The 72089-nt window shown below is 42.4% G+C and overlaps 1 long non-coding RNA gene across 1 annotated transcript; it reads right to left on the bottom strand.

Annotated features, from left to right (window-relative positions):
- Positions 1-22174: 22174 nt before the first annotated feature.
- LOC132249964 (uncharacterized) lies at positions 22175-61842 on the bottom strand. The gene is made up of 3 exons (XR_009461512.1): positions 61716-61842; positions 34173-34268; positions 22175-23084 (listed from the first exon to the last, which is right to left on the bottom strand). It is a non-coding gene; the product is annotated as an uncharacterized LOC132249964 (long non-coding RNA).
- Between the last annotated feature and the right edge of the window lie 10247 nt (positions 61843-72089).

Below are 72089 nucleotides of genomic sequence, written 5' to 3'. Positions count from 1 at the left end.
TCTGAGCCTGATGTTCCAGCCAGTTTTCTGTGTACCTCACAGTCCATTCATCCAGCCTGTATTTCCTTAGCTTGCCTGTGAGAATGTTGTGGAAGACCGTATCAAAAGTCTTCCTAAAACAAGGTACACTGCATCCACTGGTCTCCCCACATTCATGGAGCCAATCATAGGAGTCAATCAGGTTGGTCAGGCATGACTTACTCTTGGTGAATCAATGCTGACTGTTCCTAGTCACCTTTTTCTCCTCCATGTGCTTAGAAATTGCTTCCTTGAGGATCTGGTCCATTATTTTCCAGGGACTGAGGTGAGGCTGACTGGTTTATAGTTCCCTGGATCTTCCTTTTTCCCTTTCTTAAAAATGGACACTACGTTTGCCCTTTTCCAATCATCCGGGACCTCTCCTGATCACCATAAGTTTTCAAAGATGATAGTCATTGGCTCTGCATTCATATTAGCCAATTCCCTCAGTACCCTCAGATGCATTCCATCTGGCCCCATGGATTTGTACATGTCCAGCTTTTCTAAATAATCCCTAACCTGATTTTTCACCACTGAGGGCTGCTCACCTCTTCCCCAAACTGTGCTGCGTGGTGCAGTAGTCTGGGAGCTGACCTTGCCTGTGAAGACAAAGGCAAAAAAGGCATTGAGAACTTCAGCCTTTTGTGCATCCTACATCACAAGGTTTTCTCCCCAATTCAGTAAGGGACCCACACTTTTCCTGATCCTCTTCTTGCTACTGACATACTTTTAGAAACCCTTCTTGTTACTCTTTACATCCCTTGCTAGCTGCAACTGCAACTATGTTTTGGCCATCCTGACTGCAGCCCTGAATGCCTGAGCAATGCTCTTATATTCTTCCCTAGTTATTTGTCCAAGTTTCCACTTGTCATAAGCTTCCTTTTTGTTATTTAGTTTACTGAAGAGTTCCCCGCTAAGCCACGCTGGTCTTCTGCCATACTTGCTAGACTTCCTGCTCATTGTAATGGTTTGTTCCTGCACCCTCAGTACGGCTTCTTTAAGCCTTCCACAGCCAGGTCTCCTGGACTTCTGTCTCCCTCAGACTGGTTACCCAGGGGATCCTACCCATGAGGTCCCTGAGTGAGTTGAAGTCTGCTTATTTGAGATCATATAGAGCAAAGGCCCAAAACAGAGTTCTTCCTCTTCTAGAATATGGTCTATCCTCTTCAAGGATAACTTGTGAGAATTCCTATGCCATTAATAAAATGTATTCATATTTAATTGAAAAATATTAGAGTTTTTTTCTTTAATAAGAAAGAAGTTCCTGATGTATAAATGAAACTTCATAAATTGGTATTTGTTGACCAGCTATAGGTCTCCCAATATATGTTTAAAATAACACTTGGAAGCAAAAAATCTTTATAATATTCTTTTTTGTTTTATATATACAAATTCATATATACATATATAATTGAATGTGTACACACACACACATGCACACACACATATATACATGAATGTGTGGTCATTAAAGATGCCTTAACAACTCTAGAAGATGAAAGTTTCTCTTACCACATATTTAGCTGACTAAATTCTATGTTACTAATTTTTAAGGGGTTGGACAGGGCTATTCGTAGCCATCTTGCTGACTGAACTTCATAACAGAGACCAACCAGAAATACTGAGACATGAACATTACAGTAAGGAAGTTGTTAAGATCATATTATATCCTGATGACAGACTATTATAATGAATAACCCTGAGACATCAGATTAATGTGACTGTTAAACATTTTGAAATATAGCTTTAATAGGAATAAATCAGAGGTCTTTTGTGTATAGGATGTACAAAACCACTCCTGACAGCTGCCTATTCAAATTTTGTAAAGCTGAGATGCTATCCAAGGCATATTTAGAATCACATAAATATAGGACCCTACAAAATCTAATTGCAATACTTGCTTACATATCCTCTCAAGATAAACTGTGTGACTGAGTTCTTAGATGCCTATGGATATTTTGCTGCTCACAGTGTCATGAAACCCATAGCCAACAGCATCACATATTTTGTTTTATCCATCTTTCTACAAGAGTATTAATTAAAATGTCCTTGCATGAGAAATGTTTTTGTCAGGAACTCAGACCACAATTCTGAAAGGTACTGCACATATATAGAATCTGGAGCTTACATGAAACTCATTAAGGGGTCATTTGTATGGATCAACCTGAAGGGATAGGGCATTGAACATTATTCCTAAAACTATTAAATCCTGAAGTCAGTATGAGCCTCCAATGTATTATGCCAAGATAGTTTAATACATACTTGGGTAAGAAGAGGTCTGTGGCCATGTCTGCATGAGAAGTGGACTGCACAGTTGTTACTGCACAGTCATTTAGTACTTGCATAACCAAGTACTAAATGACTGCTCAGTAACTGGAGTTACTGTGCAGTAGCAATGAGCTACTGGGCAGTAGCTCATTACTACTCTTCAGTAGCATAACATCAGGAACTGGTCCTTCTCCTATGTGAAAATGACTATGACCTTGTAGGGATAATGGAGACCTGGTGGGGCTCTACCTATGATTGGTCTGTTGCTTTAGACCTTGTTACACCTTGTATAGGAGAGACTGTGTTGGGAAGAGGGGTGGGGGTGTTGCTCTCTACATCAAGGATCAGTTCACTTCCCTGAGATTGAGTTTTCTAACTAGGAGAGTGTCTTGAGACCCTCTGGGTCAAAATCCAGGGAGAACATGGGGAAGGTGACATACTTGTAGGAGTGTACTATAAACTTCCCCAACAAGAGGAAGAGCTAGATTAGGAATTCAATAGGGAACTGATCGAGGCTGTGCACTCCTGATGCATGATCATCATGGGGGACTTCAACTTCCCTGACATTTCTTGGGATGAGCGCACAGCCAAATCTGACAGGTCACGTAGCTTTCTCACTTGCATTGATGACCTCTACTTAATGCAGGTGGTCTATGGGCTGACTAGGGGAGAGGCATTGCTTGATTTGGTCCTGGCCAAAGGGGAGGACCTGGTGATCAATGTGAGGATTGAGGGGAAGCTTGGTGACAGTGACCATGAATTGGTCACTTTCTTAGTTCACTGAAAAGCAGGCAACACCCTCAGTAAAACAGAAGTTCTTAACTTTGGGAAGGCTGACTTTTGCAAACTCAGTGAATTGGTCAGTCAGGCAATTAGAGGCCATACCCCCCTAGAAAACCTCAAAAACATAATCCTTGAAGCACAAGGGAAAGCCATTCCATTTCACAAGAAATGCAGTCAACAGGCAAGGAAGCTCCCTTGGCTGGACAAGGAACTGTTGGACCTCATTACATTCAAAAGAGAAGCCTACACCAGCTGGATAACAGGAAGCATCACCAAAGAGAACTACTCAGCACTCACTCACACCTGTAGAGAGTGGTCCAGAAAAGCCAACGCACAAACTGAATTTAGGCTACCTATAGTAATCAAGGACAACAAAACTTCTTCTTCAGCTACAAGGGAAGTTGAAAAAAGAACAAAAATACCATCGGGCCCCTTAGATCTTTACTCCGCCCTGGTGAGACCGCAGCTGGAGTACTGTATCCAGTACTGGGCGATACATCAGTACTGGGCGATACATCAGAGGCATGTGGAAAAGCTTGTGAGAGTCCAGAGGAGATCCACTCATATGTTCCAAGGCCTGGACGGCAGGGCATATGAGGAGAGGCTGAAGGACTTGGGACCCTTCAGTCTGCAAAAGAAAAGGCTCAGGGGGGATTTGGTGGCAGCCTACAATTATATAAGAGGGGTAACATGAGGACCTGGGAGAACAGAGCTTCTCGAGCTCCTCGAGGAATAACAAGGTCTAAAAGTCATAAACTCCAGGAAGGCCTGTTTAGACTAGACATAAGAAAAAAGTTCTTTATGGTGCATTTCAAGTGTCTGGAACGAACTCGCCCCAGAGGTGGTGCAAGTACCTACTCTGGACTCTTTCAAAAAACATGTGGATTTATTTCTTGCTGGGGTCACTTGATCCCAGCTGACTTTCTGCCTATGGCAGGGGAGCTGGACTCGATGATCTCATGAGGTCCCTTCCATCCCCTAATGTCTATGAAATCTATGAAAGTTATGAAATCAGGGCTACTGCCCCAGAATGCTACTGGGCAGTAGTGTTTTGCATAGATGTGGCTAATATGTGTTATTTTAATGATAACTACTATTCTTCTGGTGGCCTACTGTTCTCCATTCCATCTTTTACTATAATAATATGATTAGTACTTCATTCAAGGATCATAAAAGGTTATTCTGACTTTTTCTGTTTAGAAACACCAAGAGGTGGGTAGAGGGGTCAGTAATAAACATTACCACTTGCCTTTTATTCAATATCTGTTTCTTTGTCATCAGTAGATCACCAGGCACTTCAGAGATATATATACCCATCTCTTGATTTTATATGTATATATATATATATATATATATATATGCTCCTTGTGTAGATGTGTACATGTACCCATATGTTCATGCATATACATTCACACACACACACAATTAGTAATTATTTTTTAGATAAGATCATGTTAGGCCTTTTTCCTAGAACAATGTTATTTCAAGTTCTGTTTAAATAAATCATGACCAATAAATAAATACAATAGGCATTCCACTATTAACCTTCTTTTTACACTTCACTGTTTATTCATATTTCCTTTTCTCTATCTTATAACTAGCTTCTAATAGATAACATATCTCTCAGAAGCTTGTCAGACTAGTTTCCTCTTGACTAGACTGTAAATCCAGGTAATCTTTCATAAACTGTAAGCTTAGTGCCAGTAAATGAATCCTTTCCATAATGTTTGTTAAGGCGGGTATGTGTATAAATCTCTTATTTTTCTGGTTCTTTCTGTTTTTTGTAAAATCACCAACGAATGTCTTTTTTTTTTAATGCAAAACTGAATTCAAGATTTAAAAACAAATGCAAATTCAACTCATTGTGCAAGCTTTAGTCTAATAGTATGCCTTTCTCATAGTTTTATGTTCACATATACACATTATACATTTAAGATTGCCCTTTTGCTGAAATGGAAGGAACATAGACAAATTAATTCTCTTGGGATGTATTCAGCTATGACACTGATGATGACCTACGTCAAGCAGACACATGGGGTTAGAAATAACAAAAATAACAAAAATTTCAGATAATTCTTCTGGTATACAGTGTCATAATCAGGAGAGCCTCATACTTCTGGAATGGTGTTACAGGATGGCTAATAATAAGAGACATTGAGCAAATAGGGATGAATAATTTAAAAATTTCTTCATGTCTGGCTGCAACAGAAAGAAGAAACCACAAATTAGAACACTTGTCCTCCATTATTTTGTAAAAAATACAGTAACAACAGTTGTTTTACTAACCCACGCAATACCATCCCGAACTCAACTTTTCAAACACAAGTATACTTACATGCTAGCTGTTTTTGCTCTTACTTTCCTTTTTTTTTTTACTGTGTGCAAAGTAGTTGTTAGCCCAATAGCAGTGATTTGATTTTAAAATAAAATTGATATATTATGCATATAAAAATGTATGTATAATAAAATATATGTTAATTAGTAGAAATTAATGAAATTGGCCAGATAATATTTATTACTTTGCCATTTGCATGGTGTCCATTACTGGAATATCACCTGTATTTGATGGATAGTCAATTTCAATAATGCCTTCAAAGATCATTCAGAGTAGGGTATTCTGTTCACCTCTGGAGATGTATGCACTGCTTGACTTTTAAGCTCAAATTTGTAGCTGTAGGCTAAATTTAGCCTTTCTGTTTTATCAGAGCTTCCCTGAAGTGTATCATGTACATTAAGCTTCCATATTTAACCCTGGAAAGGCTTATTAATTTTGAAATGAACTTGCTCTTTCTGTAAGTCCTCATACCTATTTACATGGAACTGTCAATGCTAGAGATGGTGATTCTCTCAGTGGTACTGGTCCAGCTACAGGCCCAAGCTGTAATAGATGAAAAAAGCAGAAACCCTCATGCTCTGTCAGTGCAGCAGTAGCAGTTTATCCTTCAGCTGTGAGGAGGGTTTATTATATATTTAAAGTGTACTTCCACTACCCTAGGAAGAGCTTTCATAAATTTGGATCCGACAGCTCTATTCCAGCTGCCATCATCAATACCAAATAGATTTTATTTAGGGGTGTTGGACATCTTTATAATTTCAATATTTGACGTACTGATGATATCCCTAAGATCTCCACTGAAAATTATTGACTCATCATATAACCATTTCCAGGAACTGATAAATCACATCCTGTGTAAACAAAATAGATAAATAATGCTACAGCCTTTTTAAAAAGGTATACCTAGGCTTTTAAAAAGTATTGTATTCATATGGAAAGAATTGTAACCTCACACACACACACATACACACACACACACACACACACACACACACACACATTTATTCATGGAAAGAGTTTGCAATATTGTAATTGTGTAGCTTGTTTTATACTAGTTCAAATGAGTCATGTAGAAATTCACACCTAATAGTTAATATATAAATTTAATCTAATATTCATGTTATGTATAAAGTGGAAATTCTACAAATAGCTACTATTTTTTTCATGAATTTTCAACACTTTATTTCTAAATATACCTTTGTTAAGTATGCACAAGGATACAATTACAAAACCAAGTAGCTAGTGTGATGACAGTTCTTTAACTTTCAATAACAGCCAAAGCTGAATAAAGAATAAAAAGTACTGTGACTAGGGGTGGGAAATCAAGAAAGAGAGTGGCCAGGTGAGTGACCAGAACACACTGGTTCATGCCTCTCTAGGGGTCTACTGGTAACTGACATAAGTTGCAAGGGGAACATAGGATATTCTCACTTTCACTAGCAGAAGACAAACGAATCAAAAAATCTTACTGGCTACTATGCAGAGTCGAGGATGAGGGCTGCTAATAAAATGTGGAGGCTTAGCTGAAGTCAATTGTGGATTAAAAGTGCCCTGAGTTGAGCAATGATGAGAAAAATTGTTGCCAGCAGGGCAAATAATATTTTGGCATACATCAATCAATGAATCTCCAGCAAGACCAAGGAGGTAATTCTTCCACTCTACTCGGCACTGGTGAGATGGGAGCTGCAGTACAGTGTCCGGTTCTGGGCACTACACTTTAACAAGGACGTGTTACAAGTTGAGAAAGTCTAGAGCCATACAAGGCAAGGCTGAGGGACCTGGGACTCTTCAGCCTGAAAAAGAGAAAGCTGAGAGGGGAATTGGTAGCAGTTTACCACTAGGTCAGGGGAATACATCAGGGGCTCAGTGAACAACTGTTTACCAGGGCGTCCTTGGGGGAACCAGAAGTAATGGTTACAAACTCCTGAAGACCATTTCAGGCTCAACATTAGGAAAAACTTCTTCACAGTTAGGGTGTTCAGACTGTGGAATAAGCTCCTTCCAGAGGTGGTGCAATCATCTACCCTGGAAATCTTTAAGAAGAGACTGGATAGTCATCTAGCTGGGGTCACCTGATCCCACCTGTCTTTCCTGCCTGGTGCAGGGGGTTGGACCCAATGATCTTCTGAGGTCCCTTCCAGCCTTACAATCTATGAATAGTCTGGACACAATGAGGGGGAGAGGAGGTGGGATTCTTCCAGTCCCAACCCCTCCCCCCAATAAACAACAAGCAAAAGCATACCACATACAACCCCAAGTGTTTGGGCTGTTACAGTAAGAAATATTCAGATTAATAGATTCATAGACACTAGGGATGGAAGGGACTTTGGAAGATCATCGAGTCCAGCCCCCATTGATATTTCAAACTCTATCAAAGAAGTTAGAAAAGTATAAATCAGACAACTTCTTATGGCAGTGTAGGAAGTAAACAAGTATGCTTCCAGTTCTTTGGGTTGGGGAGAATCCAGACATTTTGGAAACTGGAGAGATTAAAGGCATGCATGTCACAGTCATTATATGCCACAGTCATTAGAGATCTAAAGTAGTAGAACTTTACAGATTTTTTTGACCATTTTCTGTGGGAGGAGAGGAAGTAAGGTAACTTGAAACAGGAAAGACTGGAGACAATGCAAATGTCACATTCAGTGACACCTGATATCATGACTGAGGTAAACAGTGAACGTAGAACAAAGACAACAATGTTTTGGAAGTTAAACTGAATACTTAGGGCTAGATCCAATAAAAGTTCCAGGTGCCTAAAGAAATACTTAGCAGACAAACAAACAACATATCACTCAGATACTGCCTAATCCTGGAGGTTTCAACAGACAGCAGCATTTTTTTTTTTCACTTTCATGTTCCCTAGACCAGCATTTCTCAAACTGTGGGTCGCAACCTAAAAGTGGGTCACAAGAATATATGAAAGGGTCATGAACAAACTTTTAAAATAGATAATTTAAAAAATGGATTCTCCTTTAAAGGAGAAAAACATAGGAAACTGTGACTTTTCATCACAGACTGTCAGAGTTGCAGACTTCAAGGGGCTGCTTGGCCCCCTCCCATGCCCCACACACACTCCACCCTGCATCACATACTCACCCTCTTCCCCACACACAGGAGGCTGGGGCCATAGGACAGCAGGTTGGGAGTGAGGGGCACTGGGTTGGGAGTGGCCATCAATGTTTACAAATGGGTCCTGATACAAAAAAGGTTGTGAACCATTGCCCTAGACTGAGATTTCTATTTCTGTACTCGTTCAAGAAGCAAATTCGTTCTTGACATGGGCAAGCATCTTAGTACTTAATTCACATGCAAACTTGATCAGACTTCATACATTAGCTGTTCCATTTTTTAAACCCCCAATGGGCATAATCCAGTAGGTAAGCTTGCAAATGAGTAGCCTATACTGACAGGATTCAACTGTGCCAGGTGCCAATATGGGGCTGGCAAGTGGCAGGGAGCTGGTGGACTGCTGCATCTTAGCCACTTGGGTATCAGATCCAATCTCCACATAGCCAAGAGAGGCTTCCCCATGGGAACACTGTTGGCAGCCTCATGAGGATCAGGAGGGTCCTGATCCCCCCGTGTGCCAGGGTGAATAGTCCCTGTGAGGGACAGCCACATGGGGATCATGAGAGCTCCAATCTCCGCATGGCTGGGAAAAGTGACCCTGCCCAGCAGGGACAGCCACATAAGGATTGGGTCGCTCCCAATTCCCACATGGCTGCAAAGCAGCATCCTTGCTTGGCAGGGATCCCTCTCCCAGCTGACAACCCCACCTGGCTGGGATGCACCCAGCTGACAACTGACAACCCCACCTTGCTGGGATGTAGCAGTCCCAGCTGCTGGGACAACTCTTCCAGCTATGTGGGGATCGGGATGATCCTGATCTCCATGTTGGGAGGAGACAGCTTCCCATGCAACCAGCACAGGTCCCACCACATGGGGGTTAGATAGACAGCAATGGGCCCCCTGCTGTCGGGCTGACTGGAAGCTCTCAGGCAGCATCTACATGTGTGCTACTGCATAGTACCTAATGTGCAGTTAATCTTCTACCTGTATTTTCAGGTAGTGGATAACTGGGCATTAGCCTATTTTACTATGCAGTAGCCTACCACACGGTTATTTAACCATAGTGATGCTTTACTGTGCAGTGGATTAGTCTACTGCACAGTAATGTGTCTAATGTAGACACACCCAGAATTTTCTCTCCCTATCTATTCCCTATAGAGAAGTATAACTGAGCTAAGACATAGGATAAGCTTTAGCATTTTATATTGGTAGCAAGTTGTTTCTGTTTATTTTTTCTCCTTCTTTTCAAATAAGTGCCCTGTTATGGATATCTACTGTTTTATATTGTATAATTGTTACATTTATATTGATTTTTACTGTTCTATATTACTATATGATTTAGGCCTACATATGTAAGTTAGCATAAGTCATGTCAAGTTTCCATTTTGTTTGTCAAGTCTCCATCTTGTGTCCCCTTGCCCTGTTGGTTAAGTATGTTGTAACCTATGACTCATACCTACCTTTCCTATGTAACTTGGTTCCTGGATGAATGGGGATGAATGAGGGTGCTTGATGTACAATGTCAGTAGGTCTAAAAATAGTTCCCTCTGAATGACCGAACCATCAACTCCACAACCCAACCAGCACCCTGCATTGACCCTCCCTGTCTCAAGATTTGAAAGACAAAGACCGCTGCAGAAGCCACCATTATAGACACCTGAAACTGCATATCATGACCTGGAATACACATGTTCAGTGCACCAGGGGATGGCCCTTGCCTGGGCAGGCCCCCTGCCACTGAGGTCATGGAAGGTCTGACCCTATAAAAGGCAGCAGTGAAGACAGACCTAGAGGGATGCCCTCTCCATCTGGACCAGCACCATGCCACACCACCTATCCACTCAGAGGCTCTGCCAGCAACCCCCTCTGGACAACATCTGCTGGACAAAGACCCCCTTCCAGACTGGATAGGTAGTTATCACCCTCACCTTCTCTTCAACCAAGGACTTGGACTCTGTTTTTCTTCCCTACCTGGACTCCAACCATTCCACTGATTCTCTTTCTTCTGCTGCCATTGTGAGTGTCTGTGTGTGTATGTGTGTCTGTGTGGGAACTTCATGGGGCTGTGTGGTGTGTTGTCAGTTTAATAAACCTGTTATTGTGAAACCCCAAGTTGGGTTTTTGTCTGTTTCCTGCCTGTTTCCTCCTTGCCACCACTTACCTGCCTCCTGATCTCCCAGCTTTCAGCCTCAGTTTCCAGACCTAAGCTCCCAGGTTTCTGCCTCTCTCTCTTTCCTGGCTGTCACCTCCTTGCCACCGAGCTTTTGTTCCCTTCCACCAGTGTCCTCAAGTAACCCTGGGGACACTTGACCTTAAGAAACCCCAAACCTCAGTTCCTCAGCCATCTTCTCTCTAGTCTACTTGTTCTAGTCCTGGTTCCAGCACTTTCACTCCTTCCCCCAAACACACACATACATAATGCACCATCTAAGTTAGGAAATCAACTGTGTGTATGTGTAGGGGGTGGCTTGTGTGTGAACCGGTGAATATATATATATGTCATTGTGTGTGTGATATACAAATTAGTGATCCGTGTATGTGTATTGGGTGTGTGGGTATTGACAATTGATTTTTGTCTAAATTTTGGGGTGTATAGTGTGTAGGTGCTTGAATTGGTGATAGGTGTGCATGTACCTAGGCTTGCAATTTTGGATTTGTATGTGCCTGAGTTGGTAGTGTGTATGTGTATGCCTGGTGGGGGTCTATACACCTAGAGTGTGTGTGTGGCCCTAATTGATTTTTGTGTGTGTGTACGTGCAATTGTGCAACACGCCTCCTGACTAACAGCATGATACTGAAATCCTGTGCATTGGCCTGACCCCACAGGGCAACAGGAGTATCAGAAAACACCATAATAATGATCTCCTGGGACCTACAACAAAACTGGAGAGGGGGGTTAATATTTGCAATGAATTTACAGGTATATTTTTAGATTGTCATTTATTCATTTCGATGAAAAAATACTAACTTCCACAGCTAACTTGTGAAGATAATAATATAACACAAATTACTTTGTTACAGGGATGAAATTCAATTACTATTTCACAGCATACTATCATATTACACAGAAATTTATGACAGGAAATTCAGAAAAAAACTATCTAACTCTTCCTGAAGTTGCAAAAAATGAATGTATGTATATATGCAGTAAAAGAGAATTACCAAAATTAAAATTTATCAGAACAACAGAAGACACTCTTGTCTTTCACATATACACAAAGGTCATGAGAAATTTCATAACTCTGAACAGGAGTTTGGTCTTATGTATTATCTGAAACACATTAAATTTGTGCTTCACAGTGAAAAATGGGCTGCTTATTCACCAATCAAATAAATGACTATGGTTTACATCCACCATGCTGTGTCCACAGAAGAAGCAATATAGGAGTTGTGACTGGTATGGTTCTTATATACAAATGAAAAGGTAGAATCAAGATGAAATAGGCACTGTCAGCAGGGAAGTGAGGAAGTGCTAAGTGTCTGAGAGACACCATGGGAAAAGTATTTTATCACATTTCTGAACCTTTAAGTTATGAGAACTCTTATTATCATTGCAGAGGTTTTGATAGATGACAGCAATATGAGTGAGAAGTGTAGACAGGAACAGCAGTAACCACTAGTGTCATAGCTAGAACACAGGAAAAGAAAGTCATTAGATGCAGCTATTTCAATGGAAAATAGGAATCAGAGCGGGAAAAAAGACATAGCCCTTTGAGCCATACCTTATGCAAGAGACCTAGGAGCTAACAGTGGGTTTGTAGGTTGCTAGCAAGAGGAATGAAAATAGCATTGGGCTAAATTTAGTGAGTAATTTTACAAATAAGTACTAAAGCCTGGGTCTTCCATCAGATTCTGCTATTGTGGATACTGGCCATATCCACACGAGATGCTGCCTGCGTAGTAGCCTAGTACTACTACACAGTATTAGGCTACTGTGCAGTGGATTCACAAAAAAACACATTTGTCAGTGCTACTGTGCAGTCATTTAGTACTTGTATAAACCCAGTCTGCTTGGGTTACTGTCTCGTATATACTGCCTGGGTTTATACAAGTACTATATGACTGCACAGTAATGACCATGCAGTCAGCATCTCATGTAGAGGTAACTACTGTGTAGACTCCCTCAAGAAGTTGCTGGTTTAATTTTTATGGAAAGTAGCTTGGACAGTACTTTTCCAAGGAAAAAGATAAAAAATAGAACATGAATCAGGTAGGCTTTATGTTAATGTCAGAAACAAAAGACGAACATGGATTCTAAAAAGAAAGGGAGAAGAAGAAACTGCTAAGGAGAAACTGCTATTTATTGTTGGCATAGAACCAGCAATAAGAAACACAGCAAAGTAGCTGACAGCAGGTACACATTTTACACTGGGGAGATGAGACCAGTTCTTAATAGGCTGCCACACCTCCAAAATCAGTGGTAAATTTTGCAGTAACCTGCTAAGAGAATCCAAGAGATCAGATTAATATAATCAGCATGAAAATGTGAGTGAAAACGTTCTTTGATTTCATGAGCTAGTGGAGAAAAGAAGAAAGGCACGGGTTTGCCAAAACAGAAGTTGCTGAGTTTATTTTTCAGTGTAGCTCCAGTAAATGACCAAGAACTAAGTATTATTTTGAAAGTCATAATTATTATAATAAAGGAACACATTATTGCACTGATCAATAGCTAACAAAAAAATGCTTTAATAGAACAAAGCATCTCAGGAAGAGCCTTATTTATCTAGCATATTATCCATTGTACATATTTGTTCCTGAGATGCATTTTTTTTTACTTCTGCTGTAAATGTGTTTTCTCTTAAACATAAATATCCATATAAGGCTTTTAGTTCTTGATTTAGTTTCATAATCAATGTGATGAAAAGGCTTTATAGCAGTGGACCTAAATAGAGCTTTTTTGGTTGTCTGCCAATTGTGTCATAACCTTGATAATTCATTTGCAATGCATTTTGTCCTCCTTGCTTGACAAAATGTGCTGCACATTTGAAATGGCCACATCATTTCAGACACTGAAGGAATGTATCCTCAAAGTGTGTGTACCTTCACTATAGTGCTTGCAATGGCTTTAGCAACAAAAACATAAGCAGCTGGTTAATAAAGGAGACGAGCCTTTTGCTTGTCTAGTAGATGGAAACACTTCAAATTTTGATATACAAGGACTTTTCATTTTAGGTTTATTTGGGTTTATTAAGAAAAATAAACTATTTAAACATATTTAAAACAATTTTTTCTATTTCTCAAAACTTTTGCACTATGTAAAAAATATATATCTTAAAAAATACACCTTAAAATATATATATTTACCAACATTTCCCAAAATATACTTAATTGTTAAATAAAAGGCTTATAGAACTTTGAAATTCTGATTAAATGAAGAATCTATGTTTTGCCCAGCTTCAATTGCCCCAGAATTTTTTAGACCTTGCTAAACTGTGGGCATCTACCACTGGGTGCATCTCCATGAGATGCTGACTGCATAGTAGCCTGATACTACTGTGCAGTAACGTCACATGGCAAAAGCCATGATACAACACTGTTGCACAGTAGTATTAGGGTACTGAGCAGCAGTGTCACAGAAAAGGCATTAACTGGCACTACTGTGACTTGGAATATGGTACATTTATTTAGTACTTGTTTATATAAGTTACCACTGGGTGCATCTACGTGAGACACTGACTGCACAGCAGCCCACAGTAGCCCTAAGTATTTAATACTTGTTCATACAAGTACTACATAAATGTTCAGTAACCACTGCAGAGAGGTGCCTCACACAGAAGCGGCCACTGAGTAGCACAAAGTTTGCACTAATTGCTCAGACTAATCTCTTAGCAATTAGTGAGGCATTATTAAATACTGTTGGTCACAAAGTTGTATGGCTGTCAACCTTAGAAGAGAGTGGATTTAACAGCTTTCAGGAGGCTTCATTCTCATATCCTGGAAAGGGCCTGGGTGTCTGGGCAAATTGCTCCTTTTTCCTAAGGTTACTTCCCAGCACAGTTTTTTCAGGATTCACTTTTGTCCTGTCTATGGTTAAATGACTGCACAGTTGGTCAGGACAATTCCTGAAGAAAAAGGAGGTGTGACAAATCTTGGCCATTTTCAAAGGGCCTATGCCAAGCTGCAGAAGTCTGCCAAGTGCAAAAGATTTTCTAAGTGACAGCACACTAAACCTTTGAAGAAATTACAGTTAGCAAAGTAAAGGAAGTGATTAAACATAGAAAGAAGGCTTGAAAGGAGGCCTTATACAAGAAGGTCTTAAAATACATAATTCAACTACATTCATCTGACTATATTATAACTTAAGAATGATGGCAGTAGTGATTGGTGTGACCAAATGCATTAGATTTAGTTTTTCTATAATAGATACAATTGTGTTAAGTCTCTTATATAAACAAAATCAGTCTTGTTAATGAAAATCATAAATCAAGTATACTGGTAAGCAACATTTAAAAATAATGAAGGAAGAAAATAAGAAATCCTTGCTACCAAAAATAGTAATTTTCAAAAGTTTGGAGATTCTATCTAGTTGATCTATTTTTCAAGGCCATAGAAGAATTGATGCCACCACCAGTAGACAAGTCATACAGAAGAGAAGAGAAGAGAAGAGAAGAGAAGAGAAGAGAAGAGAAGAGCAGCAACAGCAGAATGCTGCTGGAGATCACGCATGCTCCCCAGATCCAGCTTGGGCACGTTTTGTAGCTGTTTGCCAATGCTAGCTTGTCAGTTGGCCCTCAGAGAGAGGGATAAAATCCCCACTGATTCACAAGAAGGACCAGAAGTGAGGCCTCCTGAGAGCCTGGAGTGGTGGGAAACAAACGAGTGCCCCAGCAGGGGTGAGTGGTGGCAACCCTGAGAGCTGGGATGCCCAGCTAAAGCAGGCTCAGAGAAGCAAGGATACTTACCTCCCTTGAAGCTCTGGATCCCAGACAAAGCCAGCAGAAACTGGGACAGTGGTGGGCCTGCAGAAAGAGAAGAAGAAGATGAAAGAATACTGAAGCTGTAAGTAGTCCTGGGGGGAGAAAGAGCGTCCTGAAGGAAGACACCCCAGAGGTGAACACAATAATGAGTCAGGCCAACGTGAGGCCTGAATAAGGAAGGTACACTGTCTGAACTGGATCTAAGATTAGATAAGGGCTAAGTCCCAGGCATGACTAATTGACTTTGTTTTAGCCTCAGCCAAGGACCAACATTGTTGCTGGTTGGTGCAAGGCAGGATGAAGGGGAGGCAGAGCCCTGAGACAAAGACCTAGGCAAGAGACCAGAGAGGAAACCAGGACAGGCAGGATTAGAGAACTTCCTCCCAGCAATAATCCTTAACAACACGATGTGGCAGGCGAGAACACCTGTAGACCTTTTAGGGAATCTCACTGGAGGACAAGCTGTCTACCCGAAAGGAGGCAGCTGCATTTGAGTGGCTGGAAAAGGCACAGCGTTCAAGTGAACATCACAGGAAGTTACGAGTCAATTCAATAATTTTCCCAGTTAATAATGTTGAGTGGGCATAGGTGAAAACCAACTTTTAAAGTACAGTCCAGATAAAATAAAGTGGCATTAGTGGACTGGAAAAATAACAAGATCATATCACAACAAATGTATATGCCTATTTGATTGCCTGTGATTTGTTGCTCATGTTTGCAAATCAGGATTCTGATTATATGCCCAATTGCTGTTGAATGATAGCCAAGGAATTTTTTCTTATCTGTATCTGGCTAGGATGTTGTGACCTCTTCTTTGTAATGCACACCTTCCAAATTATTTCATGCTTTTGTCACTGCAGTCCTCTGAACCTGAGACTAGAGCTTTTAAATCATTTGGAAAATGATGTTTATGCAAAATGTGGTCATCTTCTTATTGAGTAGGGCATCTAACCACAGGCATAAAAACATCACTGCTTTTATTTTTTGCCTTTGCTGCCTATGAATTAGTGAGTTGAGTGTAAGTTGTTAAGTTTGACAGGTAAAGCCCTGTGATGACTTCAGACCTAACTACCAGAGAAATTACTGAACATGGACCATCAAAACAGACTGTAAAGTTAATTTTCTATGGGAACATTTGGGAAATGGAATGGAATGTTGTTTTTGTGGTGGAGTTTTAGTTTGTTGGTTTTCTTGCTTTTTGAGGCAATACAAAATAATTATCTTGACATGTTTTTCTTCTTTTGCTCAAAGATCTTGTTGGTTACTTTTTTATATGATGGGGATTTCTGCAGGCTCTCTCTTGGTATTATACTGAAATTAAGGATGAAGAGAATGTTAGTTTGAGAGGGACAGAAGACAATCACTTTATATATATAGTTGGCTAAAACTCATAGGCCATGTCCAGAAGAGTGCAGCCATACTGCACGTTTAGTTGTTCTTCACACTTCAAGAGAACAACAGCATGGAGGGTTTTTTTGATCCCTGGATATCCCATGGAAAAAAAAAAAAAAAGCTGAGTGGTGTATGCAGTGGCAGTGTGCACTGTTCAAAGCTGGAGCCTGGCCAGCCAGAGCCACACTCTGCTGACAACCAGGCTCCACATGGCAGGATACCCACTGCTACAGCCCCAGGAGGTCCCCAGCACCTCTGGTAAGGCTGCTGGGGCCAACCCACTGTTGGCTCCAGACTCCCGTACCCCACCCAGGATAACCTGCTGTGTGTCAGAGCATGTGTAGTATAGGTGTTTCCCAGGGACAACTATAGATGGCACAAGTTGCGTTGCTGCTAGTTGTCTCCAGGGAAAAAAAATGTCCATGCACATCTGCAAGCGGCCATAAAAATCAATAAAATAGATAAATATGACCAAGTATTTCTTTTATTTTTCTAATTTATACCAAGCTGTCTTTTAAATTTCTTTTTCCTTCAACATTGTAGAGTACAGCAACAAAGGAGCGAGTTTGCCATAGGAGGGAGCCAGAGAGCAGGAGGCTTTGGGTCTGGACATGTGTGTACACGTGTGCCTTTGCGAGTTTGGGGAGGGTTTTTTTGTTTTTTTTTTTTCCACAGCCCAGGTGTTTTCCAGTGAACAAAGGAAGCATAAATGGAGAATGGATCAGTAGTTTTGACTTGCATACAGTTTGCCATATATGTGTTCTTCTCTGAGGATCAAGACCATTTCTTTTATACCAAGTGCAAGCTGGTGTCTGTCTTGGAGGAAAAAGTGAATGGTTGGAAGTACATGTAACTACACCATGTGCTATCAAGAAAAATGAAAATGTCTTGGATAAGAGCCATGAAGGCTGACACTGGAGAGGCTAAAGGGACATGAAGAAAAGTGCCATCATGTTACCACTAGAAGAAGGAGGATCTCCAGAATGAAAGTGAAATAGGCTGAAGTTAGCAATTGCCTTCAAGCACTCTGTACTGGAAGAGCTGAGGATCAGTTGGAAGTGAAGATATCAGCAGGCAAGATCTAGAGATCTAAACTGAACTAATGTAGCTGATGTTAACATAGAGTGTAATAATAGTGAAATGTAACCATATTAGTCTTGTCCTGTAAGCAACTTGAAAACTCCATTTTGTATCCTTCTGCTTGACATAAGTCAATGAACTCTGCATGGCCTTTATGTATGACTGTGTGTGAAAGGGTGAATGGTGAGAGCATGGCATAGAGATAGGAAAAAGAAGATTTAACTGTGTATGTAAGCAACAAGGCACCAAATGTGTAAGTTACCAGTCAGTAAACTAATTAATGGATAGCTGAAGAACCCCTTTGAGGCCTAGGGCACAAAGAAGATAACAAGGAGGAGAAATACACACATCCTGCCAGATGGGCAGCAAGGACACCCAAGGCTGAGATACCAACTTTGACAACCAAACTGACCTTGGGCTGAGATAAGCAGAAGATGAATAAAGAACAACTGCAAAACCCCCAAAGCACTAAAGGGTAATAAAACCCCAAGCACTAAAACAAAGGATGCCAATTTCTATAAAAGAGGACTTGGAAAATGCCAAGTTAGGTGAGCCTCTCTCTCAACTACTGTTTCTTCAGAGCACAAACACACCTGTCCACCCCGCTCCAAAGCTGCTATCTCCAGGATCTTTCTCACTCTCTGCTGTAACTATAATGTCTAAATGGAATGGTTGTTTTGTGTTTGTGTGTGCCTGTTTGTAATGATGTGCATGATGATATGTGTGTGTCTATATGAGTGGTGTGTCCGAACCTCTATGTCTATTTCATCCAATCAATAAATGTAGCATTTTGCCTCATCCCCCTTTATAAGGTATCACTCTTGATTTATTAATTGGTATTTAAAGTAACATCAGCAGTCTAGAGAGCAGGAAGTAGAGGCCCCAAGGGATGGGGGCTCTAAGATCACTGCACCAAGAAGGAAGAGAATAGTGGTGATTGGAGACTCCCTTCTGAGGGGGCAGAAGTGATAATTTGTTGTTTGGATCTGGGAGTCCCAGAAGGTGTGCTGTCTGCCTGGATGTTACAGAAAGACTGCCAAAGAGCACATATCTGTCAAACCACTACCCTTTCCTTCATGTCTTTGTAGGCATTAATAGTAGTGCCAGGAATTACATTAATGTGCTGGAGGGTGGCACACCTCCTGGACAACCTCCTCAGTGGTGATCTTGCTGACGTTGAAAAGATGGCTGCTAAAGTGGAGGCTATCAAGCATGGCTAGGTTCAATAAAACAATTGCTAGCTGGGTGTCCATGGAAAGGGAATGCCACATGGTGGTGTCCTGCCACTCTAGATAAGGGCAGACTGCTCTCAGAGGTCCTGAAAGGCGGCCTTGGTCATTCAGACCACCAGTCACTGCTTGTCATCCCAGGTGGTCTGGACAATGTGCAGCCACCAGTCTTGGCTGGCCAGGTTGGCCCACTGGCAATGGGGCTGGAAGCCCAGGAGGGTGTGGACACCTGATGGTGGCATCCAGAAGTACATTGTCACCATCCCCACTGTGGTCTTGCCAGTAGAATGGGGGCTGGATGGCAACAATGCAGCAGCAGACTCTGGGATGGCGCAGTCAAGCCAGCCAGGCAGGCACTGCACATGGGGGAGCCAGCAGGGCTGATTGCCCTGGGTCAGATGGTGTCCACCATAGCATGCCAGCACAGTGAGCACTCTGGTGACCAAGAGCTTGGGGCTCTGGACATTGTTTCCAAGGGTGATGGGTGCAGCAGTCATGGTGCGGGGAGCAGATGCTGTGGCTATAGTGCTGCTGTGTGCTGCTCCCTCACTCTGCACACTGCTCCCAGCCAGAAAGGTGGTTGGCTAGGGAGCAGGGAGTGAGGTTGACTTTTAAAGATGTCTGCTGGCTGCAGGCAGCTGCAGCCAGAGCCTCCAGTTCCTTCTGGTGGCAGAAGGGGCTTGTTTCAGGGCCACAGTTAGCAGGAGCAGTCTGTTGCTAGAAACAGCAAATCTGTTCCCACACCCATGGGCAACTGTTCAGGGGGGGAACCTGCCCCCCCAGTGACCAATCAGTGAGCGGGGGGGGGGAGGTCCCCCCATGGCCAATTGCTGTAGCTGATCACTACAGCTGCTTCTGGAAGTGGCTGTGGCCGCTTGTGGGAACACCATGGCGCTCCACTCCCTGGCCGCTACTTGCAGGGGAGCACCAGCACTCCTGCCTGCCCCTCCTGCCCATCACCCAAGCGGGAAGTGCAGCTCGTCAAGGGGCAACCCTGTGCACCCGCTATGTGTTGCCACTGCCGGCATCTCTGCATATGTAGATACATGCCTGGAAGATTTTACTCTTTAGTAATTTACTCAACATGTAGATGTGCCCATGTACAATGAAAGATCTCACAATGTACAACAAATAAGCACAAGCATGTGTAACAAAATGTTCAAATGCGGTATATAGGTATGAGAAGATGACAACTGTGGAAGCTTTTCTTGATAACCTATTTAAACCTCCTCTGCTGCAAATTCAGTGATTTGCATCCTGCTCTCTGTTGTAAAAGAGAAAAGGCACTCTCCTTCTTCTTTAAGGCTTCTATACTCTCTCATCTAAAGTACCTTTTTCTAAATGCCTAACCTGATTATTTCCTTAAAACTCACCTTGTATGGCTTGCCTTCCAAGGTCATTGTCATTTTTGTTGCTCTCCTTTGGACACTCTCTAACTTCTCCACACCATTTTTAAAATGTAGAGACCAGAACTGCACACCATACTCTAGATAAGCACTAACCAGTGTGGAATCAAGAGGCACTATTAATTTTCATGTCTTGCACCTAATGATTATATTTATGTTGTGCAAACCCATAATCATCTTTTGATGACACTGACGACTCGTATTGAGTCTATGATCCACTCAAAATCTCAGACCTTTCTCTGTAGTACTGTCATCTAGCCAGGTATCACCCATTTTGTATTTATGATTTTGATTATTCTTCCCATGGTGTAGCATCTTGCATCTTTCAGTACTGGATTTTATCCTGTTAGCTCCACCCCAGATTTCCAATCTGTCAAGATCCTTCTGATTTGTGCTCCTGTCCTTCAACATGTTTGCAAACTTTCCCAATTTTGTGTAGTTGCAAACTTGCTCAAGGAGCTCTCTAGTCTAGCACTTAAATAATTAAAAAAGACATGTTGAACAGTACCATAACCAGGACAGACCCTGGTAGGACTCCAACAGAAACTTCCTGACAGTCTGACATGGATCCATTTTTTATTACCCTTCGCTTGTGACTATTGAGCCAGTTGTCTATCCACCTAATAGTAATTTTGTCTACCCTGCATTGCTCAAATATGTTTATGAGAACAGCATACAGAACCTTGTCAAAAGCCTTGCTGAAATCCAGAGACACTATATCCACAGTATTCCCTTCATCCACCCAAGCAGTTACTTTGTCAAAGAAGGAAATTAAATTCGTTTGACATGATTTTTTCATAGTAAATCCATTGTAGGAGGTTATTATCATTTTTTTCTCCTCCAGATGATTGCAAATGGACTTCCTTAGGATATGCTCCATTAACTTCCTATATACCAAGGAAAGTCTAACAATCTGCTTGTTCCCCAGGTTGTCCTTGTTGCCTGTTTTAGAAGAGGGACACTATGTTGGTGCCTCTGCTGTGGCCTGGTACCCATGGTGATGCATCACCAGGGGCCGGCCCCTTGGGATGCCGGGAACCCATTTCACCATGGTCCTCATCCCCACCATCATCCAGCAGCTACAGGAACCCCTAGTGGTAAGGACTGGGCCACTGGAATGTCCATTTTTTCACTGTCAGGTATTTTCTCCAGCCTCTCATTCCATATCTGTAGCACTTCCATAGTAAGGCAGTGGAAAAGACTGCCTAGGGAAGTTGTGGAATCTCTGTCAGTGGAGGTGTTTAAGAAAATGCTGGACAAATAGTTGTCAAGGATGATCTAGGAGTAGCTGTGCGTATGCTCTACTATGGGTATTTCCTATTCTTCTGGATTTCACTTGTTGTCATATAGGTCCAGGAAGAATCTATTTTCTCCCCTGCTCTCCTGTTTTCTTTTTGTTTTTTGCTTTTTTTTCCACTTTCCCCAGATGCCCTGGGTGTTGGTAGCAGCCAAAGATGAGCATTTTGACTAGGGTGTGCCAAAGCACATTCTGAGTTTTAACCCTCATCCATTCTCATGAAACTATAATCATTGTTGTTCTCATGAGGTAACTTGTTACTCTGAAATTCAACATTATTGGTCTCATGGCGTAACTTTTTACCCCACCCGTATGAACAAAATGGAACAAGTAACAACAGTATAAATGTACTAAAAACTATTTATTAAACATGCAGATTGTTTGAAAGAGTATTTATGATGATTTGAACCCAAAATATTATTTAACTAGAGCTATGAACAACATTTTAACTTGTTTTAGAGTTTCATAATGTGAACGAACAGTTTGCTAAGTCTGCAGTTCACACTATTTTCAAACTAACAATTACTTCCAAAAACATTTACTAACTGTTTCAACTAAATATTGCATTCTTCACAAAACAGCAGTGGTGAACACAAGCAAATCGCTTACAATCTTCACATCATTTCCAGGTTTTGTGTTCATCTGTCCTTGGACACACAGGCTTTTAGCTCTGTTTTGTCCAGCTTTTTCCACTCCTTTCTATTTTCAGGATGGTTATCATGCTACTCCCTGAATCTTCTTTCTGCCTTTCTGTTTGTTTCTCTTATGATATCAGTCAGGATATCTTGTGAAAGAAACAGGTGGAATGTTTCCACCACTGTGTCTTTATCACTTTCCCTTGTTGGCCCAGAACTTTCATGGACTATGTCCTTGGCTGTTCTCCAATGATGTTTTAGTTGTGGACTTTTCCCTCACACTGTCATTCCTTTCCCTAAGGGTGTCATCATCTGCAATGTTTTCTGGGGCTGATGGCAGCGGTTCTGCTCCTCATCCTGCTGTAACTCTCCTTGGTTTTCCATGGCAGCCCTGGGCTGGTCCCCTTCTCTTTCCCACTAGAAGTGTTGACATCACTTCTGCTTGTGGCACTAACTCCTCCTCATCTGAGCTGGATGAATCTTCCGCAGACACATGGTCTTCTTGCTCTGAACAATCTCTCATGTCTGAAACAAAGTCAGCATCCTCACTGCCTTGGAATAAGATTTCATCAGTGGATGTGTTGTTGTTATCCTTGGTTACCTGTGCATGACAGGCTTCAGCACTGAATATGTGCTGCCTTCTCATCCTGGGCTGTAGAAAAAAAAAATGATTGATTTCTACTGAATGCATATAAATAACAATCAAACAGAAGCCTGTCCACCTATTCTGTCACAGAAGCAATTCTACCCTGCTCTATGGCAGCTCCAGTAGCACCCTCTCCTCCTAGGCACAGAAGCCAGAGACCATCATCCACCCTTTGCAGGCAAGCCAAATGTGGGTGGATGCTGTTTGGAAACCACACATGCAGGGGCTTATTGAGAGCAGGTAAACATGGCATGGGGGTGTCAAGCCCTTACTGTGGAAGGGGACTCCATAGTGTATGTGGTTGTTCTATTTCTTCTCTGCTGTCCCTTTGTTCCTTGTCTTCACTTCCAAAAAAGGCAGGGCAAACTAGTTTCTATGTTATGAAAGGGGCAAGTGAGGTGGAGGTTTGCCATGAGAAAAGAGAGCAGAGGTGGATTTGGGTGTGACAAAGTTTTGTTTTGTTTTGGTTTGGTTTGGGGTTTTTTTGGCAGAGGGCAGGGTCTTTTGATGACCTTGCAGCCTGCAAACAAATGGCTAGCAAAGGGATTACTACATCTTCTGCAAAATCAGAGTGGAGTGAAGTGATCTTTCCACTGTACTCAGCACTGGTGAGAGGGCAGTTGGAGTACTACATCCAGTTCTGGGCACCATACTTCAATAAGGACCTGGAAAAACTTGAGGGTCCAGAAAAGAGCCCCTCGTATGATCAGGGACTGGCAAGGCGAGACATACAAGGAAATGCTGAGGGACCTGGGCCTCTTTAGCCCCAGGGAAGACAAGCTTTGAGAGGGGACTTGATAGTGGCTTACTGCTATATCAGAGGAGTGCATCAGGAGCTCAATGAACAACTGTTCACTAAGGCACCCCAGGGAAGACCAGGACCAATGGATATAAACTCCTGGAAGACCACTTCAGACTTAATACCAGGAAAAAAACGTCACAGTCAGGGTGTCTAGACTGTGGAGAAAACTCCCTCCAGAGGTGGTGCAGTCATTGACCTTGGAGATTTTCATGAGGAGACTGGACAGTCACCTCATTGGGGTCAGTTAACCCCAGTTGTCTTCCTGCCTCGAGTGGAGCAACTGGACCCAATGATCTGTAAGGTCCCTTCCAGACCCTAACAATCTATGAATCTATGAATCTGTGACCATCCATTATTTACCATGGATACCTGAAGTGGACATGAATGAGGTATGAATGAATGCTGACCTTTCAGATGCATCCACCCAAAGTGGCCAAACAAGTCTAGGCTTGTCATTTGCACAGAAATTGAATTGGAGAAACACATTACCCCAACGCATTAACATGGACTTGGGGTAAGTTGTTACCCCACATGGAAAAAACACATTCACCCCTGAGGTAACATGTTACCCTGGGCAGTTTTTCATCTTCAGAGAGCAAACCATTCATGTAAGCTGGCAGTCCTTTGGGGATATTGTGCATTGCAGTGTCAGTGACAATGTCCTAAAAAGCAAAAAAAAAAAAAAAAAATTAACTCTAAGATACAGCACAAAATATGTGTCTGGGGTAGGAAATTACCCATTGGGAACATTTGAAAGTTAAACAAGAAATTCCTGGCTAGAGGGTCTTGCCCCACTGCTCTGGGTCAGATCATATTTGGGGGCAGGAAGAAATGTTACCCATTGTCAGACTAATAAAGACTATAGCAGCTTTGCCTTCCTCTGTTGTGGAAGGCATGCTCCACTTCTTTGCATCTCTTGACCATATTTTAACAACCCTTAAAACAGCAGTACATTGTTTGTCATTGTTCCCCTTCTGTGCCTGTGCTTGGTTAGAATGTTATGGCTTGTGGGTGCATCAGGGCTGACTACGTAGTTTTACTAATATGTAACCCTGGGCACGACACTACATGCGCCTTCACCTGAATAATGGGATCCTGGGGTACCCGGTAGCCAGTAGCCCTGGCCAGCCCCCCTGGGAAGCTGCTGCAGTGCCCCTGAGCGGAGAGCCTCCCCTTACAATCAAGCACCCTTGCAGACAATTCTCAAACTATTTACAAGATTTAATTATTTACAACATAACAAATAATCATTAAATAAGCACATGGATATACCAACTAATAAACTCTCAAGAACTTATTTACACAGTCTGTCACTTGCACATGGTGTACCGGGGATCCCATGTGAACTGCCCCTGGAGGGGTATCTCAGGAAGTGGTACTGTCCGTGTCCCTGCACCTGGTCTGTGGATACTCCCTGGCGCTGGTGTCCGTCTCCGTGCTCCTGGGGTCTCCGAGCAGCAAGCAGCAACTCCTCTGCAGTTCTTGCAAGACAGTCTTCCCCTGCCTTTGACCCCCTTCCCTGGTTCTGCTGGGAGCAGTGTCTGGGCTGCAGGCTGTAGCAACCCTCCTGCCCCACACAGCCTCACAGCCCCGGCAAATGCAGCCCATCCCTGGGCTTTGCCTGCCCCTGGGTGCCCTCACCCACCAGGGAAACTAGAGCAGACTCCGACAGTCCCCACCCCGGCTCTGCTGTGCTCACCCAGCCACACCGACTGCAGTCAGGTCTCTCCAGGCTTGGATTCTCCACACAAGCAGTCCCTGCCTGATCCTGCCCCCGCAGCTTCTCCACTGCTGCTCCTGCAGGCCTCTCTCAGGGGCTCTCCGAGGGACCACTGTGCTGAGACTCTGAATCCAGTCTCCAGCCTGTCCCTCAGCCCCTCTCTCTCTCGTTCCCTGCCCCCCCCATGGGAAAAAAACTGCCCCCCCTTTTTATCCAAGCCTCTCAGCCAATCCCAGCTCAGGGCCCTTCCTGGACTGTTGCTAATGGCTCTATTTCAAAACTTTGCTGGGGTTACATCACCCCTCCCACTTCCAACAGGGCTGCTTCCAAAACAACTTCACTTGCCCTCAGAGCCTACAGTGTCCCCTCTGGGACAAACTCCGTCTCTCTGCCAGGCAGCCCTTCCCATTCTGTTCAGGTGGGTCCATTTTTTAAAGGCTGCTACAAATAGGTTTGACTATAGATGCGTACGGAATGTTTTGAATAGGGATAATCCTCCCTCTGGCAGGGGTTTGTATAAGTCACCTCTGAAGTTCCCTTCCAGTCCTACTTTTCTATGACTCTATGGTTCTATTCTCCCTATGGAATTTCTTCTACCAGAGCCTCAGCTCATTTTTAAATAAACACAACAGACCCATAACAATGTTTAGAGCCGGCTAATGCCATAGGCAGTATGCCAACATTTTAGAATTGTAGCTGGGACTAGAACCAGGTCTCTCAGTTGGCAATGGATGGGGATCAAGTTACAGGGAAAAAAGACTAAGGCAATTAGAAAAAGAAATCATAAGTCATAAGAGCTTAAGATTTTATCAAAGGTTCAGTTTTAAATATTTAGAAACTATCAAAAGTCAAACATGTAAGTATTTGTTTTCATCTGTCATCTGACAGTATATATTGTCGGAATGTTTTCTATTAAACTGCAACTAAATATTTCATTTTACAAATAAACCATTTATATAAAACATAGTGATCATTAAGTGTTTGGAAATGTTTTATTTTTGATAAAGTAAATATATATAATTAAACTGTAATGTCAATTTCCTTTTGGACCTTGAAATGTTAAACATAAATAGTACATGAGCGAGCCAAGCACAATGGAGTACCTTTGAAAAGCAGTCCTAAAGCTTTTCAAGCTGGAATAAATAATTGTTTTTCAGTTTTTCTGCACTGACACCAATATTTTTAGATCTATTTACTGTAATTAGTACTCTGGATATCTACCTGGTAAAGCCATGTGAAACTTATCTGATTTAGTTCCAGCATTGGTATATCATTACTTGATACAATGTGTTGCTGTTATGTCTTGTTTTTCTCATATAAAAGGGAAAATGTGCATTTTTAGAAAATATCTCTTGATACAAATCACAATTAATTGTGAAATATGCAACAGATGGTGGAACTTATAATCATTCTATCAGACTAATAGTATACTGTCTGCATTTCAGAATTTGCTTTTCCCAAAAGATGCTGTTGGGCTGAAGCCATATTGACAGCTGGTATGTTCCTAATGTAGTTAGTTTGATATACCTCATCTATTAAATTCTGTGCATTTTCCAAAATAACAGATGACAAGTGCAATTGACCACCTGGGAAAAAAGCATCTTCAGTAGAAAGCTTAAATTGATCTTCTTTTTTGTGACTGTAGAGATATGTAGTGCTTTTCTATTTTGGGTGACATTATAAACTACCAGCATACTATTTGCTTTCCAAAAGTACAGGATTTTTGTACATAGACAATGATCCAAAATAATCTTGGGACAGATAACAGATGCTATAACTATTGGGCTTTTAGAAAGCTATGGCATGCTTAGTAGCATCTTGCTTCAAATACTGTAGTTAGAAATTATGTTGCAGAGATTCTATATTGAATTATCACTCTCCTACAACATTTCTGTAAAGCAGACACAGGAAGATACCTGTATAAGGTGTATGCATCTGCAAACATCTTCAAAATAATTGTAATTGGTAACTAAAAGTTTTATTTACATAAACTGTTTACTGATGACTACTTTACCTTTGAATTAGATACTTATTATATATTAACAATCCCAGTAAGTCAATGCGTGGCATAGCATGCACAGCCTTTGAAAACATCTTTATCTGATGTTATGCAACAGTGTGGCACATGCCCACAATTTCCCAGGCTATGTGTATATCCATTGGCCTTGTTCTGTTAGACACCCTGTCTGCCTTAAAGGCTGTAAGAACTGAGAGACCAGGCCTTTAGAAATCAATTAAGCTTTGCTGCCACCCTAGACTATTGTTCTAATGCTTATGTATATTACCTATAAGCCAGTTCCCCAAAGCAAACCTCTAAACACCATTTTCTAACCAACAATGGAATTCAAAATTATCTCATTATTACTTTCTAGAGTGTACCACCACTCCTAAGGTGATAAATATACATGATTTATACACACACACCACACACACACACACACACACATATACTAGCAAATTGCCCATCACGAATGATGGGGGGGAGGGGCGCAGGTGGGATGGAGTGCTGTTACCCAGTGCCCCGCAGTGCCACCACTCTGCCTCTGGCCCCATGCTCCCCCTGCCCCCCATGTTCCTCCCACCTCCCAACTCTGGCCCCATGCACCCCCCACCCCATGTGACCCTTACCTACTGCGTCCAGTCCCATGGGCCCCCTCATTCCCTGCATCCAGCCCCATGGCCCTTCCCCCCACCTCCTGCCTCTCCCAGTGTGGCCCAATGCACCCCGCCTCTGCACCCTGTGCTGCTGCCAGCTCCCAGGACTGTGTGGGAGGGGAGCTTGCACATGGTGGTGGCCAGCAACACCCAGTGGCATGTGACATGCCCCTCCTCCCTGCCTCCTCTCCCCCTCCTTCCTCCCCTTTCAGCCAGCTGTTGTTGGGGCCTGGCAGCAGTGGCGACAGCAGTAGCAGATGCAGGGTGCAGTGAGGCCGCTGCCACCAGAAACCTTCCCTTCCCATTCTTGCTGCACTCCATTCCTCCCCTCTTCCTTGCTGCTTCCCCCTCCCTGCCAGCTGTTGCTGGGGGGAGGAGGGGGAGGGCAGCATTGTGGCTCCCTTGCTCCCTCTGACTGTAATACTCTGGGCCCTTGCAGCCAATCGGTGCACACTCTTTTGGCGGCACATGCACAGTTGGCTTGGAGTGGCACAGAGAGACAGAGAGACAGACGGAGGCTTTTATTATATTAGAATGTATCACTTGTAAAGATCCCACGTCATACTTCATTAATAGGGATAAAACCTTGAGTCTTCCATTATAGAGCACAGCTATCTACAATGTAGAATTCAGGAGATATCTCTACTGGCAGGCAGTGGTAGCAAGTTCTGTCCTCTCTTGATCCAGACTTTGGAAAGGTGAACTACAAGGCTAAGAAGCAGAGCATGTTTAGTAAATTCATATTTCAAGTCCATGATGTGTATATTATTCAGGATTTTACATATAACAAGCACAAGTAACGTGATTTACTTCCTGGTATAGATTACTGCTCTGAAAACCAAGGGTATAATGTAGCAAAACCCCCAGTTTTTTTTCTTTTTTAATGAATATATATATGATAGATATGCTTCCCTTCCCTTCCCCAATTATTTCTGGCTTTTCTTTCTCTTCCTCTCTATTCCCTATAGACAAGCATACGCAAGCTCAGATGTAGGATAAGCTTTAACATTTTTATTTTGGTAGCAAGTTTTTGGTTTTGGATATCTACTGTTTTATATTGTATTATTATTAGGTTTGTATTGATTCTTACTGTTGTATATTGTATTATTATCATTTTCATATTGATTGTTATTGTTTCATATGGATTTTGTATGGTTTAGGCCTGTGTTTGTAAGTGAACCAAAGTAATGTCAAGTTTCCATTTTATGTGTCAAGTCTCCATCTTGTATCCTCTGACTGGGTATCCCCTGTGTTGCAACTGTATGATCCCTCCCATATAAATTGGCTCCTGGATGAATAAGAGAGATTGGGAATGATTGAAATACAATGGTAGCAGGCCTCTACTGAATGGCCTGTAATGACCGGCTTCTCTGTAATCCACCAGTTCTGATCCTAGTTCTGGCAACTTTCATTCCCTACACTTTAACTCTCTCTCTCTCACCTGAACCTTCCCCCAAGTATACCAGAGAATCTGGCTGAGGAACTGAGGCTTGGGTTTACTTAAGGTAGACTGGAAACTATTGCATTTAATAACAGCCTCACCCTATTGGGGGAGGGAGGCAGATAAGTGGTGGCAAGGAGGAGACAGCCAGGAAAGAAACGGAGGCAGGAACCTAGTTGCTCAGGGGAAAAGGAAAAGGCAGTGGGGACAAGACAGTGACAAAGAAACAGGGGGGTTGAAGGCAGAGAGGAGCTCAGGACAGGTGTTGGAAGTGGCAGTGAGCCAGAAGCAGGAGAGGGAGAAATAAGACAGAAGTTAGAGGGGCAGGGAGCAGAGATTGGAGCAGGGCCAAACCATAGTAAAGAAAAACCCAACTTAGGGGGTCCAAATAACAATTTTATTACACAGACAACAGACTACACAGTCCCATGAAGTTATTGGTTCACACACACACACACACACACACACACACACACACACACACACACACACACACACACACACAATGGCAGCAGGAGAAAGAGTCTCAGTGGAAGGGCTGGACTCCAGGTGGGGAAGAGAAACAAAGTCCAAGTCCTTGGCTGAAGAGGGGGTGAGGCGTGATAGCTACCTATCCAGGCTGGAAAGGGGTCCTTGTTCTGTAGTTGTCCGGGGGGGGGGGGGGGGGGGTCACAGACAGGACCTCTGGGTGGATAGGTGGTGTGGCATGCTGCTGGTCCAGATGGAGAGGGCATCCCACTGGGTCTGTCTTCACTGCCTCTTTTTATAAGGGCAGACCTTGTGTGACCCTAGTGACAGGAGGCATGCCAAGGCAAGGATCAGCCCCTGGTGTACTGAGCATGTGTGCTCCATGCAGGGATGTGCAGTTTCAGGTGTCTGTAATGGTAGGGTACAATGGTAGAGTTGCTGGTTCTCACACACAAACACACTGTATCATCCAAGTTAGGAACTTACCTGTGTGTATGTGTAGGTGGGTTGTATGTGTGTGTGTGTGTATGTGTGTGTGTGTGTGTGTGGATGATATACGAATTAGTGATCTGTGTCTAACTTTTGGGGTGTACAGTGTATGTGCTTGATGTGCTTGAATTGGTCATAGGTATGCTTGTGCCTAGGCTAGTTTGGATGTATATGTGCCTGAGCTGGTAGTGTGTGTGTGTATGCACCTAATTGATTTGTGTGTTTGTATATGTGCAATTGTGTCACACCCTCCTGTCTAACAGCACAATATTGAGATCCTGAGAGTTGGCCTGACCCCACAGGGCAACAATATCAATGAACCCAAAATCCCAATGCAGTTAGCCAGCCATCTTTATTCTTCAGTCTTATTCAAGCACAAGTAATGTTGGCTGAGATACTTAGATACTGACTTTGCTGAAAACGTAAAATAATGCTGCTCTGATATAAAGGATGTTCATTGTAGAATGAGAAGCAAGAGAAGCAGTGCTTTGAGATGTTGGATAGGTACATCTGGTGATTGCAAGACATTGCTAGTGAAGATTGCTAGTAATGGAGCATGCATGTGTCTTGATTGGGGCTTACCGTTTTGAGGAAAGTATCAGTGTTGATACAAAGGGAACCAGAGCTCCTGTAGTAAATTTCATTTGCTATGTATATAGAAACTAGAGATGGAGGGTTTTGTTTTTTTTTTTCTTGGACAAACAAATCCCAAAAGAAAGGCTGTTTTTAATTACAGCAATCTGCCATTTATTGCATTTTTGTTTGGATTTGTTGTCAGGCTTTCCCCCTGTCTTAATAAGTATTTTTAGCTTTGACTGCAGAAATGCAAATAAAGTGGCGAGTTCATTTTAGTTTCTGAAATTCATCAGAGAATTTCATGCTTCAGAATATGGAATTCAGGTAGTATGCAGAATTGTGTAGAGTGAGATCACCATTGAGGATCCATTTGGAGAGGAAGAGCCTGATATCATGAATATTCTCACTGAATCACAACACTTTACCTTAATTAAAGATCTAAGAGGCAATATAGTCATGGATTATCATTAAAATTAAGGCCACTGAAAATTAAAAAGCTGCTGTATTCCGTCTTCCAAAACCTCTACCCTGAAGTCTTTGCTCTAGTAAAAATGACAGGTTACTAATTTAAAAGACAAGAGTTCTGCCTCCTATTGGGGCCAGCGGCAGCACCGATCTTCCTGGTGCCAGTCCCAGGTGGCAGCACCCAGCTCCTGTCTGTCATCTTGCAAGCAGATCAGGGGCACACACCCCCAGGAGGACTCTGGCATAGCCCCCACAGCCCCTCCCCCCCCCCCCAGGGCTGCAGGTGAGCCCCTAATCTGCCTTCCTGCTGCATTTTATGATTCCCTATTATACCCTATGGGCAAAGCAGTGAAACAGCATCAAAACAGGGAAACATATTTGATTAAATGAAATGGAACAGTGATTTTGAAACAAAACAAAACTCAAAATGAAACACTGTTCTGTCAAAATGCAGAAATGGAAGTTGAAGTGGAACGATCCTGTTCTACACAGCCCTAGCACCCAGTATTTTATACATGTGTGCTTTAGTTAGTTAGTTATTAGTTAGTTAGTTCTAAAGGGAGAGCCAGAAATCAAGGTTGCTACTATCAGTCCATCAGGTCTTAGGTTCCTTTCCTCAAAAACATATACACTGTTCTTTGGGTTAAAATTCTAGGTAATGATGTCTGAGAGGGATTTCCATTGTGTTGCAGTGCTGTAATGGAGAAGACTTTCAAGAGTGGCATGAATTGCCACATGGAATTTCAAACAAGTAAAGCACTATGATGAAGTCTAATCTCTGATTCTTTTGGTATATAAGCAGGGTTTTTTGTATCTTTTTCTCCTAAAAACTATGTTGTGAAAAATGCACAAAGAATATTAGGAGCAAGGACTTCTTCCCTCAGGCAGTAGCCACCTCACTTGGCCACAGCCTGGCTCAATATTCTGTATTCTCCTTCTGACACCATTACTCTTTCTCTCTTGCCTGGCAGTGGCATAATTTCAACTTTGCCTTACCTGTGGCCTGGTGGCTGGAATAGTGTCCTTTAGTGTGAAAAATCAGGGTTGAAATCACCTTAGGAGTAGGTGGGTTTAGAAACTGACGGTATCATGTTTAGTCACCTGGATGACACTGGCACTTACAGATAGGTAGACATTATATTCCTGGATGTGTAACCATGCTCATGCAGATTAAAATGTGAGTGTGTACCTGAACACGTGTCCTGACAATAAAGTGGCAGTGATTGAAAAGGACAGCTATCCCATGTCTTAGCCCCAAGAGCTATATGATTAGGCACTTGTTTGGGAAGCCGGACGCCCAGTATCTAAAACCCTTTTTGCCCAAAGAGGACCTGAATACATATCTATCTAACTTCCAAGTGTAGTTCTCTAACCTTAATGCCACAGATCAGGTATTACTCAAAGCCTTCTCCAGAACTCAGTTTGAAGCTGAATCTGTGTCCTTGCATTTAATATCATAATTGGGGACACAGGGTAGTTTTTACTGCATGGTGAGCAGGGCTATAAGTTAAAACACAGGCCTCTCACCTTCACAAGTCAGAATCTACGTGCACTCTCTGCATTACTTAATTCTTCCTGGCCTCAAATACCTCCTTGCCATAGTTGCCCAAGGGCCCTGCTTCAGAAGGTGTACTGGACGGTGAAGATGGAAAATGGCTGACCGGTGGTATGGTAGCTAGAGTACTGCTTTGAGAAATCAAAGCGATAAAGGTTTAAACTTTCTATGGGTAAGGGGGTGGGAGAGATAGGTTTATATCAACTACATTTTCAGGCCTTAGATGCTGCCACACATCCACAAGGGGCACACACAAGAACCCAGGCAGGTATGTAGACAGTGCCTAGCAATCTGAGTATGCCCTGTCTACATGTGTACATGGAAATGCCATGCAGATGACCAGAACATGAAAATTTGTTGACTAAAAAGAAATAGAATTCCATTCTGAGTCTTTCATTTTCTGTATAAGTACTGTAACCATGAGGCTACCAGGTGAAAGGCCCAGCATTACTATCAAACAACAGTTGAAGAAATCTTAAAAACCCTAATGACTTTTAATCAACTACATTTGAAGGAATTTCATAAAATGTATGTACCTTTACAGAGAAACTGCATTGCAAAACAATGTAAATGAAGCTCAACGTCTCAGTAGCCTTAGTAGATCTTTTTCAAATATGCACAATAGGACAAGGTTAGATACTAATAGCAAAATCCATGATGGGTAAGGAACTGAAGTATCTTAATGGAATTCAGGTAGGTTGAATGATTGTGTAAATTAATATGCAAAGCAAAATTGTATTCCATCATTTAGATACCTAAAAACAGAGTAGGTTACAGTTAGACATCTTAGCAGTGAAAGAGGACTTGGCCCCTTGGTACTCGATTTGCTGGCAATTTCATTAGCCTTCTGCTAAAGCCATATACTGTTCAAGAACTCATATGACACTCTCATTACTGGAAAGATATTGAGCAGATATACTTACTTGTCTTTACATTTCCCCAGATAAAGGCTACAGAAGAGATGGCTCAGTGGTTGCTCATTGCTATTCTTCTTCCATTCTTTGCAGCACTTTGCACTTCTGTTAACATAAAAAAATGATTTTAAGTATCACTTTTCCTTCAGTGATCAATTGTAAAGGACAGAGATCTGTTTTACTATCTTGTATGGTTATTTGAACTTATTAATACAATAAAACTTATTTGGAGGGGTCACTATAGGCTGAATTATTTAACTCTCTATACACTAACCCTTTCATAATATAATTTCAGTTCTTCCCATTTGTAAGACTGTTTATTAGAAAATATAAAAGTTAAAAAAAAATCTATAAAAAGTATAAATTCATTTTTTTTTCTTTTTGCTACCCCTTCTTGTTAAATGTGATCGTGTGATAGCAAAGTTTTACAGAATGAGAGATAATTTTGTTTTGTCATCACAGCAGTTTGGACAGACAAAAGAAAGAGAACCCTCTTTTGTCCTTTAAAATGTCTTCATTATCATCCACTCCCCATGAAGCATTCAATTTCACTTAAGCACAATAACACTTCTTGACTTGCTTTATAATGAACATCTTTCTGCGGACCATTATCCAAAAGACGGGAGTAAATTAGGAATAACTCCATTGAAACAAATGGAGCTACAAAAGCATGAATCCAGTATGAATCAGAATCTGGACCAAACTCATCTAATATTAATGCTATAAAGTACTGCAAAAGTGTTCAGGTGTTATGGAGGCACTTAGACACTGCTGTGATGACTGCCAATATAGGAACCTAGGTGAATGGATGAAGGAGCACTTAGACACTGTCACCTGTCTAAGTATAAATAGTTATTTAGCAGTTTTTTATGAGTGAAGGATCTAATAAGGGGGGGAAGGGGGTTGTATTGTTTTGTCTTGTTTTTCAGTTTGTGCCATCTAATAGTCTTCACCATCCCGCAAAACAAATCATAACTACAGCGCCATTATGGCTACTGCAATAAAGGTGGGTACAGAAAAAGACAGAATAAGTAAATGTATAATACTTGGCTCTCATGCCTGGCAATAGGCACTCAGATACTTTAATGATGAGTATAGTAAACAAGCTTGGATGAGGGAGGAAAGGATGGATAGTTATTTATCACAGCCTGGAACATAACTTATTGTGATGGAGATTAAAGGTAAAATCTAGATACCTCTCCCACTGGGTGAGTATTAGTAAAATGTGATATGTGACAGCTAGCCAAGTAAGGATAAAAGCTTGTTTTGCCATTTAAAATCTGTTTCTTCCCCATTTAGCACTGTTTCAAAGTAGGTACTACAGCAGTACATATGTGTTCTGAGAGCATGTAACAGATGCTCTGTTTGTAGATTTCATTTATCTAAATGAATATGGGCACATCTACACCTGCAATTAATGCAAAAAAAGTTTGCTGTACAGTAAACTACTGCGCAGTAAGCTTTCTGTGAGAGCACATCTACATGTGAGAGCATTTCAGGAGCAGTTCAGGGCAGGGAAATGTCTACCTTGCTCTCCTGCCATATGGCAGCCAGGGGGAGCTTTAGGCTCCCCTGTGTGCCAGCCCCAGGCCTCCAAGGGACATTTGGGTTCCAGGGGGTGTGACAGTAGGTGTTTCTCAACCCTGAGCCCCAGGACTGGGAAAGAGTCCTTTCCCCTACATCTCTCTCCCAGCCTTCTGCCTTGATTGGCCCCCAGGACCCTTGGCTGCAGTAGAGGATTCCCCACCCAGCTGGGGGCTGACTGCTAGCTGCCCCACCAGAGGGACAGCTCTCAGCTGCTCCAGGTGGAGTGGGAATTTCCACCTAGATGGGTGCTCACTGCCTGCTGCCCCACCAGTGGGACATCTCCCACCTATCCCTTGGCTGAGAATAGAAGGAAAAGCTCCCAGTCCCAGCGCTTCTTAGCTCCCCTATCCTGTGGGGATCTGGAAGTCCAGAGCACTAGGATGGGGTGGGAGGGGACAGATCATCTGATCTCCATGATGATCAGCTCCCAGCTCCTTGGGTGGAGCCAGGAGCTGAACAGTGCCAGGACCAGGCCTCCTGCTAACATGACTGACCGGGAGCAAATTTGCTCCTGGTCAGCATTTACATGGGCCCTACTGTGCAGTATCTACTGCACAGTTAGTTTAGAACCTGTGGCTGTGTATAGATGAAATAAGAGGTGTGTGTGCATGACACTTTAAAGTGGGATAAATGCTTTTACATCACTTTAATGGTGTTGGTATTTGCATGTCTCGGCGGTGTATTGCACATTAATACCAGCTGCTGCAGGAAATTCAGTGGTGTAATGCACCTTAAATGACTTGGGGCACAGCAAACTAAAACTCTTTTAAAGAGTGAAGCACCGGGCTCCGTGCAGCTCCACAGCTCTGCAGAAAGACCTGCAGGCAGTCTGGCAGCAGCCTGGGAAAGCAGGCTCCGCCCAAGAAAAGCAATGAGCCTAATCTCTCCCCACCCCACATGCCTACCTGAGCTATGCAGGGGCCTGGTGCTTCCCCTCCATGGCTACGGTGCCTCCCAGGCCCACCTGAGCTGCCTGCAGGCGGTTGCTACCTGGGGGAACTGCTGCTGCCACAGAGGGAAACACCAGCCCCTCCCCGCAGTCCAGGACACTGCTGCTCACTGCGCAGTCTGCCCACTGACAGCTCTCCCTCCCTTCCCCACTAGAGAGGCAGGTAAGTCAGCAGGGTGTGTGCACAACATGGGGGTTTAATCAGCTCTAAATTGAAGTGGTGTTTTTTAAAACCCACTGCTTCAATTTAGGGCCCCTGTTTCATCTACACATGCACTGTATTTATAGGGATTAGATAACTGTGCAGTAGATTAACTTGTTGCTCAGTAGTTTATGCACATGGTTACATGGTGATGCTTTACTAAACAATAGATTAGTCTACTGCATGGTAAAATGTCCCATGTAGACGCACCTTGTGTTTCCCAATGAACAAATGCTTTGGGTCTAATGCTGAACTGCACTACTCTGGTTTTTACTCTGGTTGTTGCATTTTGATCAGACTCAATGGAACTGAACTAGAGTAAAATTTATATGGCAAGGGAACCACTATTTATTTATTCATTTATTTATTTTTTCCCCCTATTGGAATAGGAAGCATCAGAAAACAGGATTCTCCACACAAAGAATTAATAAAATGCACTCATTTCTTAATGTGTAGTAGAAAAGGAGCCTAGTTGTATATGTTTTGTCAGCAGCACAAACAAAACTTATATATATGCATTGATATATATATATATATATGGTATGGGTATCGATGTATTAATCTGGCATTAGGCAGGGTAGACATCTACTGTATGGACTGACTAAGAAATGTATAAGCTTTCATGAGCAGAGCTTGCTTCACCAGATGCTGTGAAGTGAGCTCTTATTCACAAAAGCTTTTTCATTTCTTTTCGTTAGTCTAAAAGACACATCTGTCCAACCTTTTGTCTGACTTCAGACTAAGAGAGCTAACTATCCCTGGATGCATCTACATATGCATTAAGGTATTTAGTTAATGTGCATTAAATGTTGTACCTCTGGGCACCAATACATGAGTGTCAAGGCTGCTCTGTTGCACTGGAATTCCAGCATGTCAGAACAGACTCAATTAATCGAGTCTGCTGGCAATTGCCATACTTCAGCAGCCTTCTGCATCTTGTGTATCAGCATCCCTGTGCTTAAAAATGTCAGCAAGGGCACTTGAATGAGCGTTAGTTCAAGTACCCACACCATCATTTTTAGGCACAGAGATGTGGAAAGAGGAGACGTAGCAACCCTTTAATTAGAGCTCTCAAAGCTGCTCTAATTAAAGCAGTGCCCCTCTACCCCGAATCCCTAGAGCAAGTGTAAAAGTGCCCTCCATTGTGAGGTACCAGGAAAATGAGCATTAGTCTTGTCTTAATGTACATTAACTAAGTAGCACTTTTTTTTAGGGATGCTTTAATGCTTATTAAAATAGGCTAATGAGCATTAAAGCACATGTGTAGAGACACCCTCTGCCAATGGTTTAATCTGTCTGAGACTGTTTTAATACCTTAAACTTTTCACTGATGTGGCTACCAGGCACCACATCTGGTTTCTCTTTCCTCCATTGCATCACATTGCATCTTAACCTCCTTTATCCCCAGTTAATGTAAACTGTATGATTAACTGCATGTTTTAGATTGTGTTTACATATACCAATTATGTACCATGTAGGTAACATAAATCTACAAAGCCAAACTTGTGTAAACAACTATAATTTTTTACATCTTGCTGATGTTTAGGGAAACAATGTACATTTTAGCCATTTGAGGACTATGGGTAGTATCTGGGAATTACAAGCCATTCTAATCACTCCTGACAATCAGGATGGCATATCTTCAGCTCCTTTGCATAGCTTAAGGCCCTTCATAGGACTGTGCAAGCTTCACCTGGGTAAAATGGCTCCAAATAAGGCCTCTGGTTATCTTGTAAAACATAGAAATACTTTAAGTAGCTATGAATACATCTGCTTATCAGTGATTAGAGGCAGCCAGGGAAGGAGCATTAGGATTCTTGGTTAAACAAAGTCAACAAACTCATGCTCCTGCAAAACTGTGTTTCAGCCTCACAGCCTCTGTGTAGATTGCAAATGTGAGTTCCATTTCCACATCACTTACTCATTTCTTTGCTCAAAATCTGAGTAATCAGGCATTGTGCAAACAAAGGTAAATGTTACTGGTTAGTGCAGGATCAGTACCTGAGTCAGCTCTGTAAGTCAAACCATTTTCTTCCTTGTCTATTTGTGTTTGATGGAGTTTTTCCTAGCACAGTAAATGGGCATTACACAAAGGAAAACAATGTTTGTGGGTTTTTTTTGCCTTTTTTCTTATCAATGCAAGACTTACTACAGCCAACATAAAGATTACGTATCCACATAGGTTATTATGGGGGGGAGGGGGGGGAGGGTTCAAGTAGACTATAAAGTCCATGCATTCATCAACTTATACAGTAAGAAAATAATAAGAGAAATACTTGAATGAAAAATAAGGTATGTATTGCAAGGAAAAATTATCACCATTTATCTTTTCTCTGTACTACATCCATTAAATGAAGAACTTTATCTTTAAAAAAATATTAATTCTGCCTCTTGCTCTTTCTTAAGCAGAGCTAAAAGCTTTTTTCTGAAGAAAAAGGTGGGGGATGGAGAACAAACAGGCATGTAACAAACTCAAATACTTAAACTGGCAGCATATTTAAAACAAATCAATGTATAAATACTATCAAAATTAAGGTCAGAGACTGCTATTATTGTGGGAAAAGTACCATTGATTTCAGTGGTCTAGGATCAGGTCTATATTATTCAATTGTATTATTGAATATTAAAACAATATTAAATATCACATCACAAAAGTCAGTCACTGAGTAGTCAGGAAACGTTATCCTATATGATATAATAATGCATTGAGATACTGTATATCAGTTAGGCTTAAAACAAAGCACCACAAGTTGATGAAGACAGCCAGTAAATGAAAATGTCCAGTATCTCTAGGAGCTTGAAATAGTTTAAATTAGAACCATGTTTTCTTAGGTGCAGGGGTTGCAATACCCAGAAGTGATGATAGGCTAGGTTGTAAAGGGTAGGGAAGCTCCTTACTCATTCTCTCTTCTGCTAAACTGCACATCTATAGAATAATAGACCAGAATTTGTATTACAATGTGGTTTCATTGGTAAAATCCTAAAAAGCTAAGAAATATCAACAAGCAATAACAAACAATCCATTTGCTTTGAAATATCTTATTATAAGAATTCCAAGGGTACCTTCAGTTTCCCTCTTGTACATCCTGACAGCAACTTGAAAGAAGAGTTGCCTTTCAGGCTTGGCATGCTGAGTGTAGGTTCAAATATGATGGCTCAATAGAGCAGTATTTCAATAAGATTTTGTGAAAATATTAGTGGTAACAATTTACCATGTTAAGAAAATATTTATAATCTTATCTTCTTATTTTTATTCCACTTCTCCCTTCTATAGTCCTTCCTAATCCAACCCAGACATCATGACTAAATACTTTGAAATAGCTTTGTTCTAAGAAGTGTGATGGCCCTGAGATAATTTTTTCCTTGTGGGTTATTTCCCTTCCCCACTCTTTCAGAACTCAAAGAAAATTGTGAAGTGGCTTCAGGCTACAAGCACAATTAAAATTAGTCTTATCCTACTGAACTGTACCCATACTTGCCAAAATACAGAATATTAATCTTGGGACCATTCACTCAGCTATCAGCTCATACTGGAGATCATAAGCATCTGTAGGCACCTAAGTTTTAATGCCTAAAATTATTTAGATGTGTAAAGTTTGGTTTCTAGACACCCCCACAGCTGCCTAAATCCTGAGTATCTGAGTGAGTGATGCTTCAGTCACAATACTGAGTACCTAGGGGCATCTTTACACATGTGCTAGAGGCAGGGGGAAGTGCTTTAATTAGAGCAGCACTCAGAGCTGAACTGTATTAAAGCACCCACAAGGTCTCATGCATTTATCATTCTGCACTTCAAAATGGCACTAGGGGCACTTTAACTAAACCTCTTTTGATGAGTTTTTGTCAAAGCACCTCTACCATGCTTTAGCACACTCAATTAATCTAGTCCAGGTTGGATTAGGGAGGATTGAGTTTGCTCCATAATTACAGCATGTTGGAACAGCATCCCCATGCTTCTACAGGCATCATAGGTGATTAAATCTGGGAGGGGGGGTGAGGAAAAAAAGACACATTTCAGTCCTTGGCATTGTGAGGAACCATATTTTTGACAATTGATTTTAGATCAAATTGGAACTAGCTCCTATGTTATGCTAAGGCTCAAGTATGTAGTGCTGTTCACTTAAAACTCAGATGCTGAACAAAGCTGATCTCTGTCAGGTTGTTTTGGTTGTAAGAGATTGTGAAAAATGCAGATTATTCCTAGCTCAATTTTGTGGCTTTCTGGAACCTATTTCCTTCCTGGTTGTCTAAATGACTACTTTTGGGTTGTCTACAGGGCATTTTATTCCCAGATGCATATAGACAACTACATATTCAATCAAACTGGCAATGAGAGAGGAAAAAGCCTTCTTGCCATTTACTTAGACTATCTCAATGAATAGGTCACTAAGTTAGAAAACCAGAGGTTATGGGTTCTAGACACTTTTCACCCACAGTGATTTTAAAACTGTGTCTTCCTGAGTTCCAGCACAGTGCTCTAACCACCACATCACAGATAAGGTATTACCAACTTCCCTCTCTGGCACGTCTTTAGACACTCAGCCACTGCTTTGTTTTCATTTAATAGTCACTGGAAAAAAACAGGTGAAGGCAATTACAATTGGGAATCTTCTGCCTCCCTGAGATCAACAGCCAAGGCTTCTAACCTGTTTCCCTTTAAGGCTAGCAATCGCCTCATTAAACCATAAACTCTCTGGCTTTCTCTTGTTCTCCTAACCCTGCTGTGACAGCCAGAACCAGAGGGATTAATAAGCAATAATATGTGCTTCTTGGAGGCATTTGGTATTTTGCCTAAACAGGTAATATTAGTTAATATAAGCTTGTTAATCTGTAAACTGAAGTTAGAGACCAAGGGTGTCTATACACATGCTCCTGGGTGGAGGGCACTTTAATTAAAGCAGCTCTGAGAGTCATTCTAATTAAAGACAGCATCACATGTATTCAGCATTCCATGCTTCAAAATGGTGGCGAAAGCAATTTAACTAAAGCATGTTCAATGAGCTTTAGTTAAAGTGCGCCCACCGCCATTTTGAAATGTGAGAACACTGAATACATGTGATGCAGAGGCTGCTGGAACACTTTAATTACCATGCTCCAGCAGACTTGCTGCAGACTCAAGTAATCAAGTCTTCTCTGACATGCTAATTATCATGTGTTGTACCAGAGATCCATCACATGTATAGGTGCCCCTAGATTCAAACTCCTTCTGAGTGATAAGGACTAGAATCTAGGCCATTTGCTTTTCCAAGTAAGTGCCCTAGCCACTGGGGATAAAACATAGGGACCTCCTGTGTCCTCTTCTTCTCTGATCTGAGTCTAAGTCCTTGTAATCATGGGCTTTGATTAACGACATTTTCAGGCCTTAGATATGACTACATGCACGTAAGGGGAACATATAAATGCCTGGCTACACATGTGGGCATCCTATAGCATACTGTGCATGACCAGTCTGTGCATGTGCATAGTCATATATTTGTGCTGGTTACCCAGTCAGCAATATAATTCCTACCTGTGCATAAGTGTCATTTTTCAAATTTAACAAAAAATGTTACAAACAAAAATGTTATGCAAATGACCAAAACTGAATATAGATGATCAATAAGTGAATAGAATCCTACCCTAAGTCTCTTACTGTGTTGTGAAAACATCCTATAACTGTGGATTCCTTTATATTCATATACAACAAAGTTAAGGATACTCAGTGTTGAAAATCTTTCATGCATGTAGCTCTTTGGTCACATTTTAAACTAAAGTCATAGGGAAATAGGGCTGGAAGACACTTGTTATCTCACTGGGTACACTCCCCTTTTTCTATAGGTAGCCATATATCACTGCATTCATAAACTTATTCACCTCCATCCTAAACCAGTAAGGACCACTTTGCCCCTATTACTCATAGAATCATTAAATCATAGAAAATTAGGGTTGGAAGGAACCTCAGGATGTCATCTAGTCCAACCCCTGCCCAAAGCAGAACCATCCCAAACTAGATAATTCCAGCCATGGCTTTGTTAAGCTGGGCCTTAAACACCTCTGATGATGAAGATTCTACCACCTTTCTAGGTAACTTTTCCAATGCTTGATGACCCAACTAGTGAGAAACTTTTTCCTAATATCCATCCTAACCTTCCATTTGTTCAACTTGAGACCATTGCTCTTTGTTCTGTTATCTGTCACCCCTGAGAATATTCTAGCTCCACCCTCTTTGGAACCACCTTTCAGGTAGTTAAAGGCTGCTATCAAATCCCCTCTCAGTTTTCTCTTCTCTAAACTAAATAAGCCCAGTTCCCTCAGCCTCTCTTCATAAGTCATGTGCCCCAGCCCCCAAAACATTTTTGTTGTTTTTCACTGTACTTTCTCCAACTTGTCCACATCCTTTCTATAGTGAGGGGCCCAAAACTGGACACAGTACTCCAGATGTGGCCTCACCAGTACAGAATAGAGCAGAATAATTACTTCACTCAGTCTGCTGGCAGCACTCGTATTAATGCAGCCTAGTATGCTGTTAGCCTTCTTGGCAACAAGGGCACACTGCAGACTCATATCCAGCTTATTGTCCATTGTAATCCCCAGGGCCTTTTCTGCAGAGTTGCTGCTTAGCCACTCAGTCCCCAGCCTGTAGTGCAGCATGGGACTGTCCCATTTTAAGTGCGAGACTTTGCACTTGTCCTTGTTGAATCTCGTGCGATCTCTTTTGGCCCAATTCTTCAATTTGTCTAGGTCAGTCTGAATCCTAGCCATATCCTTCAGCACATCTACTGCAACCCTTGCTCAGTGTCATTTGCAAAATTGCTGAGGGTGCAATCTATCCCCTCTTCCAGATCACTAATGAAGATATTGAATAAAAAAGGTCCCAGGACTGACCCCTGGGGACTCCATTTGATTCTGGCTCCCAACCAGACATTGAGATTAATTACTACTTCTTGAACCTTACAATCCAGTCAGCTTTCTATCCACTTTACAGTTATTCATGCAGGTTGTTTGCAAGAATGCTGTGGGAGAAGATATCAAAAGCCTTGCTAAAGTCAAGGTATATTATGTCCACTGCTCTCCCTGCATCAACAGAGCCAGTTATACCATCATAGAAGGCAATCAGGTTGGTCAATCTAATCTTTCATGACTGAGGGCTGCTGACCTTCTCCTCAATCTGTGCTACCCAGTGAATTAATCTGGGAGCTGACCTTGCCTGTGAAGACCGTGGTAAAAAAGGCATTGAGTACTTCAGCCTTTTCTTCATCTTTCTATGGAAACATCCTCACTCTTCAAATGGTCTGAGACTTTCTTCTAATCCCCAGCATAAATTTAATAATGGCCAGTTTATATTCATTTGTTCTTGTGCCAGCACTGCCCTTTAGCTTAAATAGCTCTTCTCTCTCACTGTTTGCTCCCTGAGGTTTTTACAGAGAGCAATGTTATCTCTTCTCAATCTTTATTTTGCTAGGCTAAACAAGCGTAACTAGTTTCTCCCATATTAGGTGTGTTTCCTTTTCAATTTAATAGTCCCTGGGTGCATCTACATGTACAATTAATATGCCTGAATAAACTCTGTTTCAGTTTGCACTAGAGTTTATTGCTCCCAGGTGCTACATTTACACGTGCACCTGGGATCACAGCACATTGAGCCAATGCAGTGCAGCCCCAGCTGGCAGGGAGGTCTGGGGGTGGTCAGCCTGCCAGCCCGGAGCTGCTCTTCCCCAGCTGCCTAATTAGCTCCACAGTAAAGTGTCATCATCTACTATGAGGAACAATTAGACTAGAGTAAATTGATTAACTCTGCCATAGTAACTACCCAACCCAAGTACTATGCTATGGTAGAGTTATTTACTCCTCTGCAGTGCATGTGTAGACAGTGACTGGGGTTGACTGGGGCAAAAGGGTGGTACAGTGAAGGGGTTGCCTGCCAGCTGGCTCTGGCCCCAGCCAGTCCCTCCACAGCATGTTGAGCTGGGGAAGAGCAGCTCCGGGCTGGCAGGCTGACCACCATCAGCAATGGAGGTGTTGTTTATCTTGGATTTGGACCATAATCAATTGATATTAAAGATACTTCTGTCCTTGTGATACTGGATGCTGACTCCAGATGGAAATCTATCAGCAGTGACACGTAGAATAGCTGTGAGATATATGGAAAAGTGTGTTGGTGAAATCACACATCCTTGCTTAACTTAAGTTCTAAAAGTGAAATGGTCTGTTTCTAAGCCATCCCTTACGAAGTTTGCTACACATTGGGCACATCTACACGTTGCCCTATGGCGATATCGCAATGAGTTATGTCACTGTATGGCACACTATGGTGATGACACAGTGATCATACGTATTTACACATGATCAGCAGCTATGTCACCGTAGTGGCACGCTCCCCCATGTTAGTATGCTTCTACAGCGATGTAGCAGTGAAATCTAACTGTGCATCCTATGCACGATGAACTACAGGTGTAGCAGGTACTATAGCTGTACCCATTGTCATGAAGAAGTTTGATAATGATCTCATGAGGCTTTTCCATGGAGCCTCTCTGTTGAATGAATCAAAGGCCTTAGTCAGGTCACCACTTTAGATTTCAATATTGCTCACAGTACTTCTCCTACAGCTGAGTAACAACAAAGATCATATCTGTTGTACAAAGATCATATCTGAGTGTTCTAAAACTACACTTGGATTTGTATAGAATCTCCTTAGTGAAGAAGGTGAGTCTATTGAGAATGCAGATGAGGATCTTCCCAGCTATGGACAGAGTACAATATCATGATAGTTGCTGCAAGCAATTCTATCTCCTTTCTTAAATATAGTGATGATTCTGTCATTTCTTAAGTCGCTGGGAATCTGTTAATATTTTAATTTTTCATAATAATGATGTGTAATTGGTGACAGATATTTTCCCACCATGCTTAAAATTTCAGTTGGTGTTCCATTAGGACCATGTGCTATATTGCTCTTCATCTGCCTACCAACTTTCAAGGCCTTTAAAAATTTGGTGAATCTGCAAGGTAGCTCATAATGGGGTATTGTGGAATGGCTTGATGGTGTTATCTTCAACATTACAGTCTTCATTCAGGATTTTTTTAAAGTGTTACTTCCACTGTATGTTTAGGGCATATCTGTCTTAAGGAGTGTTTTTCTATCCTTGGACTTCAGAGGAACAGCTAGTTGTGTGCTTGACTCATAGATAACTTTGATAATCCCCCAATTTATAGCAGAAATTCTTCTTCTAACAGCCAGAATATGCCCAATAGGTGCATAAATGAAATCCTATGCTACCCTGCTCCCTGAAAAAAAACAGATAATGTAAACGGGACCTCCTTCTCTTCCTTCTTGCTGCTTGTTTATGCCTCAGCCTTCAGGATAAGTTAATGGTGTGTTACAAAATGTAGGTGAATTAATGGATTTTCAAGGACCTAAACAGAATAGAATGAAATTGAATTTGAGCTTAAGTCCACTTAAAAGCCTAATAGGTGGAATGGAATCTGGCCCTTAGTGTCTGCCTCTGTAGTTTGTTCTATTAAATGTCATTCTATTTTAATTGTTCCACTCAAGTTCAAGTTCAAGTCATCAAGTTTTTCCTGTGTAGTATTCTAATTCTCCTCTATATTGATGATACCTCCCAATTTTGTGTCATCAGCAAATTTCATTAGCACACTCCTACTTTGTATGTCAAGGCCATTAAAGACAACATTGAAAATTATCTATCCTGTGGTTATTTCTTTATAAACTTCAGTAGTAACCTCACTACAGACGGATGTCTTTTGACCACAGTCTGGTTTTGTATCTCCCTGAGGTAGTTTCTTACACACATTACAGTTCTACTAACACCCGCCACTACCATTTCAACTAACACCTTCCCATTTGGCACCATATCAGATGGTTTACTAATCCCAGATAGATTACAACTACTGCATTCTGTGTGTGTCTGCACACTCATGAATGTGCTGTAATTACAATGCATTAAATTTAGTACCTGCAATGACAGGTACTAAAATAAATGCTCCATAATCTGTGCTACTGTGCATTAGCACAGATGAATGATTTTTTAGTGACATTAATATGCATTAGACTGAATCTACTGTGCATTAGTGCATTATCCACTTTGCCACTGTGCTAATGTGCAGTAGATTTAGTCTAATGCACTAGAAGAGTCTTGTGTAGATGTGCCCACTAATTCTAAAAGAAGTCTAAATAAGCCTAAAATAAATCAACTCTTCTTTGAAAGAAAGGTTAAATTAGTCTTGTGCAATGTGCCTTTAAATTTCCTCTTCCTCTGTTGCATTTTATAACACTTTCTATTTGCTCCATGTCTTCAGTTATTTGATTCTTTAGAATTTATTTTAATATCTTGCATATGATTTCAGTGAGACCAAAGGGTCTGTAGTTGCTTGGATCTTTTTTCCTATATTTGTTTCTTCAGATTTTATTCTAATATCTTGCATGTGGTTTCAGTCAGACCAACAGGTTTATAGTTGCCTGGATCTTTTTTTCCTGTTTTAAAATGTTTGTTATTTCCTATCCATACAGTAGCACCCATAGTTTGTAGCAACATCTGAAATTTCATCTGCCAGGTCAGTGACTATTCTGGGAAGGAGATTATTCAGTCCTACTGCCTTGAACATGTGAACTCTTTGGCTGCAGTCACACATGGTGTGGACATTTGGTTACCCAGGGACAACTAGCAGCAGCTACTTGTCCCCAGGAAACACCTGTGCTACATGCACTCCGGTGCACATCAAGTTACCCTGGCAGCAGAAAGGGAGGCTGGGGCCAGCACTGGGCTCACCCCAGAAGACTTACCTGGGGTTTTGGGGGCCTCCTGGAGCTGCTGCCATGGTGATTCTGCCACACGGAGCCTGGCTGACAGTCCCAATATGGCTCTGGGCAGTCCGGCTCCACTTTTGAGTGGCATGAGCAAGACAGAGAACAACTGAACAACTGAACTTGCAGTATGTGGCACCACAGATGTGTTTGCAGTGCCACATAACACACAGTTGTGCTCATCTGGACATGACCTTTGAGTTTGCTTATATACTATTTGTGATGATGTCCATTTCTATAAACACTTATTCTATTAGCCATTCTACCACATTTTTACATTGAAAAATAAAACAACATAGTAATTTAGTTGTTTAGCGATACCCAAGTTATCTGTAATATAGTTGTTTACCCAGTCTCAGTGCATATGATGCAGATTTCTTTACTTTTTAAATTTCTATTTATATATGTAAATAATGTTTTTTGCTATTTGTTATTATTTTATTTATAAGGTCTAACTGAGCTTGATTTTTGACAACTTTTCACTTTATCCCAACATTTTCTGACCTTCAAGATATAGCTTTTTTGCTGATAAATACCTTTTTGTGTTTTTGTGCTTACCCCTAATATATTCTGTAGCTTTGATGTGGTACTCCTACTAGCCTTTTTCACCAATGAACCCAAGCAAAGTGCAAACACAGAAGAATTACCCTCAGAAATCTGAATTCCTAAGTCTCACTTTCATTCCTCTGGACCTTGCTTTCAGTTCATAGAATCACAGATGTAGGGTTGGAAGGGACCTTGTAGATCTTCAAGTCCGACCCCCTGCCTGGGCAGGAAGAAAACTGGGCTCAAACCTACCCCAGCCAGGTAGGCATCAAGCCACTTCTTAAAGACCCCCAGGGTAGGAGCCAGCACCACTTCCCTTGGAAGTTGGTTCCAGATCCTAGACACCCTAACTGAAGTAGTTCCTACAGATGTCTAATCTAAAGCTACTCTCCAACAACTTGTGGCTGTTATTCCTTGTTATCCCGGGGGGCACTAGGGGAAAAAAGGTCTCCCCCAAACCCTTCTGGTCCCCCCTAGTGAGTTTATAGATGGTCACCAGGTCCCCCCTCAGCCTTCTCTTGTGAAGGCTGAACAGGTTCAGGTCCCGTAGCCTCTCATTGTAGGGTCTGCCCTGCTGTTCCCGGATCATGCAGGTGGCCCACCTCTGGACCCTCTCAATGTTGTCCACATCCCTCTTGAGTGATGTGGGGTGCCCAGAATTGGACACAGTACTCCAGCTGCTGCCTGACCAGTGTCATGTAGAGGGGGAGGATCACCTCCTTGGCTGTAATTGAGATGGACCTGTGGATGCACGATAGGGTCCGGTTAGCCCTGCTGACCGTGACCTCGCATTGTCGGCCCATGTTCATTTTGGAGTCAATGATGACTCCAAGATCCCTTTCTGCCTCTGTGCTCTCAAGAAGGGAGTTTCCCATTTTATAAGTGTGCTGCTGGTTACTACTGCCCAAGTGCAGCACCCTGCACTTGTCAGTATTGAAACGCATCCTGTTTTTGTTAGCCCACCCCTGCAACCTATCCAGGTCTTGCTGCAGTCTTTCCCTCCCTACTAGCATGCCCACCTCACCCCAAATTATGGTATCATCAACAAATTTAAAGAGGTTGCTTATCAACCCATCATCCAAATCACTGATAAAGAAATTGAACAGTGCGGGCCCAAGGACCAAGCCTTGATGATCTTATCAAAGAGTTTCCCCAGGATTGAGGTAAGACTGATGGGCTTATAGTTGCCCGGGTCCTCCCTCCTCTCTTTTTTAAAGATGGGTCCACATTGGCTATCTTCCAATCATCTGGCACCTGGCCCGAGTACCACAAACGCTTGTAAAGCCATGCCAAGGGCCCTGCAATAACCCCTGCTAGCTCCCTCAACACCCTGGGGTGGAGAGCATCTGGACCTGCTGATTTGAATACGTCCAGCCCCTCCAGAAGCACTCTAACCCGGTCTTTCTAACCCGGTGCAAGTTTTCTTGCACAAATGAAATGTCCCCATTCTATCAAAATAGAAGTACTTAGCTCTATTAGTCTGAAGTCAGGCAGAAGGTTGGGCAGGGTAATACTTAGACTAGGAACAGAAATTAGACTAGGGACAGGAATGACTGGTCTAAACCTGTAACAGAACACTAATTCAGTGCTCATATGCCAATTTCAAAATGGTAGAATCTGGTTTAAGATAGATCTGGATGGATGTAATATAGGTTTAATCACTTTAGATTAAACCTGTCTACAGAACTTCTGTTCTAGATCTCCCAAAACATGTTAGGTCACAGTCCCCCGCATCCCAGGATGCTTTGCAGCTCCCTGTTAACCCTTCTCCCCCCACAGGGCAAGCCTCTATCCCACCTCTTCTGCTCCAGGCAGCCCCACTCCTGGGCTGTCACAGAACTGAATCAGGAAAGCCTCTGCTTTTCAGCCCAGCTGGTGGTGGCACAGAAGGCAAGCAAGGAGGGGAACCAACCCCTGCTTCAGCCCTCCCCGCTAGCTGGGGTCTGCACATTGGATGCAAGGGAAATCCCCTGTGCTGGGAGGTTTCCCCATGCCACAGATTGGCTCTACTTGGCTGCTATCACCTTAGCCCTACCCCGTGCTAGGCCCCCACCTCTCAGTCCAGGAGGTGGGCAGGGAGTAATGGGCCCCACCCATCCGCATGTGGCTGAAAGGTGGGGAGCTGGCAAGGGGTCAATTGCAGGCTGGAAGAGCTATGAGCACCCCCTGCTTTCTGGCCTTGGCCATTGCATACATCTGCCTGCCTTGGCCAACCAAAAAGTGAATGTGAGTTCTGGTCACTGATGGTGTAATCCAGTGATCTCCAACATTTTTTAAGGTGAAGATCAATTTTAGAAGTAAAAGAGCAACCCAGGATCTACCGCACCCCCTACCCCACCCGTCCCACCCCTGCCCAGCAGGCCACTCTGTGGGGGAGGGAAAGGATGCGGGGGGGGGAGGCACGTGATTCAGGCCACCATGGTGAGGGAAGGAGTGGGGCAGGGGCAGGGGTGAGTGGGGCCCTAGCCTAGCTGGGTGGTGGGAGGGTCTGAGCCCATACAGCTCACCCAGGCATACGGGGGGGGGGGGGGTCCCACTGCTGCATGCACCCTAGCAGAGGCCTAGGGGGCATTCACCCCCCTGATCTGTGCACAGGTTGGAGGCAGCTGAGGTTTGGGAGTTTGGGGCACCTGTTTGTGAGTTTGGGGCAGGAGAGGGTTGTGGGTCTGGAGTTTGGGACAGGCACTGGAAGGGATGAAGGGCAGGGGCTGCAGGTCCAGAGTGAGAGACACCAGCAGTGCTGGGGAGGGAGGGGCTTGCAAGTGATGGACAGAGGCAGGGCATGGGTATATCACTGTCCTGACAACTACCGTGTCTCCCCCTCCTCCCTTTCCTCATCCCCTACCCATCTGTTGGCAGGAGGCACATGGTGTTAGGCCCTGGCCGGGCCCAGTGCTGAGACAAGTGGCCCATCCAGGGCCACATGCAAAGGGGCTTCCACTGCTGAACTGACCCTTGCCCCCTGTCTGCCCAGCTGACAGGGGGCAAGGGACACACATGGTGCTGGGCCACTCCTGGGTTCTGTGCCTGGCTGATTGGCCTGTCCCAGGCTGCACTGGGTGGGTACAGTGGCAGGAGTGCCCCACCCTATGTGGCACTGGATGAGCTGATCATCCCAGCACCTGGCCCCATGAGTGTCCTGCCACTGTGCTGAGCCCCTTCTCCTGCCCACCTGGAGGTGGGGCATGCATGGCACTGGGCCACTCCCAGGCTGGGTGCTGGAAGGATTGGGTCATCTGAGGCCATGTGGGGGGGCTCCCACTGCTGGTCTCAGCCTTGTCCCCTGCCCACCTGGCAGCAGGATGATTGGCCCATCCAGGGCCATGTGAGAGGGAGGGGGCAGCAGCAGGAGTCCCCCCCCCCCCACACACACACACATGGTGGACCTGGATAAGCTGATCATCCCAGCACTCAGTGCCATACCATGCCCTGCTGCTGGCTGAGCTCCATCCCTCACCCACCTGGTGCCAGAACACCTGCAGTGCTGGACGGGCCCTAGACAAGCCTGGTGTTGAGACAACTGGCCTGTTCAGGGCTGCTTGCAGGAGCCCCAGTAGTAGAGGGTCCCCTCCCCTATGTGGCCCCAGATGAGCTGACTGCCCCAGCCTCCCTGCCCCATGAACAAATTGGGGTGCAGGCTGCTGCTGTGGGCTGGGGCAGTGCCAGGCTCTTTTCCATGCAGGGGGTGGTTGGGCCTGGCTATGATTGGGGTGGGAAGTGGTGGTGAGAGGGGGGGCTGCAGCCTTCCAACCCGCCCCCCCTCCCATCACCTCTGCCCACCCCAAGCACAGCATGGTCCAGCCTCCACCAGGAAAAGCCTGGCAGGACCCCGACCCCAGCCCACAGTGGCAGCCCACCCTTGCCTGCATGCAGATACAGGGGCACATGTCCCCTGTGCCCTCCTGCAGTGCACCCCCCAGGAACAGTCCTTCCACCACCCGGGGACTCACTTACCTGACTCCTTGCTCCTGCCTCTTCCCTACTCCCTCCCTCACTGCAGAGGCCTCAATCTGGCCCCCAACCCTTCCCTCCCCACCTGCTGGACTGGGGGAGTGGGGTGGGGTTCAGTCCCCCTAGACTCAGATTGACACTCTGAGTCTCTGGGATCAACTGTTTGGTGACCACTTGTCTAATCTATGTACCATAGTTTAGAGAAATCTGAATAGATTGGATTCATTCTGCCTCTGGCTTTTTTGACTGCCTGTGCATATCCTTAGAGACTAAATCATTCAGAGATGCATAAGCTTTCTTAGGCAATACCTTGCTACATCGATGTTATGAATGGATTTGCAGAGAGCAGGGGTACTAAATGAGAAAGAATAAAGCTATTTAAATACAAAATATAGTGAAAGGGAGAGAAAGGGAAGGAGGTCAATGAGGATAAAGTAGCTGAACCCACTGAGAGCCCTAAGTGTTATTAAAGCTAGTCAAGGCAATAGAATAAAAATACATAACCTGTGTCCCCCTCCCCTGTTGTATCCATTATTTTAGGGGGACACAATATTTAGTACCCCCGATCTCTGAAAATTCATTCAAAGCATCTGACAAAGTTGATTGTTCCCTACTGAAGCTCTTGCCTTTCTGAATGAGTTAGCCTGGATGGCCGTTTATAGACATTATATTTTTCTAGGTTTAATCCAGACTACAGTTGTCTCTATATACACATGGATATCTTTAGTCCAAACTGAAAAAGGGACTAATCTGCATGAACTAATCCTTATTGAATGTAGATTAAAGATAAGGAAGACTAGGGCAATCTAAACTGGGCAATTTAAACTGTATTAATTAGCATGCATATATAGCAGGTATCTAGGGCTTGCTGTTCTTTGTGCCCACTGGAAGAGGTGAGGTGAGGGGTGGGGGTGGGGGTGGCAGCATTACTGCCCCAGGTGTAGCAAGTGAATGCAGTTTTGTGGCCCTGAAGTGAAGAAATGCACAGACTGAGTTAAGGAGTTGACATCATAGTCTTTAGGATGATCTTTGGTGTGGACATAACCTTTAGTACTACAGATGAAAAAAAGAGGGTTCTCTTTTGGTAAATTTAGTGTAGAAGTCAACAGCTGTGAGAGGCAGAGGAGAAAAAATGCAAAGCCAATTCAAAATACTAAGAACAAGTTTCTGATTGAAATAATAGAATAATAAAGACGTAAGTTCTTTCCAGTCTAGAAGCATTATTATACATCAGTAATAGCCTCAGAGCTGGAACTGAAAAGAAAAACAATTGGTCTGATGCAATTCACTTGCACTGAGGGCAAGCAGCCTGAAAAAGAAAATTTGTAGTATTTGCATCCATAACGATTTTCTTTCCCTTTCCCTCAGTCCAAAGCAGAGCAGCAATACAATCTGCTGTTTATGCAATGAAAAAAATAATAGGAAAGAAAAGAAAAATCTGTTTGAAGAAAGATGAAAAGTAGTAATAGTCATAAATTAATGATTGAAATGGGAGGAACATCTATGTACCTGCACTACAAAAGAGGTTGGAGGATCAAGAGAAGAGGGAAAGAAATATGATTTAGTTCAAACAGGAATAATTCAGGGAAATTATTTACTCTTTAGTCAATCACTGATGGACTGCCAGAATACAGCACAATTCCAGTGGGCCCTTACATTCTTTGGGCTTGGGACTCCTATACTAGCTGAAATTTCCTGATGTAATTTAAGCCCCATAATCATTGCAACTCATGTTATGAACCATTTGTGATCACAGCCCACAAAGCATGTTAACAAACTATCTGGGCCGACCTGTGATGTCAAGAAGGATGACGAGGATTTATTTTTTTATTTTTTATTTTTTTAGAGAGATGATTCGACAAGAGGTGACACTACAGGAGCTTTTTTTGGCTACATAAAAGTCATGAGATATTATTGTGATAGGATGCTTCTGATGGAGAGGGATAATGTTAGTAGAGGATTTTTTTCTTTCACCACCAGCCACTCTGTTCTGCTCCAGTAAAGTATAGCTTGAGCATGGTGTGGACTTGATTGGATTCTGATAGTAGTGGGAACTTTGAAGTAAGGGCAGACAGCTTTTTCTGAACCATAATATCGTGCAAAATCAGGTTCATGAAGAATGGAAGCAAGTACAGGATGATGGGGCACAATGACAATAGGAACTAGGAAGGTTCAGTTTCTACTTTCCATTGCTCCTTTCATCTGGATCCTATTAGCTGATGAATTTGTGATACCCAACTGAAAGGCCTAAAAAGTTGCACTACCATTGTGAGCATTATCAGCAAAAATGGCAAGGAAAAATAATTGTGTAATATTTATATAACTCATATATTCCTTGGCTTACCAGGAGAGGCAAACAATGCTTAAGAAAAAGGAGGCTTACAGACAGTGAACACAAGGGATAGTCACCTAGGATGAATATACAACTAAAGCCCATCTTTGTAGGGAGAGGATAAGGAAGGCAAGGGCAGCAACCAAGATCAGGTTGGTGACCAAATTCAAGGAACATAAGAAATCCATCTTTAGGTATATAGGGATCAGGAGGAAAGCCAAGGGAAATGTAGGTCCCTTGCAGAATGGGATGGGACAGCTGATAACAGACATCCAAGAGAAAGCTGAGCCCTTTAACAAATACTTTGTGTTGGTGTTCCTGCATACAAATGGTGGTCACCTGCCTGGTTGGATACTGGACAGATGTCAGGGAAGCAATTGCCAACCAATGGTCAGCATCAAACTGTGGAGAGAGCACTTAGAGCAGCTGAATGTCTTCAGTAGGCAGGACTGGATGGACTACACCCGAGAGTGCTAAGGGAATTGGCAGGAGTCATTGCTGGACCATTGGCAAAGGTATTTGAAGACCCATGGTGCTCAGGAGAGGGCACAGAAGACTAGAAAAGGGCCAATGTGGTGCCTATCTTTAAGAAGGGGAGGAGGAAGGATCTGGAAAACTTTAGACTGGTCAGTTTGCCTTTGATACCAGGTAAAATTTTGGAAAAAAAATACCAAGAAGTTCATTTGTGAGAAACCATCAGAAGGCATGATGCTGAAGAATAGCTAACATGGTTTCACTGAGGGCAGGTCATGTCTGACCAACCTCCTCTCCTTCTATGATGAAGTAATGAACCACTTAGATGTGGGAGATGCAGTTGATGTCATATACTTGGATTTTAAAAAGGCCCTCAATACGGCCTCCCGTGATGCTCTTATAAAAGATTGTGGGCTGCTGGAGACCATGGTCAGGCAAGTTTGGATCTGGCTAAGGGGTAGAATCCAGAGAGTGTTAATGTACATATCTGTATCATCTTGGTGGGAGGTGGCCAGTGGTCCTGCAGGATTTGGTTCCTGGCCCCATGCTGTTCAACATATTTATCAATGTTTGAGATGGGGATGTGGAAAGCATGCTGGCCAAGTTTGTGGATAATACTAAGTTATGGGGAAAAGCAGTCACACTAGGGTATAGAATGTGATCTAAGTAAACCTGGACAAGCTGGAAAGGTGTGTGGAACGGAACTGGATACAGATCAATAAGGATAAATGCAGAGTGCTTCATCTGGGGAGAAGTAGCCAGAAACATGAATATAGTTTAGAAGGAGATGTCCTGGCCAGCACGATGACTGAAAGGGAGCTTGGGTTTATGGTTGGTCATGGGATGAACATGACACTAGTGTGACGTTGTAGTCAGAGCTGATAGCATACTGGGATGCATTAGCCAATGCGTCGTGAGTAGGGCTAAGGAAGTGATATTTCCTCTCTACATGGTGCTAGTGAAACCCCAGCTGGAGTACTATGTCCAGTTCTGGGTGCTGCACTCCAAAAAAAAGACATGGAGAATCTTGAAAGGGTCCAGAGAAGGGCCCCAAGAATGATTAAGGGCCTGGAGGACAAATCTTATGAGGAAAGACTAAGGATTTGGAACTATTCAGCCTGAGGAAGAGAAGACTGAAGGGGGACTTGATGGCCATTTATAAGTATATAAGGGGTGAGTATTGGGACCAGGGGAGGACAAGGAGCAATGGTCATAAACGGTTAGAGGATGGTTTCAGGTTGGATGTAAGGAAGAACTTCTTTACAGTAAGGGTGACCAGAATCTGGAATAGACTTCCTAAGGTGGTGGTGCAGTTCCCAACCTTGGAAGTCTTCAAGAGGAGGCTGGACAGACACCTTGCTGGGATCATTTGATTGCAGCAGCATTCCTGTCCAGAGCAGGGGAGTTGGACTCAATGATCTTTCAACGTCCTTTTCAGCACTTAATTTCTATGATTGTCATATTTGCATATATACCATAGTGTTTGTGGTTCACATCTCCTAAGTCCCCTCTACACATTTTATGTATTGCACAATGAAATGGTTAATTGCACAATTACCTTGAAACCAGATAGATGTGCAATATTACTATTGTCACGGCACGGGGTCCTGCAGGAGGACCGTGATCTCCTCAAGGCCCCCCTTCCCGTGCCAAGTTGGTCCAAGGGCACCCTCAAATTCTCGCTCGCCATGTCTTTGATGACACAATATATTTGGGAGGCTACCTTTTATGCCCTCTTGGTCACTTCTTGCTGGACACTCGGACCCCATGGTTTCCCGGACCCCTGCTCTGCAATGGGTGCTTCAGGGGCACCCAACCTTATGGGCTATGCGTGGCTCCAACCACCCTTGTACCACGCCCCAAGCCTCACAGATGGAATAGATGTTGTTCTGTCCTGGCCTTATTATAATCTGGCCCCTTGTCCTCTCTGGGCCCTACCTCTTTCGATCTGCACCCTCTCCAACACTAGGGCTCTCCATGGCCCTGTCTTACTCTGTGCCCTCCTCTGGGCCTTCTCACTAATGCCGCCCCCTCCTCTGGGCCTTCTCACTAATGCCGCCCCCTCCTCTGGGGGCTTCTCAAGCACTGCCCCCTTCTCTGGGGGGCTCCTCAAGCACTGCCCCCTTCTCTGGGGGCTCACCATATGCACACTGTGGCTTCTCATCAATGCCCCTCTCTCTGGGGCCTCTTACCTGCCTCCTTTCTGGGGCTGGGGTCAGTGCACCCCGACTGCCCTGGCAACCCACATCTGAGTTCATCCCTCACTTCTAGGGCTCCTTCCCTAGCAGTTTTTTCCTTCTTAGGAGCAGTGCACCTAAGTGCTCTTCGACACCTATCACGATAAAAAGCTCCAACCAGCTATAAAGATCGGCCTTGAAAATGTGTACTAACTTTATAGCTAGTTGCTATGAAGCTTTAATTTGCATGTGTATCAGGGTCTCGCTTGCAGCTAGAGCCCAGCAGCTGACAGGGCTTACCTTCTTGCCAAAAGGTGAGCCCAGGATCAATCTGCCTCTACAATGGCAATATGATTCAAGTGGATTTAATGTGTAATTTTGTGGATCACACATTAGATCCAATTGTGCCTTTACCTACACGTGTAGAAGGAGCCTAAGGGAATTAGAATAGCGCTTCACTTTCTGCCTCAAATTAAACAAAATATTAAGTGTATATTAATACAACACAATTTACTGTCTGTCATAGTTTACTGCTTAATATAACTATGATGGGTGATCTATATCCATGTCACAAATAGCACACATTACAAAAGCTCAAGGAGAACCATTTTATTTTAAAAATACCTTGCCAAGAATTCTGCCCTTTCATATTCCATGGCCTTCATGCTGTAGCAATATACGTGAAAAGTCCCATACTCAAGTGGTTGTACTAAATATACATGATGAACTTGTAGATTAGTGAACTCCCTGCCCCCTTTTCCCTCAGGTGTAACAGAAGACAGAAATGGAGGGAAAAAAAAAAAAATTATTCAGCCATCCACTACATTCCTCCATGTCTTGTATATGCTACAAGATTTTTTAGACTCCTTAAGTAATCATTTTCTTTGAAGACAATTCTACATTCATCATCATTATCAGAAGGTTTTCCCCAGTATTTAGACATTAAACTTTCTTTACTTAATTGCCTATCATCCTCAGCAATGGGTATTTTCCAAATAAAATAATTAAAATTGACCTAGACTTCCATTAAAATTCATGACTCTTCTCTCTTTTGCACTGTTTGGAGTAGGATTATTCTTTTTAAGGGAAGAATGTGGTCGACATTGTGCATATCACCCTTGTTCCTGTAGATTAGGTTAATGAAAGACAGAGGTTCTGTGTTCTTTTTTAATGGTGATGAGATTTTGGTTTAGTAGAATTTTATCAAGAAGTTTTTCCAGTGGCATCTACTCATTTTTACAAACCTGAAATACCTCTACTTTTTGACTTCAGGTCCTCCTGGGCCAAAAAACAGCATCTGCTTTCACCTTCTTTTAATGCTAGTATTTGAATAACATACTAGTTATTTTATGAAAGTGATGAGTAAGGTTTTTCTCACAGTTACATTCCTTTTTATTTTACGCATAGTTCAGTGATCTTTCCACTTATCTTTCTACTGAGCTCATGTTAATTCTCAAACATATTATTTCTGTCAAGCACTGTGGTTGCCAGTTTCATTTTGGCTCCATTCCTTGACAAGAATTTTATTCTGTCATGTTCAAATTTTCAGTATCAATCTCTGTTGCATCTCAGTTTTGTCCCATTATTTTCACCTTTCCATTATCTTCAGCTTTCCACTCTGTAAATCTGTTTTACCAGATATCATTTTAAGTCCTTTAGTAACAATCTGAATTGCATGTTATTACAATTTATGGCAAATAAGTTAGTTTTATATGAAGTTTATTCTTACTAAACATTTACATGATAAATTAGCCAGACATGACAATAAGTTGGAGGCTAATTTTAATTCATTTCCATGAAAAATCATTTGATTGAAAAGTATAATAATGATAGATTTGTTTTGGAAAGGATAATCTGTAATTTATGCAGTAAGGAAACAATAAAGTAATTAAATGTATGAGTTAGAAATGGATGTGCAAGTTCTATACCTGTTTACAAAGCCATGGTGAGAGGCCAAATGAGAAAATTCTAAGGAGGGAATCTGTGCTCATTTATGCTTAAAACAGTTACATCTACCACTTGAAAACACCAATAATATAAAACAATCCCATTTGTAGAGTTCTAATATGCAAGCAGTTCAGAAATATCAATTTTAAGGAACATCAGCATAGTTCAATCAAAACCTGTAAGTGCACATTGTGTTTTACTGCTAAAGAATATTAAAGGCTGTACTGGCTAATGTTACAGGTGATTATTATTATAATGAGGTGCTAAATATTTTCAAGTAGTTCAAGTGGGAAAATGGGTTGAATTAAAAATAAAAGCGGCCTTCACAAACCAGAAATGAAGTCAAATCAAAGCCACGTGGTGGGGTGAACATGTCTGGAGTTCAGATAACAACTGGTTCATTGTATTTTTGCCCAATTAGATACTCATTCAAGTCAATTGAAAGGCCCCTGTTGACCCCAGTGAATCTTGGATCAAGCCCTAAGACCTTGGTAAAGTCCTGAGGAAAAACACCATATTAGGACTTGGTACATATTCAGTCTCATAATTACCCAGCTGATGCATTCTGGGATCCCCCCTTTTTTCATCAGGGATATTTTTTAATATGTTTTTACAGGATATACCACAATAACAGTCCACATACTTAGTCACCTCCACTGGAAACCACAGTGACGTTACAGAAACCCTCCTTAACTACTTTCTGCCTATACTGTGCTCATGAAAAAGTCCCAGTCAAGAGGCTCCTCCCATTCAAGAGGTGTGAAGTTAAATGTTCTTAATCAGCTATAGAAATGTAGGATCTGAACCCTTTTTCTCTCTCCCCCCTCCTGGCTTTCTGTGCGGCTGCATAAAACCTTGGCTTAACCTATGTGAGATTCATGGCCAATGTGTTAAATTGTATAGTATTCTGCTTCCTGATTTGATATCACATAGTATGGTTAAAACATGAATAAGATTAAAAGCTGGGTACAGATTTCAGAAACTCTGGCATTCTCTTTTCCCTGAGGATATCTATAGAAAATTACCCAACTAGTGATTTACCAAATTAACTAAAACAATATATACTAATGAAAACAGAGAACATTGAATTAAAAGCAAGGAAAGGAAAGGAAATGTGTAGAGTCATATGTGTTGTAAACTAAAGTAGATATGGTACAGTTAGAAAGGAAAAGAAAAAAAAAAGAAAAGAAAACTGAATAGCTTGCACCCTTGAAAACAATCTTCTGTCTCTGAACACTTTATTCATCCAGTCAGAAGCTCTTGTTGATGAGCTATCCATTAACTTTTGCTGCATCCAGGACCTGCTTTTTAAGTCCTTCCAGCATGGATAATGAAACCTTCTCCATGATCTCAGGTGTTTGAGTCCATTCACATCTTAACATAAGGTTTATACTACACTAATATTTATATCAAAGAATATTTTATAAAAACTATTCTCTGATATCTATGGAAGCTACTCCACACTTATTGTTGTCATCTTCAAGGCTAATATGTCAATGAGGACTGCTATATATTTAGACTGAGTACAGTGGTCAATCTTAATTTGCATACCTCCTCTTTTCTAGGGCAATTAATTCAGGCTGTCTTGCTGCATTCACCCTTTGGGGCTGTATGTAGGTTGAGTTAACAACTCACATGGGGCGTTTGTCAAATATCAAAAATGTTTACATTTTTTTTTTTCAGAACAACATTTCATAACCAGGTGTTCTTTCTAGTGTGCTTGTGCATTCCAATTTTATAGTCTGCATGTAAGTCTCAAAATGCATGAGTAGCTATTTTTATACATTATTTAACTTCCTTGCCTTTATCATATTATTCTATCTCAGGCCTTTAATGTTAAAAGTGCATGTTTTTTGCAGCAAACATAAAAGCATGCTCTTCACACTTCAGCGCATTGAACAATAGCTAATGATATTCAGATTTAGACTTACATTTGAATAAGCTTAATTGTGTTCTTATTTTATTTAAGCTAGTTGCAATATCAAGGAAACTCATTAAGGTTGTACTTGCTTCTTCCTAAGGCAAGGCTCAGCCATATTTCTCCAATTACATTAATCAGCATGACAGAAATACTAAAGATCTACTTTGCATGGAGTCATTGTCTTCCTATAAAAATAGGTCAGAGAAACTAAAATATGTAGGAAAGCTATTTTCTGGTTATTTATTTCTGATAGTGATTTTCTATTTTAATTAGTGAATTTAGGATGTGTAAAAAGTGCTACACTGACAGCTCCCAAGACTGATTTTTTATTTATCAATATCATAGGTTCATCACAGGTTATCACTATAGAAAGGTAGCCTGTGTCTCTATGGAGATGTACCTCACATCATTTCTAGCTCTGATAGACATAAGGAAGCAATTCAGCTATCTCAAAAAGAATGTCAAATTAAAAATGGAGTTTTTGTTACCAGTAAAAGTTTGGAATATTAAAAAGCTATTAATTTTCAAAATACAATGTACTTTTAAGCATTTTGCCTCACTTTAAAAAACAGTAAATTTGGGCACCCAGCTGTAACATCTTAAAGAGCCTTAATTATAGAGGGAAAGCACTGAGTAAGGAAGCAGGATTTTAAAAGATATGAGTATACCTCAAAAATTCAGCTATAGCAGAGGTCAGAAACCCTGGTGCTTTAAGAGAAAGCGGCAGTAGATCCAAGCTTGCAGTCAAATGCAGACAGCTGAGAAAGGGCTAGCAACAGGGGAATAAGCAGCCTGGGGAACCTGGAGTTAGGAACTACAGAACTGCAACTAACTACTTATAGGCTAGCAGCCAATAGGGTAGAACTCTAGCAACAGAGCAGTAAATTAGAACAGGCTGCTCATTGAGCTGGGAAGATACACCTGGGACTATTCAGAGAGGCACCTGACTGGAAGGGCTAATGCTTAGGGGTATAAACCTGATTCCTGAGACATAGCAGGAAGAAACACTCAGACCTTTACAAAGAGAGCAGTTATGACCAACTAGGTGCCATAGTACTCATGTACTCTCCTATATTAGTAAGACAGAAAAAAGGACAGACACAGATTGAGCTAACCTGAGAAATAGCTTTGAGTCTACTACTACCAGACTCACTTCCCCCTGGAACTTACAAGCAACCTCTCAAGAGATCCAGGTTTCATCAAAGGATGGCAGGTAAGTGAAGGGAAATAAACTCCATGGGAAGAAGAAGATGCAGGACTGGCTTGCCACAAAACGGTGTGCTTGAGCCACTTTGTGCCAGGCTTGTTACAACTGCTGTATTGGTTAGGAACTTCCTTCACTGGTCATTAAGAAATCCATTTTTTGTGCCCTTAAAACCCAGAGGTGGCAAAATGGAGACTGAGTGACTGACAGCTGCAACATCTGGCTCAGCACGGAAGGAAGTGCAAATGTGCCAAAGTGTGTGTAAATGTGCCCAATTATTACAGGGACAATAGCGCCAGATTGAAGAAATTATATGGAACCAAGTCCAGCAGATAGAAAGGAAGGAGATGCTGTTCATTAGACAACAGGCATTGTTTGAACAGCTGGCCCTCCAATGGACTGTGGAGGAGGACGGTGGAAATTTGCAAGAAAAAAAAAAAAAAAAAGATGAATAATGATGACCACAAGGCCTTCTTGTGGCCTCTGTTGAACCCAAATGTTTATTAGAGAAAGTTGTGGAAATAGTGGCTTGGAACAAATCCACTTGGGCAAGCAGGCTTGGAGCACTGGTGATGGAAGAAGTTCAAGCAATATCTAGGGTGCTCTTGAGTGAAGAAGCCCAGAGTTACAAGAGGTTAAAAGAAGGCTTTTGGGCTTGGGCTGCTAGAGAAGCATTCAAAATCTCTTTGTAAAGCATACAATTTGAACACATTATTTCCTAGAGATGTCCCTTCATGTTTTATTCCAAATCTGTACTTCATGGGTAAACTTAACGTTCCAAACATCTCCCTTCATATCCTCAACAGCATGAGTCAGTAGTGTGACTAAAGTGGAGCAACCAGGGAACAACTCTGGGCCTCTACTTGGGCAGGGGAGCCAGAAAAATAACAGCTTTCACCCAGCTCCACAGCCACATCAACAGTACTAGTGGCTGGAAGTGTCTGTTGCCCCTACACATCACAACTGCCCCAGGCACCTGGCTTCCCTGTTATGGCTGTGATGTCAAGAGGAAGAATAAATAGCAATACTTTCTTTGTTTAAGTATCTATTACTGAAGGAAGAATCAGTTTCATGTCTTTCTTTTCAGCAGACTCTGTCATTTGTATGAAGACAGATGAAGTTGTATTCACAGAATGATTTAAGAAAAAAAAAAAAAAAAGGTTGGAAGGGACCTTTGGAAGTACCCAATCCAATCTTTGGTCAAGGCAGGATTATCTTAATCTAAAACATAATGGACAATTGTTTGTCTAATCTGTTCATAAAAACTTTCAAGAATGAAGATTCCAGAACTTCTCTAGGTACTCTGTCCTGATATTTTCGTACCCTAATAGTGAGAAATATTTTTCTGATACAGAACCTAAATTTTCTTGTTGCAAACTAAAAGCATTTTCTTCTCCAAAGAATATATGCAGTGACATTATAAATAAATCAATAACCAACCAGGACTGGTCATCAGCCTTGCTATATAGTATTATATGGGCAGAAAAATTCATTTACATTCCTATCTTATTGGTTCATTAATGCCGTGAGCTTCAAGAGGTGATCAATCTGTAACTGGTACAAAGCTAGGCAAAGGACAGGAGCCAAATATCAATAGCCAGGATCCCAAATCAAGGGGCAGGAGCAAGTGGGAACTGTGAGGTAGTGGGCTTCAGCCAGGTCAAAAGGTAGATGGTTTTCAAGCCAGTTTGGAAGGCAGGAGATGAGTTGAGGTCAGGAGATAAGAAGTAGAAAACAGCATCAGAAGCAGGATACCAAAGCAGCATGGTCCCCTTCTCCCTTGCTGCACTTGGCACATGAAGTTCAGGATGAAGCACTGGAAGATCCTGCTCACTGGAATTCTGTCCTTGTGTATTGCGGGGGGGGGTTGTCCCAGTGATAATACACAGGGAGCAACCATCTTTATTGCACAGACACTTAACTGAATGTGCTTTGCATAAGAGTGGATGCGTCTACACCTGCATTTGCTCTGGCCCAAATTTACCCTCATGTAAAGTAAATTATACTCCAGAGTAAGCATTTTTTTGGGCAGACATCTACACATGCAGGGATTAGAAAACAGATTTGCATCCTGCAGCCTTGCAATGGGCCCCTGTCTCCTGGCCCTGGCGGGAGAAGGTGGGGGTGGTGTCTGCTGCTGGAGCGGGGACAATGATCAGGGCTATGCAGCTTGGAAAGAGCTGCAGGGAAGGGGCAGATCCCAGCTCCATGCCTTGATCCATTGGTGGGGCAGCTAGCTTGCTGCTAGCTGCCTCACTGGCAGATCTGGGCAGGTGCCAGCTGCAGCTCTTTTCAAGCCCTGTGCCTTGATCACCCAATTGGGGCATGGGGCTGTGACTTGCCTGTGACTGGGACAGGTCCTGGCCAGCCCCGGGCTGCACAGGGAAGTCTGCATATACAGCCTGGAGCTGGCTGAGGACTGCCTGAAACAGGACAGTCCCCAACCACCTCCAGGCTGCACATGCTTCCCAGTGCAGCCTGGGGCTGGCTGGGAACTGTCTAGATTGTGGGCAAGTCCCAGCCAGCTGCAGGCTGTGCAGGGAATTGTTCCCATGCAATTATTATCATGGAGTGATAATAGCTCTGCACTTGTGATTGGGGATTGGGGATCAGGGGCTGGAAGCTTCCTGCTGCTGGGGCAGGGAGACATTGTTCCTACCTGAGAAGGCAAGAGGCTTCCCAGCCTGTCGTCTCCCCCCCCCCCCCCCCCAGCTCCACACTCACTGAGCTGGATGGGGAACAAGCTTTGCTGCCCTTACCAGCACAAAACTCCCCACCAGAAGGGAGCTCCCAGCACTGGCTCCATGATCACAGGGATTGCCCTGGGAGATAAGCATCTGCCAGCACAGGTCCTGCGGTCATGGAGCTGCTGCTGGGAAATAAGGGTCACCTAGCCCCCTGCTCTCTAATCAGAATGACAGAGAGGGGGCTAGGACAGAAGGAATTCTTAGCCCCCAGTCCCCGATCATAATATCAGCAGGGGGCTTGAGGCTCCCTGTTGCTGGGGCAGGGGCACATAGTCCCAGCCAAGGCTCCTGTGGCAGAGCCTGCCCTGTCAGCAGGCAGCTCCCAGGGGCAGGGAATTATCTTCCGCCCAATGGTGGATGGCTGAATGGGAACAGATTTTTCCCAGTCAGGCATCTACATGAGTACTATAGCACCATTAATAAGCCCAAGTAAAGTTTCTATTTGCATTTCCAGGTAGCAAATTTACTCAGGAGTAGGGAGGTTTACTGTGAAGTAAGCATGTGCATGTGTAGATGCATATGCTTACTTTGCTGTAAACTATGCTAATGTGAAGTTAAGCATTTTGTGTAGATGTGCCCAGTTTGCAGTAACAGGAGACAAACACAACAGGGAAAAGCCTCACTTACTGGTGGGAGTGCAAGCACATGTGCACACTCACATGTACACACAAAACTCTGTAAATAAGAGAATCATTGGCATCTTACCCAGCTGGGTAGGAATATTCATGGAAAACCTTAAAATAATCAGATACTGTAGTTAAGTAGTTAGTATTACATGGCAACTTATTCAAATATGGAAATAATTAGTCTTAAAAGAACCTCAGTCTCAATGAAAATAAAATAAAGGAAAAACATAATCTGTTTTGACTATTTATTAAGTGCAGCCTTCTCAGAAGAACTGTTAAATTTGTATGAAAAGGTCACAATGCACTTTTTAAAAGTCTTAAGACTTCAGATAGATTATAGACACATTTATCTTAATAAGCTGTTGTTATATTCCTATTAGTAGAATTGTTTTGCCTTATAATCATAGGTAATCTCTTTTTGTATTATTCCTTTCTTAAACCATTTGGGTTATAACTCCTTGTTAGATACAAATTGCTGCAAGACCAAAAATATATATATTTCTGAATTTTACTGAATAGAAATTCCTATCTTATATTATGTGCTGTACTGACTAGGGCACATATATACATTCCTCATGGACATGGAGTGGCTTTGAATACAGAAAAGTGGAGCTGGTCAAAACCTGCAACCACTGGACTTTGTCCCATGAGTTCTCCACATAGCTCAGGGACTAAGGTGCTTACTCTGGTATCTATAGGCAGGTTCTCAAACCCCATTGATCACAGGGGATTTGAAACTAGGTACACCCAACATCCTAACACAGCATTCAAACCACAATGCTACAGGCAGGGCCTCTTTTAAACCTGAGCCTCCTCTATAGGCACTTGAAAATAATAAATCAGATAGAAAGCAGTACAGAAGGAACCTTTTGCGTCATGAGGAGCAAGGGCCCCAACTAAAACACAGAGAGCCCTCCCTTCCAAGCCAGCAGCCAGCCCACTAAGCCATGTACCTTTTGACTTGCTTTCTTCCTTCTGGCTTATATATCTCCCTTTCATGGCTGCTTAAGGGGTCAGCTTCAAACAGAGCTCCAGAGAAGGAACTGAAAAATTACTATTCTGTATTGTGGTATTAATATAGGGGTATTGTGGCAATTAGACCCTGGTTTGGCTAGCACAGTGCTGTATTTCATAGGCTGGTCCAGGCTGATTGGTGAAAATTGAAACAAAAATCCCAGAATTGCAGGGGAATGGGCTGTAATCAAGTGTGGAGCTGGAGTGGCATGATGTGCTAGGAAGGCAGATGGACAAGCACCACTACTGGTCTGCAGGACCAAGGCAGGCAGATGGGAGCCGTGTCCAGCCCAGCCTGCCACCTGCCCCTCCCCCTCCAGCTGCTACTCAGGAAGAGCCAGGCCAGGTACATGCGGGCAGGGTATTGCCTACTCCAGTCTACCTGCCTACCCACCTGCCTCGTTTACCATGCCACTCTGCCTTCCCACATGACTTTGCTCCACACCCCTGTCCACCAGCCTCTGTCTGTAGCATTGCCATTGGCCTGGGAGGCAGGCCAGTGTCCCCGATTTCCTTAAAAACAATATGGTCATCTTATATTTAGAGTGCTATTCTGGTACGTGTGCCCATGTTGAGCAGAAGGCTAATAGCATATTGGACTGTATTAGTGGAAGCATTGCCAGCAGATCCAGGAAAGTGAGTCTTCCCCCCCATTTGGCACTGGTGAGGCTACATCTGGAGTACTGTGTCCAGTTTTGGGCCCCGCACTACAGAAAGGATGTGGACAAATTGGTCCAGCAGAGGGCAACAAAAATGAAGGGTGGTTCCAAAGAGGACAGAGCTAGACTGTTGTCAGTGGTGGCAGATGACAGAATAAGGAGCAATGGTCTCAAGCTGCAGCTAGAAAAGTTTAGGTTAGTTATTAGGAAAAGCGCTCACACACACACACACACACACACACACACACACACACACACACACACACAGGAGGGTAATATAGTACAGGAACAGGTTATCCAGTGAGGTTATGGACTCTCTATCCTTGGAGGTTTTTTAGAGCAGGCAAGACAAAGCCTTGGCTGGGGTGTTATATTTTGAGATGGTCCTGCTTTAAGCAGGGGGTTGGACTAGATGACCTCCTGAGGTCCCTTCCAACCCTAATTTTCCATGAGTCTCCTGAAGTAGGTAAGACTCATGTTCAAGCCCCATTGTAGTAATGGGAGCCTGAAGCCTGCATTTTCCTTGGTGAATGCCCTACCCATGGAACTCTTTAGGAGAAAAGGTGGGATCTTTCACTGTTGCTAGAGCATATGGGCAGTCTGAGCAGAGATGTAACTTCCCACACACCCAAGAATGGAATAAGAGCCTGTGTGTAAGCGGTAGTTTTAGCACATAAAGAATGGAATCAGGTAACTTAAATGACCAAAATAACAGAATAGAAGGTTGCTTTGAACAACAGTTACTCACAGCCAATGGATTACTTTACTGAAATGCATTCTTCTTAGAGTTACATATGAAGATCACTCCAAAACTTTAGCTCACTCAAAGTACCTGAATGCTTCGCTGGTGCTGCCTCCTAGATGTAGTGTATTGCATCCCTGTTTCAAGATTCCTATAGCTATTTGCAACCATTATCATTTGCAACCAGCGTGCCTTACAGCTTATGCCTTTCTTTGCGTAAAAATTAATTGGGGCACTTGAGCAATGTCCCTCAGTATGTCATGATGAATTGGACACAAATTCTACATGGCTGTGGAGTAAAAATGAACAGAAAAAGGAACAGAAGAAGAGAGCAAATCAGCCTGCATTGAACTGATTGATTTTTTTATTTTTTTTTTTTTCCTTCTAAATTCCCAGCTGGTAGAAGCTGATCAAGCAGGCACTCCACAGAAGCAACCTGTACATTATTCCTCTTGTGTTTGAAAAACTCCTAATGTGATGCTCTCAAAGTGCTACAACATGCTGACTATTGTGAATGAATAAAAAACTGTAGGCCATCAAAAGGGCACTGGTATCCCAGGTGTAACTAATTATTGAATAATTCCATCTCAAGACATCAAAGTGGCACTTAGCTTTTAGGTATCAAACTCACTAAACAGGATACTATTCCAGCTCTCTTACCAGCCACAAAATGGTATGACATTCAGATGCATTATGTGTCTCCATTTTGGCCTCAAAAGACTCTGTGCGCCTTTCTTTATTCAGAAATTAATTGGGACACTTTATCAAGTTCCCCATGTATTCCATGATGAGTTGATTTCAAATTCTACAAGTAGCAGTCAGTAATGGAGTGTCTGTGAACAGCACCATAACAGAAAAGGAAAGACATTTGAACAAGTTGCTGAATGATTTTCCTACTTACATGCAAGCAATCAGAGGCCATTTAAAAGGCACATCTATGCCAGAGATATCTTCAAATGTTTAGCAACTTTCTGAAGTTTGGATAACTCATGCAGCTTAAGGGAAGAAGAGTCGCACATTCAGCTTTTCCTCAAGATCCAAAGGGGTAGGGGAGTTTCCTGGAGGACCTGAGAACCAAGCATCTTTCATTACCCAGGATTTTTTTTTTTCCTTTGCCAGGCTGAATTAGGAAGAGCTTAAAAATAAATCCTCTCTCCCTTTTGCTGAAGTTGGGTTCCTGCATGGAGGAAAAAAAAAAAAAATCAAGAGAAATGGGGCCAAAAAGAAAATATTCCCAATAGACTCTACTGCTATAATTCAATGAGGAGGACTCTCCCTTGGAAAGAAAAGATTCTCGCCCCCGCTCCCATGATATTTATATATGTTGAATTAAGTAATCTTTGGGTAAAATGCATAAACTGCATTACGCACAGGAGCCAGAAGCCAGGTCAGTACTACCTCATTAGGCCATGTAACCATACTTCATTTTGCTTGCTTTTTTCAATCCTGTATTCCTTTTAAAATTAAACTCTGCCCACCTTAATTAAACATTAAGGATGGACCACATTTTTTACCATACCTACCCCATAGCATGATGGTTAGGGCCCTTCCTTGCAAGATGGGGAATATGAGTAGAAACCCCCTCAATCTGACCAAAAGTTAGAGAAGTCTGAAGCAAGCACCTAAACATTAAAATCTTGGACATGAGGTATCTCCCACTCCTTCAGACAATCTCAGCTTCAAAGAGCCACTTGATATATTTTTTTGTTTGCCTTTGTTTCATTTTCCCCTCCATCTAAAGAATTATATGGTGTTTGTAACCTTTCTAAACAGAATCAGATTGCATTGAAATTGGGTTCTCAAAATTCTGCATCCCCAGCTCTGAAGCTAGTGCTTCTGTCCTGCATAAACAAGAATATAACATGACATATATGTCTTTTCCAGGCTGTATGTTAGAACTACCTTGGCCCCAGACTTTCCTATTATCTGCCTGTAGTGGAGTCTCAGGTCTATGATACAGAGAGATGTATGGCTGCCCATTGTCCAAATTATGCTTTTCTACATGGAACAGTATAATCAGTCTCTGAAGCTGTGTTTGATTGACCAATGACTGAATGAGAACTATGTATCTCCATGGGTAGAATAGGATAACATTCTTGAGATGAATTACATACCTCTTGAGCTAGTGGCAGCATACATTAAACATCATAAAATAAGATCTGAGCTCTGTGAATTATTTTTTTTTCCTGTAATATACAACACTAGGCATGTTCTTGTGACCTTTTAACCATAGCATCCATTAAATTCTCTTTAACTTTATTTCCTTTACAAATAATTCTAGTGAGTAGCATCTTGATGTGTTTGTTTCATGTATTTTTTTTAACTTTTTAGATTGCTGTTTTCTTACAGAAAATGTACTTTGTGTGTGCATATGCTCTAATGAGAGTGCTACTGTACTTCCTTTCCAGTAGTAACACCCTGTTTGCCAATAAATAATATTTGATTATTAGTATAATAAATGCTTAATACATTTTCTGATAACTGCTGAAGAAAGTGCATAATATAGTACATCTTTTTACTAAAAGAACCCCCCCCCCCCCCAAAATCCTTTAATATAAAAAGGATTTAATTCAATTTAAATCAGAAACTGGTTTAAACCTGTAACAGAACAGAAGCTCAGTGCACATAAACCAGTTTCAAAATGGTTGAAACTGGTTTAAGATAACCTGGTTGAATGTAATATCAGACTTAACTGATTTGGGTCAAGCTAGTTTTTGAAACTTCTGTCCCAGACTCCTTCCCAGTTCCAGTTAAGTCACAGCCCCCCAGCATCTCAGCATGCTTTCCCACCCTGTCTGCTCCAGAAGTAAAGGGTTGGGGAAAGGGGGAGACAGGGACTATACCCTCAAGGCAAACCCTGACTTGGATCTGGGGCCAGGGAGGGGCGTTAAACTTCCCTTCCCCCAAGTACAGAGCTGCCCTGCCTTGCTAAAAACTTGCTGCTGGCTGCAACTGTGGACTACAAATTTCAGAGGCACCTGCAAGCAGGAAGAAGAAATAATAAGCAACCCTGCAGAATCTTGCTGCTATGATTCTGGCCTGCAAATCCCAGAGACCTCAGGTGAAAAGGGCTTAAAGCCAAGTCTAGTGTTCAATGCCCAAGTGCCACTATCCTATAATATGAAAGGTCAGCAGCAGTTAGGTACTTTGGCTTTCAAGTGAATGCCAGAGTGTTTAAACTTCATACATTCCCATGGGGTAATTTCCTAACCCAGATGCATATTTTTTGCAGTATCTTAAATTAATTAATTCTAATTTTTTTCTTTTCTTTTTATGACATTGTCACTGGCACCACAGTGCACAATATCGCCAAAGAACAGCCAACTTACATGAATGGTTTGCTCTCTGTGGGTGAAAAAGTGGCCAGGGTAACATGTTACTCCAGGCATGAGTATGTTTTTCCACATGGGTTTAACAACTTACCCAATATGGGTTTAAATAATCATAAATACTCTTTTAAACAATCTCTTTGTGTAATAAATAGTTTTTGGTACATTTATACTGTTGTCACTGGTTCCATTTTGTTCATGCAGGTGGGGTAAGAAGTTACCAGATGAGACCAACAGTGTTGAATTGTGGGGTAACAAGATACCCCATGAGAACAACAATCGTTATGGTTTCATACAAATGGATGAGGTTTAAGAGGCTATCCCACATCTCAAATAGAATCTGGAGAAAAAAAATATTTTACCCCATAGCACAGGGCAGGACCGAGTAGATTTAGATCACATCTCAGGTGAAATATCCTAACCGTAAGAAGATTATGAAAAAGTAACAATCTTCCTAGGGAAGCTGTGGCATCCCTAGAGGTCCATCACTAGAAGTTATTTACACACCTAACCAACTTTTTTTATCTGAAATAGTTTAGGCTAGTGAAACTTGCACCTGCACAGGGTTTTGGATTAAGTGACCATTAGCATCTTTTCAAATGTTATAGCTATAAATTTTTTTCCAGAACATTGATAAAATATCTAGAGTCCAAAAACTATCAATAGCTCCTATTAAAAAAAGCCCACTCAGTGATTATTCCTTATTTAAGGGGAACCTTGG

The sequence above is a fragment of the Alligator mississippiensis genome, chromosome 1 (genome assembly GCF_030867095.1).
Source record: "Alligator mississippiensis isolate rAllMis1 chromosome 1, rAllMis1, whole genome shotgun sequence".
In the NCBI taxonomy this organism is placed as follows: domain Eukaryota; kingdom Metazoa; phylum Chordata; order Crocodylia; family Alligatoridae; genus Alligator; species Alligator mississippiensis.
This window is presented reverse-complemented; position numbering and strand designations above follow the sequence as displayed.